The following is a 72,089-nucleotide window of genomic DNA, read 5'->3' on the forward strand; positions in this document are numbered from 1 at the left end:
CTATCCACTGATCCACCCAGCCGTTGGATGGGTGGGGCTAACAACTTAAGCTATTTGTGTGTTACTAAAGTAGGCGCTGTTTAGCTTGTATTTTACAGTGTTCGTTTTATTATTCCTCCTGTTTTTATTTTATGCAGGGGTACACAGTGCAAATTTAACCCTTTGTGCATTGTTCAAATTTAATGCATCCACTAAATCAAACATCTGTAAAAATGTATCAGATTATTTTTTCACTTTTTTTGCATAAATTTGTTAGTCAGTACTGATCAAAACTGCCAAATTTTTACAGAAATTCCATGATTTTAACTCTTTAATTGCCAAGTTCATAAGTGGATTCGGGGAAATCATCATTTTTACTGTTGATCACCATGTGGCACCATTAACCCTTTAGTAGACCTGTGCTGTGCAGAGCTTAATTTCTAGCTTGTACATTGAGTAATATGGGGGCGGTTTCCCGGACAGGGATTATCTTAATCCAGGACTAGGCCTTAGTTTAATTAGGAAATATAACTAGTTTTAACAAACATGCCTTACTAAAAACATTACCTGTATGCATTTTGAGCCAAAACAAAGGGCCCTGATGTATTTTAAGATATGTCAGTGCAAGTTGTTTTCAGTTTGGACAGCTCTTAAAAATGTTTTTGTCTAGGACTAGTCTAATCCCTGTCCGGGAAACCGCCCCATGGAGTATAACTCCATAATAAAAGTATAGTATTGTGTGTGTATTTGTGTGCATACGTGCGTGCGAGTGTGTTTTAAAATCATCCTGATCCAGTAATAGGCTACTTTATGACTTTATGATCTGGTAAATTGACACAATCACATGAATTTTTGCAGTGTTTATCGCATATTAAGACAGAAAAGAGACTGCTTTCATCTCTAATGAATGTAACCATATAATAACCATGTTTTCTGCAGGTTGACTCAGCCTAAATATTATAACTAAAACTATAGTGCACAATAGTAGGCCAATGTAGTATAGTATGGTTAAAAATAAGTTTGAAAAGTTTAGCATACTATAGTATAAAACATATAGTGGGGATTGTCAGTGGAATGTACACACTCAGAAAAAAGTACAAATGCCACTGAGGTGGTTTTTAAAAAAGTAACATACACCCTATTTGGGCATGGTATTAGTATAATTAAATGTACATATTAGTACTATACCACATGAACCAACATGTATTCATATCTGTACCTAGTGACAGCTTTTCTTCTGAGACTGCAGTTTACTAAAATAACTAGTATTTTTTCACATGGTTTATTATATTTTGATTATAGTGAGACAATGATACTTTTGTGGTTAATATGGTTTAACTACAAAACCTGGGTATTCATAATCTGACATTTCACACTGTGCATTCCTAAACCCTACCCTTACGATCACTAACCATGGTTTTACTACAGTTAAAACCAAAAACCATGGTTCCTGTATTAAAACCATGGTTCTCTCTAAACCCCACTTTTAACCCTAGGTTAAGGAGCATTTCACACTTGTAATTTAGAAGCAGGGTTATCCCTGAAATTAACCCTGGGTTATGAAACACTCCTCGGAAGCACGGTTAGCCCTGTTTTTGTGGGATTAACCCCGCATTGCGGTGCCAAATGCATGCAGTTTGAAACTAGGCAGGGTTATAATGTTATGACCCTAATCATTTTTAAACAATACAGACCTATATAGGCTATGTTGTTTTAGAAATCTAGACATAAAACATATTGATATCATATGGTTGGAGCATACAGTATCATGTAAAAATCCATCTTATATGGTTGTAAAATACAAACCCATATAAGAATTCATACATATACATATTTTAAATATATGTATTTAAAAACATTTTAATATGAGTATTCCATATAGGTTTAAAACATATATCTTCATATATCAAGAGTATCTATATATGTGACATTCATATATGTATTTATATACATTTTAATATGAGTATTTCATATATGTTTAAAACATATATCTCATATATCAAGAGTATTTATATATGTGATATTCATATATGTATTTATATACATTTTAATATGAGTATTTCATATAGGTTTAAAACATATATCTCATATATCAAGAGTATTTATATATGTGACATTCATATATGTATTTATATACATTTTAATATGAGTATTTCATATAGGTTTAAAACATATATCTTCATATATCAAGAGTATCTATATATGTGATATTAATATATGTATTTGTCACGGTAGGATAAGTCCACCGTGACTTTCTGTGTTGTGTCTGTCTGTATGATTGAAGTGTGTGTGTGCGTGTCTGATCGCTAATGATCTGAGTGAGTGCAGGTGTGCGTGATTGCTTTGCTCCAGCTGGTGGTAGTTACCCATACGGCATATATACTCACTCATTCTCTCCTCTCACTGCCAGATGATTATACTACGTTGTCTTCCCGTGTTATCGTGTCGTGTGTTCCTGTGGTCTCGTCTTCGCTGTGGAGTTCTGCCTGTCTGTGTATCCGGTTTCATCCGTCAGTCTAACTTCACTCACGAGCACTTGGATCCGTCACCGCAGCCTTTGTCTGTCCAACTTACCACCATATCATCTGTGTCATCTGTCATATCATCTGAGTCATCTGTTTAATAAACCTGTTTTCATTTATCTTGCATTTGCTTCCTGATTTTTCAAACCAGTCATCACAGAATCATCTGGCCACCATGGAAGCAGCAGGTAAAGGTTCCCCGGCTCGGTTTGAAGAGTTTATCTCCGCTGCCATACATCGTTTCACCACCCAGGACAGTCGGATTGAGGAACTGAGCCGGGGAATGAAGGATATGACAGACAAAGTGTCCGAGCTCACCCAGGCGATCCAACAGCTGACACTACCCACTGCGCCACCCGCACCGTCTGTTCCTTCTACACCACCCGCGAGCGCGTCCCGTCAGGAACCAAGACTTTCTACGCCCGAGAAATATGCAGGTGATCCAGAATGTTGTAGACCATTTCTATCTCAATGCTCTCTCCATTTCTTTCTTCAGCCCCAGACTTACATCACGGAGGAGAGTAAAGTGGGATTTGTGTTATCCCTCCTGACGGGAAAGGCGGCGCGTTGGGGAACAGCGGTGTGGGAGAATCACGACCCGTGTACCCTGAGTTTCGAGGCGTTGTCTGCCATGATGAGAAGGGTGTTCGATAGATCTGCAGTTGGAAGAGATGCGGCTAGGAAGTTGGCCGATCTGCGTCAGGGTACACGGTCCGTTTCAGACTACGCCATTGATTTTCGCACTCTAGCGGCGGACACAAATTGGAACGAGGAAGCGCAGTGGGATATTTTCCTGCATGGGTTAACCGGCCGCATCCAGCGCGAACTTCAACATGGGGAGATTCCCATTTCTCTCAACGGTCTCATTGACGCGGCGATCCGAGTGGACATCCGGCTGAGGAGTATTCCTGTTCATGACGATGATGGTTGTTCTCAAGCTGTTTCTGAGGGAAGACCGTCGTCGAGGGAGATTGCGGCCGGTTCTTCCATGTCCGATCCGGAGCCCATGCAGGTGGGTCGAGCTCGGCTTTCCCGGGAGGAGAGGATTCGTCGTCGATCATTGGGGGTTTGCTTGTACTGCGGAGAGGCCGGGCACCTCCTCCATCGGTGTCCGGTAAAAGGCAACGCCCGGGAGTAGTGCTGGGGTTACTTTCGGGCGGAATCTCTACAGCAAAGACCCCTTTAACATCTACCCTCCTCCCGGCGAAGCTGCGGTGGCGCAACACACATCTCACCTGTGACGCACTACTAGACTCGGGAGCCGAGGGGAATTTAATCGATCACCACTTTGCACGTAAGCTCCAGGTTCCGTTGACAGCACTCTCCAAACCCATTTCACCCTTCGCACTCAATGGTAGTGAATTATCTGTCATCACTCACATCACGGACCCGGTTGTCACACCCCGGGGGCGGACCCGAATATGCTACTGGGCCACACCCCTCTTAACTCTTCCACCTCGAGGAGTTTCCCAAGACCACCCCAATGACCAGACAGACGAGTATACTATAATTAAAACAAGCTTTATTAAATATTTAAAAAATGGAAAGGGGGAAGGGAAAAAGGGAACTTTAAAACTAATGTGGCTCTTCTTTGCCTCCAGGGCCACTTGGGGAGAAGACTGGGGGCCGGGGCTCTGGCCCAGCAACCCGTGGCGCGCTCCGCTTCTCCTGGAGGCAGAATCGAACACAGTCAGACCAGTGCAAACACTCCACTGATGATCGCAGCACTTGGCGATCCTCGTTCCCACACAGGGCCTCACTGGTCCAGGTAGGTAGTTGCTACAAGCAAAGAACAGATTATTCCACAGGTTGCGTTACTCACAGTGCCGGGGGATCCTCGTTCCCACACGGAGCTTCACTGGTTCAGGTAGGTAGTTGCTACAAGCACAGAACAGATTATTCCATGGGTTGCGTTACTCACAGTGCCGGGGGATCCTCGTTCCCACACGGAGCTTCACTAGTTCAGGTAGGTAGTTGCTACAAGCACAGAACAGATTATTCCACGGGTTACGTTACTCACAGTGCCGGGGGATCCTCGTTCCCACACGGAGCTTCACTAGTTCAGGTAGGTAGTTGCTATCAGCACAGAACAGGTTATTTCACAGACTGCGCTACTCACAGTGCCGGGGTATCCTCGCTCCCACACAGAGCTCCACTGATTCAGGTAGGCAGTCGCTACAAGCACAGAACAGGTTATTCCACAGGTTGCGTTACTCACAGTGCCGGGGGATCCTCGTTCCCACACGGAGCTCCACTGGTTCAGGTAGGTTGTTGCTATAAGCACAGAACAGGTTATTTCACAGGCTGCGTTACTCACAGTGCCGGGGGATCCTCGTTCCCACACAGAGCTCCACTGATTCAGGTAGGTAGTTGCTACAAGCACAGAACAGGTTATTTCACAGGCTGCGTTACTCACAGTGCCGGGGGATCCTCGTTCCCACACTGTGCTTCACTGGTTCAGGTAGGTAGTTGCTACAAACATAGAACAGATTATTCCACTGGTTACGTTACTCACAGTGCCGGGGGATCCTCGTTCCCACACAGAGCTCCACTGGTTCAGGTAGGTAGTTGTTATAAGCACAGAACAGGTTATTTCACAGGCTGCGTTACTCACAGTGCCGGGGGATCCTCGTTCCCACACAGAGCTCCACTGATTCAGGTAGGTAGTAGACGAAGCTCTCGTTGTCACACCCCGGGCACAAGGCTTGATTTTCTCTCTCTCCCTATAGGATTCAGGCCGCAACAGATGTCACCATCTCGTGTCTCGTCGGAGGCTGGGCAGTTCGAACGCTACAAGCACAGCATACGCACAGCAAGTCAAGCGTAAACACCATCAATCAGTGAAACTCACCCACAGCACTCTTATACCACGTCACGTGAATTTTAGATCGTCCTTGCCACCTGACCACGACGACCTCGAGAGATTGGTTGGGCAACAACTGGATCACAAAGGAGGGAGAGATGTATGGTATTCACAGGCCCGGCGTGTCGGTTATCACTTCCCTGGCTCACCTGCACTTCCTCTTTCCCACAGGGCCACTGGCTTCCTGGCGGGCGGTGCTTCGTCCGTGCTTCTGGTCAACCGCGGCTCACCCACGCTCTCCTCTCCAGTGGGGCCAGGGACCTCACGAAACACAAGAACACACACCAGGATAATTCTTCATACAAGACATTTGCAGAGAAGTATCACAGCGGTTACTCACGCTTGGTTGCCAATAACCTCTGTTCACGGTGCTCTCGATGGCTCTGTGTCCACTCCTTCTCACGTAAACTCCACAATATCCCTTCGTCCGCTGACTGTCGCTTACTCTCTTCCCCAGGAGAGCGATCCGACCAGCGTGGTCCGTCTGCAAAGCAGCAACACAACGTACACAACGTATACCACGAGCCCCGTTTAATGTCTGCAAAGGTGTCTTTATACCCTGACTCTTCTCCTCGTTAGCTTATTAGCAACCGCTGTGTTAATTTGCCCCACCTGAGCGTGATCAGGCTTAATTTTGCCTTTGGGGAAACCCCGGATATGAAGTGTGGAAGCCGGATTCCGCCCGTTGCCCAAATAAACTGTGGAAGCCGGGTTCCGCCCGTCGTTCATTTAAACGTCACCTGTGACATCCTCCCCCGCCGAAATGGTTCTAGTCCCTAGAACCGCTTCCTGTAACCCACTCTCCATACCGGATGGGCGGCCGCCCCCGGGTCTCACGCTGGGGGCGCTGTGGTGGGGGCTCTGGGGCTTCTTCGGCAGGTAAGTCATCCAGCTCTCCTGGAGCCTCTGGGGCTCCTTCAGCAGGTAAGTTATCCGGCTCTCCTGGAGCCTCTGGGGCTACGTCGTTCACTGGACCCACTACGACAGGTAAGTTCTCAGGCTCCCTTGGGGCCACTCGGGCCGGCCCTTCCGCCGGGCCTCTTGGAAAGATGACCCACCCTCCATACCAGGGGGTAGCAGCCTCCGGCTCCTTAGGAGCCACCTCTGTGGCTAGTGGGGGATAATTTGGACAAGGGCGGATCATGTTCCGATGGACCACCCGATCCGGCCCAGGCTTCCCTTCTGGCCGGATCGTGTAGACCGGCTGCCCCGGTCTCTGCTGCCGTTGCACAATGTACGGCCTCGCCTCCCACCGATCACTCAGCTTGCCTCCACCTAGTCGCCGATTGTCCCGGACTAGTACCCTTTCTCCAGGGAGCAGGGGAGCATCCCGCGCCGTCCTATCATACAACCTCTTGTTCTTCTCCCCGGCTGCCTGGATCTTCTTATTGACCTGCTCGTAGGCAAAGTGGAGACGGTGGTGGTGTCGTCCCACCCACTCGGTCACGTTCCCTTCTCTCTCACCTCCCGCTGCTCCCAATAGGAGATCTGTGGGCAAGCGGATGTGTCTTCCAAACATTAAGTACGTGGGGGCATACCCCGTTGTACTGTGCACGCTGTTATTATAGGCTTGTAATAGATTCGGCAAAGCACTCACCCAATCATCCTGGCGTCTCTGGTCCAGAGTTCCCAGCAGATTCAACAGGGTCTGATTGAAGCGCTCACATCCTCCGTTTCCTTGGGGATGGTACGAGGTCGTATGGGTCTTTACACACCCGTACAGTTGGCATAACTCTCGGATGAGGCGGGACTCGAAGTTCGGGCCCTGATCTGAGTGCAGGAACTCAGGGCACCCAAATGGCTGGAACACTGCCCTCCATAATGCTGTGGCTGTGGTACTTGCTGTCTGGTCGAGGGTGGGGATAGCCCAGGCGTATTTGGTGAACAAATCTGTCACCACTAAGATGTTCTGGTACCGGTCCTTGGGACGACTCAGGGTCAGATAGTCCATCGCCACAATATGGAGGGGGGCCTTTGCGAGGATCGGGACCATCGGTGCTCGGGGTTCCTGCCGGGATTTAAACAGAGTACATCGGGGACATGCTTGAATGAACGTACTCACGGAAATCTCCATTCCTGGCCAATAGAAGTGTCGGCGTAGCAACGACATGGTGCGTTCCTGCCCCTGGTGTCCCATCTGGTCATGGTAGGCCTCTAACAGTGCCCGAACTTGGCTGGCCGGTACCACAATCTGGCTAACCTCCTCATCGGTCCCCGGGTCCCGTATGGCCCTACACAATACACCTTCACGCAACTTCAATTTCTCCCATTGTCCCAGTATTTTTCGACCCACCTCTGTCTGGGCTTGTCTCTCGGCGGGGGTCGGTCGCCGGGCCTGCCGAAGCCACTCGCCCAGATTCCGTAGCTCTCGATCCTCCTGCTGTCTAGCCTTCCAACGCTGGGGGTCCCATCCCCAACTTACAGGTGCTGCCTCCCGTTGGCTCCCAGGCGCCTCCACTACGCCGACCATCAGTCCTTCCTCTCCTTGTTCTCCCTCGAATGGGGCCGGGCCCCTCGAATCGGCCCTAGCTGGCAACCGGGAGAGGGCATCTGCGTTGGTGTGCTCCCGCCCCGGGCGGTACTGCAGCTGGTAGTTGTAATTGGCTAGCTGGGCCACCCATCGCTGCTCTACTGCTCCCAACCGGGCTGTCTGCAAATGTACCAGAGGGTTGTTATCGGTGACCACGGTTACCTTGGCTCCCCAGAGGTAATCCTTGAATTTCTCGCTCAAGGCCCACTTCAGCGCCAGCAGTTCGAGCTTGAAAGAACTGTAATTTGCATCGTTTCGTTCAGCGGGATGGAGGCTCCGGCTGGCATAGGCGATCACCCGTTCCACTCCATCTTGTTTCTGCGCAAGCACCGCTCCCAGGCCCAGATTACTGGCATCTGTATAGAGTAGGAAGGGTTGAGAGAAGTCAGCGTACGCCAAAATCGGGGCTTGTAAAAGTTCTTGCTTCAGGACCCTAAAGGCCGTCTCACATTCTGGGGTCCATCCCACCGTGGGGGATCCTCGTCCCCGTGGTCGTCCCGTCCCGACCAGCAGCTGGTTCAAGGGTCTGGCGATCTTAGAGAACCCTTTAATAAATCGTCGGTAGTAGCCAACAAAGCCTAAGAATGATCTCACTTGCCTTACAGTCCTGGGGACCTCCCAGTCCCGAACTGCCGATACCGTCCCGGGATCAACGGCCACACCAGCTGCGCTCACCACGTGTCCCAGGAACTGCACCTTACGGCGCAGCAGGTGGCACTCCTCCGGTTGCAACTTCAACCCATACCTCTCCATCTCTCGGAACACCTTTTCCAGGTGCTGCAAGTGAGTCTCGAAGTCTGGGGAATACACAATCACGTCATCAAGGTATACCAGCACAGATTCTATTAACTGACCTCCCAAACATCGTTGCATCAGTCTCTGGAAGGTGGCGGGGGCGTTGCAAAGACCGAAGGGCATCCGGTCCCACTCAAAAAGACCAAATGGCGTGGTAAAGGCGGTCTTCTCTCGGTCCCGTTCCTCAACCGGTACCTGCCAGTACCCGCTGGCCAAATCCAAGGTGGAATACCAGGCAGACTTGGTCAAACTTGTCAGGGAGTCCTCAATACGAGGTAAGGGAAACGCGTCTTTCTTGGTCAAGCTGTTCAACTTCCTATAGTCCACACAGAACCTCCAGGCCCCGGTCTTCTTCTGGACAAGCACTATCGGTGCCGCCCATGGGCTACTACTCTCTCTCACGATCCCCTGCTCTAGCATACCTTGCAAAAGGGTCCTCACTTCGGTATATAGGGTGGGGGGTATTGGTCGGTACCGCTCCCGACTTGGTGCAGCTTCTCCCGTAGGGATACTATGTCGTATTACCGTCGTGCAACCATAGTCTTCATCATGGGTGGAAAACACATGTTGCCATTTCTTCAGTAGCTTCTGTAGCTCTTCCACTTGTTCCTGCTCCAGGTCCTCTCCTCGTAAGGAGTCCCCTGTCAAGTGGGCCGGTACCTTGTTCTCCCTCGTCCTAGACGCTCCTACGGTTTGCGTTAGTGCTACCTCAACTACTGCAGGGTGCACTCGCCGGAAACTCACATCTTCCTTGTCCCGCACCTGATGTCCCTCGACCGACGTCACCGTCACCAGCCGCTGGTGCTTGTGTAAGTGTATTGGGTAGGGGTTTTCATTACAGACCTTCACTGGCACTCGGCCTCGTCGTACTACCGTCAGTCCTCGGGCCACCCTCACCTGTGTGCAGTCTTCGTGAGGTTCCACCAACACCCAGCTCTCAGAGCCTCGACGCTGTTGTGGCACCCTGGCCCACACTATGGCTTCACTTTCCGCTGGCACCGACAATGCGAATCGACATGCTACTCGACCATCCTCTTCTCGGCCATCTTGGTTCTTAGCCAGCTGCACTCGCCTGCAGTCGGGCACTACTCGGTCCCAGCATGGCCGCTCGGGCCTCGGTATTGTCTGAACGGGCCTAGCCCGAAATAGCTCCTCCCAACACTCCGAGAGGACATTCATACCCAGGAGGGCTCGATGACGGCCGAGGCAATGGTCCTGTACAATGATGACCCCCTTCTGCGGAACTCGTACTCCATACAGTTCAAAGTCGGTAAGTCGATAGCCGATGTAGGGGATCTCTAAGCCATTCGCCCCCTTCAGGGTAAGCCAGGGCGCTTCAACCTTGTGTGCGGGGTGGGCTCCAAATAATTCATGGGACAAGCTTTCTGAAAATAAAGTCACTTGAGAACCAGTGTCGACGAGACAGCGCACCGTGGTGCCACATACCTGGGCCTCTACTATTGGGCTAAGCCCAATCATCCCGTCCTTGGGTTCCATTCTTCTATGGGGGTCACTTTGGGGGGCGCCGACCACATGACCCACTGTGGCCGGTCGTCTTAAAAACCCCCCTCGGAGGCTCTTCGTGGTCCGCACTGCCTACTCACATGCCCGGCGGTCCCACACCGATTACAAATGGGCCTCCCTTGCTCGTCCCACTCGAACCTAGGCCGACTCGCCTGCCAGGGCCGCCTCATCCCATCCCGGCCTCGCTCAGAGTACGTCCGTTCTCGGGGGGCGGGCCCTTCTTCTTTCCTTCCCGGCCCTAGGCGCAGTTCCCCTACCAGGGCCTTGGTTAGCTCGGCCATCTGATCTCGCACGTCTTTTAAGAGCTCCATCTTCAATGTTTGTTTCCAGTCTGATACCTCCGAGGCTGCCGCCGGGCCACTCACTGCTGCACATACGGGGGCCTCCTTGGCTTCCGCTTGGTCGCCTTCCAAGGCCATGGCCTCCTTTTTCAGGTCATCGAACGTGAGCTCAGGGTCTCGTCTAAACTGCACTCGGAGATTTTGTCGTAGGGGGCCCTCCCGTAGCCCTAACAGGAACTGGTCCCTTAACAGGGTCTCCTCATCTCCAATCCCATGATCTCGTCGTCGCTGTAGGCGTGTATACTGCTCGCGCAGCTTCAGGGCGAAGGCTCGAATGGACTGGTGGGGGCCCTGCTTACAATTAAAGAAATGCGCCCTCAGGACGGCCACAGGGGTGGTATCACCATACTGCTCAGTGAGGAAGTGGAAGATGGTCTGGGCGGTGACTCGAACGGCTTCGGGGGCGGCCTGTACTTCTCGCCGGGCTTCTCCTCCTAGTGAGTTTAATACAAACTGCTGTTGTTGACTGGCACTCAGCCCTTGAAGGCCGGCCAGATACTCGATTTGGGCTCTCCACTCCGTCAAATGAACCTCGGACTCGACCCCAGTATACTTCTGCACCCAGGGGTTTCCCAGGAATACGGGCATGACACGGGGTGGTGTTTCCGGCCTTTCCGGCACAACACGGGGTGGGGTTTCTGGCCTTTCCGGCACAACACGGGGCGGGGGTTCGTGCAACTCGTCGTCGGCCATTGGAGGACCTTGGTCGCTCAACTCGAGGTGTAACCCTGCAGACTACGCCAAATCTGTCACACCCCGGGGGCGGACCCGAATATGCTACTGGGCCACACCCCTCTTAACTCTTCCACCTCGAGGAGTTTCCCAAGACCACCCCAATGACCAGACAGACGAGTATACTATAATTAAAACAAGCTTTATTAAATATTTAAAAAGGGAAAAGGGGGAAGGGAAAAAGGGAACTTTAAAACTAATATGGCTCTTCTTTGCCTCCAGGGCCACTTGGGGAAAAGACTGGGGGCCGGGGCTCTGGCCCAGCAACCCGTGGCGCGCTCCGCTTCTCCTGGAGGCAGAATCGAACACAGTCAGACCAGGGCAAACACTCCACTGATGCTCTCAGCACTGGGGGATCCTCGTTCCCACCCAGGGCCTCACTGGTTCAGGTAGGTAGTTGCTACAAGCATAGAACAGATTATTCCACAGGTTGCGTTACTCACAGTGCCGGGGGATCCTCGTTCCCACACGGAGCTTCACTGGTTCAGGTAGGTAGTAGCTACAAGCACAGAGCAGATTATTCCACAGGTTGCGTTACTCACAGTGCCGGGGGATCCTCGTTCCCACACGGAGCTTCACTGGTTCAGGTAGGTAGTAGCTACAAGCACAGAACAGATTATTCCACAGGTTGCGTTACTCACAGTGCCGGGGGATCCTCGTTCCCACACAGAGCTCCACTGGTTCAGGTAGGCAGTTGCTACAGGCACAGAACAGGTTATTTCGCAGGCTGCGTTACTCACAGTGCCGGGGGATCCTCGTTCCCACACAGAGCTCCACTGGTTCAGGTAGGTAGTTGCTATAAGCACAGAACAGATTATTCCTCAGGTTGCGTTACTCACAGTGCCGGGGGATCCTCGTTCCCACACGGAGCTCCACTGGTTCAGGTAGGTAGTTGCTATAAGCACAGAACAGGTTATTTCACAGGCTGCGCTACTCACAGTGCCGGGCTGCGTTACTCACAGTGCCGGGGGATCCTCGTTCCCACACAGAGCTCCACTGATTCAGGTAGGCAGTCGCTACAAGCACAGAACAGGTTATTCCACAGGTTGCGTTACTCACAGTGCCGGGGGATCCTCGTTCCCACACGGAGCTACACTGGTTCAGGTAGGTAGTTGCTATAAGCACAGAACAGGTTATTTCACAGGCTGCGTTACTCACAGTGCCGGGGGATCCTCGTTCCCACACAGAGCTCCACTGGTTCAGGTAGGTAGTTGCTATAAGCACAGAACAGGTTATTTCACAGGCTGCGTTACTCACAGTGCCGGGGGATCCTCGTTCCCACACGGAGCTTCACTGGTTCAGGTAGGTAGTTGCTACAAGCACAGAACAGATTATTCCACAGGTTGCGTTACTCACAGTGCCGGGGGATCCTCGTTCCCACACAGAGCTCCACTGGTTCAGGTAGGTAGTTGCTATAAGCACAGAACAGGTTATTTCACAGGCTGCGTTACTCACAGTGCCGGGGGATCCTCGTTCCCACACAGAGCTCCACTGATTCAGGTAAGTAGTAGACGAAGCTCTCGTTGTCACACCCCGGGCACAAGGCTTGATTTTCTCTCTCTCCCTATAGGATTCAGGCCGCAACAGATGTCACCATCTCGTGTCTCGTCGGAGGCTGGGCAGTTCGAACGCTACAAGCACAGCATACGCACAGCAAGTCAAGCGTAAACACCATCAATCAGTGAAACTCACCCACAGCACTCTTATACCACGTCACGTGAATTTTAGATCGTCCTTGCCACCTGACCACGACGTCCTCGAGAGATTGGTTGGGCAACAACTGGATCACTAAGGAGGGAGAGATGTATGGTATTCACAGGCCCGGCGTGTCGGTTATCACTTCCTTGGCTCACCTGCACTTCCTCTTTCCCACAGGGCCACTGGCTTACTGGCGGGCGGTGCTTCGTCCGTGCTTCTGGTCAACCGCGGCTCACCCACGCTCTCCTCTCCAGTGGGGCCAGGGACCTCACGAAACACAAGAACACACACCAGGATAATTCTTCATACAAGACATTTGCAGAGAAGTATCACAGCGGTTACTCACGCTTGGTTGCCAATAACCTCTGTTCACGGTGCTCTCGATGGCTCTGTGTCCACTCTTTCTCACGTAAACTCCACAATATCCCTTCGTCCGCTGACTGTCTCTTACTCTCTTCCCCAGGAGAGTGATCCGACCAGCGTGGTCCGTCTGCAAAGCAGCAACACAACGTACACAACGTATACCACGAGCCCCGTTTAATGTCTGCAAAGGTGTCTTTATACCCTGACTCTTCTCCTCGTTAGCCTATTAGCAACCGCTGTGTTAATTTGCCCCACCTGAGCGTGATCAGGCTTAATTTTGCCTTTGGGGAAACCCCGGATATGAAGTGTGGAAGCCGGATTCCGCCCGTCGTCCAAATAAGATGTGGAAGCCGGGTTCCGCCCGTCGTTCATTTAAAACGTCACCTGTGACACGGTCACCCTGTGTATTTCTGGCAATCATTCTGAGACTTTGCAGTTTTATGTCACTATTTCCCCTCTGGCTCCCATTGTACTTGGACATCCTTGGCTGCTCAAACACAACCCATCCGTCAACTGGAGATTAGGAACTATCACCGGTTGGAGTGAAGCTTGTCATAAGTCTTGTCTTGTCTCTGCTTGTGTATCTGTCTCTGCGTCTGTGTTTCAGGAGGAGACGGTGGACTTAACTAACGTGCCCGTGGAGTATCAGGACCTGAAGGGAGTGTTCAGTAAGTCTCGGGCCGATTCTCTACCTCCTCATCGTCCCTATGACTGTGCCATAGAGTTATTGCCAGGTACGTCTCCGCCTAAGGGCAAACTTTACTCTCTATCTGTTCCTGAGATGAAGGCCATGGAGAAAAACATTTCTGATTCTTTAGCAACCGGGTTCATCCGCCCTTCCTCATCTCCAGCGGGGGCGGGGTTCTTTTTTGTTAGTAAAAAGGATGGATCTTTGCGACCTTGTATTGATTACCGAGGGTTGAATAATATTACGGTAAAGAATACTTATCCTTTGCCGTTAATGTCTTCAGCTTTCGAGAGGTTGCAAGGAGCATCCGTTTTCACAAAATTGGATTTACGCAATGCTTATAATTTGATTCGCATAAGGGAGGGGGACGAATGGAAAACTGCTTTTAACACCCCTCGTTGCCATTTTGAGTACTTTGTGATGCCTTTCGGTCTATCTAACTCGCCGGCAGTTTTCCAAGCACTCGTTAATGACGTGTTGCGAGACATGGTAGACCAGTTTCTGTATGTTTACCTGGATGACATACTGATTTTTTCTTCGTCTCTCCAGGAACATGTGCAACACGTACGACGAGTGCTTCTTAGGTTGCTAGAGAATGGGCTTTTTGTCAAGGCGGAGAAATGCGAATTTCATGCACAGTCTGTTTCTTTCCTAGGGCACATCATTTCGACTGAGGGCGTCCGTATGGATCCGGAGAAGGTTAAGGCTGTGGTTGATTGGCCATCCCCAGAGTCTCGCAAGGCCCTGCAGAGATTTCTGGGGTTCGCCAATTTTTACCGGCGTTTTATTAGCAATTTCAGCCAACTAGCCGCACCACTGACTGCCTTGACCTCCGCTAGTACTGCGTTCAGGTGGTCGGAGGCAGCCCAGACTGCTTTTACCAAACTGAAAGGCTGCTTTGTTTCAGCCCCAATTCTTGTGGCCCCTGATCGTAAGCGTCAGTTCATAGTGGAGGTCGATGCGTCAGATGTGGGGGTAGAAGCCGTGTTATCTCAACGCCCGTCCTCAGACGGAAAGGTGCATCCCTGCGCGTTTTATTCCCATCGTTTATCGCCTGCCGAACGTAATTATGACATTGGTACTCGGGAATTGTTGGCTGTTAAACTAGCACTGGAAGAATGGCGTCATTGGCTTGAGGGGTCGGGTGTGCCTTTCATAGTTTACACTGATCACAAGAAACTTGAATACATCAAATCTGCCAAACGTTTGAACTCTAGGCAGGCTCGGTGGGCTTTATTTTTCGGTCGTTTCGATTTCACTTTGTCCTACCGTCCAGGTTCCAAAAACACCAAACCTGATGCTTTATCCCGCATTTTTGAGCGTTCCGATCGTGCCTCATCTCCCGAGCCCATTTTACCGGAGACTATATTCATCTCCGCGCTCTCATGGGAGATCGAATCGAAGGTGACCAAAGCCTTAGAAGGGGTAACGCCCCCGGCCCGTTGCCCACCGAACCGGTTATTTGTGCCAGAGGGACTGAGATCAGGGGTACTTAAATGGAGCCATAATTCCAGTATAGCTTGCCATCCAGGGGTCAGTCGAACCAAGTTTTTGGTTAAGCAACGATTTTGGTGGCCAGGGATGGCTCGTGACACACATGATTTTGTATTGGCTTGTTCGGTTTGTGCTGTGGGTAAGGCGTCTAATCGTCCTCCTGACGGGCTCCTTAGACCGCTGCCGGTCCCTTCGAGACCCTGGTCCCATATTTCGCTCGATTTCATTACCGCCCTCCCAGGGTAATACGGTGATTTTAACCGTAGTGGACCGATTCTCGAAGGCGGCTCATTTTATTCCCTTGCCCAAATTAGCGTCAGCCAAGGAGACAGCGGTCGCTATCGTTGACCACGTATTCCGGTTACATGGCCTTCCGACAGACGTGGTTTCCGATAGGGGTCCCCAATTTATATCTAAATTTTGGCGTGAGTTTTGCAAGTTGCTAGGGGCTACGGTTAGTCTGTCTTCGGGGTTTCATCCTCAAACCAATGGTCAAACCGAGCGAGCCAATCAGGATGTGGAAAGAGTGTTGCGATGTTTGGTCTCCAAGAATCCTTCCTCCTGGAGTCAACAACTCTCTATGGTGGAGTACACGCACAATTCATTACCAGTGTCAGCTACGGGCCTATCTCCGTTTAAGTGTAGTTTAGGGTACCAACCACCATTATTTCCCAGTCTGGAGTCCGAGATCGCGGTCCCCTCCGCACACGCTTTCGTCCAGAGGTGTCGTCGCACTTGGAGTAGGGCACGTGAGGTCATACTCCAAGTGAGACAGCGCACCAAGGCCAAGGCCGATCGCCACCGGTCAAAGCCTCCCGTTTACGTCGTGGGTCAAAAAGTGTGGCTTTCTACTCAGAATATTCCGATGCGTTCCGTCTCGAATAAGTTGACTCCCAAATTTATAGGTCCATTTTCTGTTGCTAAAATCATTAATCCTGTAACAGTCCGCCTTAACCTCCCTCCTGTGTACAGACGAATTCATCCGGTGTTCCACATTTCCAAAATCAAACCCGTGTTTAAATCTCGTCTTAATCCGCCTGTCCCGGTCCCCCCCCCCGCCTCGTATCGTAGATGGGGAACCAACCTATTCGATCAATCGTATTCTGGACTCTAGACGGAGGGGACGCGGATTTCAGTACTTGGTGGATTGGGAAGGTTACGGTCCGGAGGAGAGAAGTTGGGTTCCGGCTCGGGACATATTGGATCACTCCCTTATTGATGATTTCCATCGCAGGTCAAGGAGCCCGGGAACGTCAGGTGACGTCCGTGGGGGAGGGGGTACTGTCACGGTAGGATAAGTCCACCGTGACTTTCTGTGTTGTGTCTGTCTGTATGATTGAGGTGTGTGTGTGCGTGTCTGATTGCTAATGATCTGAGTGAGTGCAGGTGTGCGTGATTGCTTTGCTCCAGCTGGTGGTAGTTACCCATACGGCATATATACTCACTCATTCTCTCCTCTCACTGCCAGATGATTATACTACGTTGTCTTCCCGTGTTATCGTGTCGTGTGTTCCTGTGGTCTCGTCTTCGCTGTGGAGTTCTGCCTGTCTGTGTATCCGGTTTCATCCGTCAGTCTAACTTCACTCACGAGCACTTGGATCCGTCACCGCAGCCTTTGTCTGTCCAACTTACCACCATATCATCTGTGTCATCTGTCATATCATCTGAGTCATCTGTTTAATAAACCTGTTTTCATTTATTTTGCATTTGCTTCCTGATTTTTCAAACCAGTCATCACAGTATTTATATACATTTTAATATGAGTATTTCATATATGTTTTAAACCTATATATTCATATATCCAGAGGATCTATATATGTGATATTAATATATTGCATATATATGTAACATATATGCCAAGATCGGTTTTGATATAGGGACATATATGTCATATATTACATTTCCGTATGGGAATAAATGTAAAAGACCTAAACCACAGGTGTGCCAGACACTTCAAGTCATGTTGTTGTACAGTAATACATCATTCATTATAGTAAGTTTAGAATTGTCTAATATTGTCAGCCTTTTGTTGCCCCATCCAACTTTTTTGAGTCGTGTTAAAGTCATAAATTCCAAAAGTATCTTCTGCTGGGTTATTTTCAACCGCAACATTGGGTCAAAAAGGGACAAGTTACTCAGTTGGGTTAAATCAACTGAGAAAATGTTTATATTTGAATGAGTTAAAACACCCCAGCGTTTTTGGATGAAACAACTCAGCACAGGTTAATTTACAACCCTGGCCTCGTCCTTTTTTGACCCAGTGCTGGGTTGAAAATAACCCAGGCATTTTTAGGGTGTATGCCCTATTGTAAATAAAATACAGATTTTATTGTGTTTGTTTTGTTTTATTACATTTTACATCAGAACAGGTCCCAACCTCTTCTTAATTAAACAACCAAATAAACAAACAAAAAAGATAAAAATGTTAAGTCAAAAGAAAGTGTGTATTAGGGGAATAGGTTCATATGATCAGTTCTTTTGCATTGAATAATACATGATAATAGGTGTCCACCTCTTTATTTAAATGTGCAGCTTCACTTGGAGTTGATTTTTGTGTTTATTTTCATGCAGTTAACAAAGATATACAGTATGAAGAATGCCATGTTTCCTTTTCAGTTTAGCTTCTCTGACCAGGATCTATAACAATAATTGTGTGTTACTTGTAGTTTGTTACACCAACACAGTTTATGAGAATGGTCAAAACTCCTGTTTAAAGTTTTAGTGCAACACTGGTTTCATCCACTGCATTTCTTCTTGACTTTGACTTCATTTTTTTGAAATGTTGTTTGATGAAATGGTTCATGCCTTTATATCCTGCACATTGTTTCTTACATTGTTTGTTTTGATGCTTTGAACTAAATGCTTATTGCATCAGTGTCTGTACTGTGTTGCTTTCATTTTCTGAAAATCAGCACCAATTACACTTTCAGTTATTACAATGATATGTTTTAAAATGCAGAAGAGCGAGTATGACCGCATGCTTAATCTTAAGGGCACATTCAGCTCCACTTCTTTAAGTTTCCTGCCTCTCAGATGTTTCTCCTGAAATAAAAAATCAGAAATCTTACAAATGTCTCCATTATAGTTTCAACAGAGATCTCAACAATGTCACAAACAGAACTCAGATTTGTCAAGTCTAAAATGTAAGCTTAAGGGGTTGTGCACACCAAAACTTGGAAAACTGCACTTTGGTAGCTGTGATACTTCAGCTGTGAGCTGGTTGGTTGCTGTGGTAATGTCCCGCCCCTCTTCCACTGTGATTGGATGGACGTGTGAGAACTGACTTTGACAAGCGGAGCTTTTCACCCAAAAATTTATATTTTTCACTTCTCGGCGTTCAGCGTTGAGCGCGGAAAAAACACTGAGCACCGGTTTTCAACACGGAAGAAACAGCTAGCTGCTGGCTTATTTGAAAAACACAGAGCTTCCATTGGAAACAATTGAAAACATGTGCCGGCAGCGGGCGAATAAGCTTTGGTGTGCATGCCTCCTTAGCGCAAGTTCTATCAGGAAAACTCTAATGCCACGTCATTCATTTCACAAGACCTAGCCAATCACCTCTGATACTTTCCTTTAAGTCTTTTGCTCACCAGTCTCTGCATTCGCAGATACTGACCCAGCAATCACTCGCTCGATGGTCAGTGCATATGTGTCACTAAAGCGTTTGTCACTCGTACCACGCCGATTCAGATGTTGAGTGATTCTATCGGGCATTTGAACTGCTTTCCTGGGATATTTCCATCCAGCGACATCTAGCTGCTCTTTCTCATCTACTACTTGTCCTTTCAGAAGTCAAGGTACACGTTTTGTTTCACCAGCACCATCGCGAGGAGCTCTCACAGAACACCAAAAACCTAAAAGGGGAAGTCTGCAAGCTTCCTTAAAAGCGTGAAAACGCTGCAGTACGCAGGGAAGAATGCCAAAGGTTGATATCTCCCTAATCAAAGGATCTTTGTCTTTCCATACGAGATGCTCCACGTATAATTGATTCTAAACAGTACGCAGAGGGAGAGAGCAGAAAGAGGCCCTCTGGGCCAGGTTATTTGTGGCAGAGAGTTCAAGGAGCTCGGGGCTGGCCATCTTGGGCCAGGCAGAGAGTTCATGAAGCTCTGGAGCAGGCATTTTAGACCAGGCAGAAAGTTCAGGGAGCTCTGGGGCTGCCATCTTATGCTGAGTTTACACCAACCGCGCTTCAGGCGTCAAAATCGCGTCTACCGCGCCTAGTTTGCCGCTTGAACACTTTGAATGCATTCGCGCGTGTAGAGCGGAGTAGACGCGCGTCAGAGGCAAAATCCACTTCTTGTGTGTGAGGGGCAAGTGCTATGCGGTTGTCTGTTTGCAAGATGATTTATGTTGATTGTGCATTTATCGAGAGAGTTACCGGTTTGTATTTGGTAGCCTCACTATAGGGGGAAAATAAACGGCGCGGGTTGGTAAACTTCACGTGCCTCAAAAGTGAAGTGTGTATTACAACTTACTAGGTTGCCCAATGTCCTCACTGACACTCTTCCAAGCGAGGTCCTTTTTATTCCTGTTTCCTCTATAGAAACAAGAACTTGTGTCATATAGCTCCGGGTAACACGGACAATATCAAGCGTTGGTTGAATGAGGGGGGGCTGCCACCACAGCAGCAAACAGGCTCCTGATTGGTTAACGCGGTGCGAAATTCCGCCAAAGTTCAAATTTTTCAACTCAATTTTTCAACTTTTTCAACTGCAAATTCGTGGGAACCGCAAAATGCACAAAGAGCACCATTCGCGCATACTGCGCACAAGGCTCAATTCGCGCCTTTCACGTGAGCTAGACGCGCGAATGAGGCAGAAACATGTCTTCCACGCCGCGGGTCCTCCAGACGCGCGTCAACGCGTCTTCACATTGACTTAACATTGAAATCACTCGCGCTTCACGCCTCTACCGCGGTTTGTGTAAATGTAGCATTAGCCAGGACAGAGAGACTGGGGAACTCAGGAATGAACATTTTGGACAGGACAGAGAGACTTTGGGAGTCATGCACAGCCATTTTGGCAAGGGCAGAGAGTCTATGGAGCTTAGGAGCTACCTTATTGGCTGACCTATAGGACACAGGAAACTCAGGAGTAACAATCTCGGAACTCGGAAACAGGCCTTATGGTCAGGACAGAAAATTCAGAAAACTTAGGCTCAGCTAACTTAGCTGAGACAGGAAGCTCAGAGGACTAGAATTCAGACCATTCAGCCAAAACAAAGAGTGTAGAGGACTCAGGTTCAAACCTTTCAGCCGTGACAGGAAGTTCAGAAGACTCAGGTTCTGACCTCTCAGGCATGACAGGAAGTTCAAGAGACTCAGGTTTGGACCTCTCAGCCGTGACAGGAAGTTCAGGAGACTCAGGTTCGGACCTATCAGGCATGACAGGAAGTTCAGAAGACTCAGGTTTATGGGTTTGAGAGACCTCTTGTGGAACAGAAGAGCAGAAAGCAGACCACACACACCACAGAGCCAAAGCAAATACAGGGAACACAGAATTCAAAGGACATACCTCTGATGCCAGAGAGACCACAGACTAGGGATCCCTGCCCCCTGTACAGACATCATCTGGGTATCCGCAAAACTAGACATCAACTGCTGGGACCTGGCATGGATTGGAGAGGTAGGTGAGGCGGCCATCTTGTTAAGTGGTTCGGGTATTACGGAAGCCATTTTGTGAAGTGGCTCGGACATGGCGGCAGCCATCTTGTGAACGGGTGCAGGTATGGCGGCCATCTTGATAACTGGTGCAGGTATGGCAACGCCCCTCTGGGGAACGAGTGTATTTACGACAATGGCCCTCTAAATAATTGGTGCAGGTATGCTAGTAGCCATCTAATAAACGGGTGCAGGCATGGCGGTAACCATCTTAGGGACAGATACAGACACGGCTGTCTTTTAAGCGAAGGGTTCCCTTCTGATTGCCTTCCTGGACATAGATACAGGCATGGTGGCGGCCATTTTAAGAATGGAGACAGGCATGGTGGTGGCCATTTTATGAAGTGGCTTGGGCATGGCAGCCATCTTGTGAAGTGGCTTGGGTGTGTCAGCTATCTGTGTGGCAATCATCTTGTGAGCAGGCTCAGGTGTAAATCTTAGGGTAGCCACCCTTAGTGTAGCACACGCAGGCGTCCTTGACCGACCTGGCTCTCCAGCCTGGGGAGCCTGGTGACTACTGCCCCCATAAACACTGTTTAGGCGAGGCCTCCTCATCAACCTCGCCCACAGTGAAAGGGTACCCATTCAACGCCAGGGCTAGCTCCACAAAGTTCTCAAAACTCCCCTAAGGATCATATTAAAAGAGTTGTGTTTTGAGTGGATCATTTAAACTTTGTTGATAAAAAACTATTAGTGAATTATTTGGGTAGTGGGTGTGTGGAACTAGTTCCAAGAAATCCTAGGTATGATCCTTAAGGAAGCGGGAGCCCTGGCGGAGCATAAGAAGTTTCATAGCCGGTGACCAAATGTTTTGGATCCATGGTTGGCTGAGTCTTTTCTGGTATGGGCTGGTGAAAGTCACTGCTGGATCCTTAGTTGGTCGGTGATTCTGTAATGTTGTTGCTAAAGCAAGTAGTCAAAGGCAGAGGATCCAAGTTCAGTATTTAATATAAAAGTAGGTACAAACAATCCAGACAGGCACGGTGAATACAGACAGAGCATTACGTTAACAATCACCGACATCAGACAAGGCAAACCCTGGGGTTAAATACACTAGGAAATGAGAAACACCTGGGGGAACAATCAGCACACAGACCAATAAAACAAAATAACTACAACTACAAAACATGGCAGACATGAACAGAACTTCAAAATAAGAGACATACACAGGGGAACACAGAACAGACTCATGACAACAGGTTTCTTGAAAACGTCACATACCTGCTACCGTACAACAATGTATGTTGCATAATGCCTAGGTCATGCCAAACTGTTCAGATATTAGATATTTACCTACCTGACTCTAATTGCAGACTTTAATAAGGATATGGAAATACACTATTTTATGAATGTTAAATCTTACGGTAGACCATACCATTAATATAATTGAAGAATAAATCCTGGTCATACAGTGTAAAGTTTTCAAGCTCACAGTATTTTTGTTGCTGAGCAAATTATGTGTCTGGTCAAATGTGGCAAAAGTAATGCATTTTTTCAATTTTATTCAGCACGGGGTACACACCATAAATGTTTTTATCTAAAGCTTTGTGCTTTAAGATCTTCAGTTATTAAAGTAAATGCATAAAGTACATGCACGCTTCAACTTAGAATTGTACTTCTCAAATGAGACTTTATTCGCCACTTTGGCGAACAGCCTTCTGAATTTAGTCGGCAAACGGAAAATCTACCCGCATTTGGCGGTTGGCGGGTGTTAATTTCGGACCCTGGGGCTACATAATCAGGACACAGTTTTTTCTATATTTTCTCTATATTATTCTGCTATTATTATTATTATTAGGCCTATTTTTTAAATGGTCGACCATACACACCAAACCTAAAACCTGTAAGCGTGATATTTTAGAAGTGAAAGTCTTTTGTTGTGGATTTGCTTTTGATGAGACTTCAGTATAGATCCACTAACCGGCTGATTCGCGCGGATCAGCCGGAGTCGGTTAGTGGATCTGTAGAGCGAGTGAAGTCTCATGAGTCCCATGGTCTGCGAGTCTGCAATGTTTCCGGCTCTGAGAATCTCGAGTCGCTTGTATCAGCCGGTTACAAGTGGGTCTGTACTGAGTTTCCTTGGCGATTTAGCAATACTGACTCAAGTGACTCACACAACCCGGATCACTTTAGTGAGTGACTCACAATAACCCGGATCCTTAAAAGGAATTGAGTTTGCCAGGCCTAATAAGAGGTAGCTAAGATTTCTTGGTATTTTAGACTATTGATGTTGCCTTCCACCCTGCAGATCTCTTGCACACCCCCATACTGGATGTAACCAGACCATGATTTTTCTGCCACCAACCTTCACTGTTTTCTAGGTCAATCTTGGTTCCATGCGGGCTCTAGTAGGTCTCCTGCAATATTTGCAGCAATTGTGGTATAATTCAACAGAAGATTCATATGAAAAATCCACCTTCTGCTTTTCCGGTGTCCATCCTTTTAGCAGGCTGTGGGCTTTTGTTTAGTGCTGGCTTCTGGGCACTGATTCAACCATGGAGGTCATTTCGAGACAAAATCCGACAAACTGTTCTGGTTGACACAAGGATTTCAGGTGACCAGGTCTCGTGGAGCTCTGCTGCAGTGGAAAATGGGCTGACCTTGGATTTTCGAGCCGACAACCGGTCCTCTCAAGCAGTTGTCTTGTGGGGTCTGCCTGACCTGGGCTTGTCAAAAACTTCTCCAATCTCTTCAAATCTTTTTTCTATCCTCTGTAGTTGACGCTGAGACACATTGAAGGTGTCTGCCACATCAGCATTGGATCTGGTCTTCAGCCTCTTGAAATCAATACTTTAGTCTCATGGTGAATCTTAGGCATGTTTGCAGAGGTCTAGTTGCAGTTGATGTGAAGGTCTAGTGTACTGGGTAGGGTTGTAACGGTATACCGGTATGACGGTATACCATGATATGATGAACATGTACGATTATCATACCGTAAACATTTGCTTATTACCGGTTTTGTAAAAAAATATATAATAAAGGAGATCTCACCTGCGCTACTGCACATATGCAACTTCAATTCACGTGATTGCTAGACGCCACTCGTTTATGTACAGCAGAGACAATTTCAGAGCCAGAGACCACAAATTCTAACCTCTAACCTTTCCCGCTGGGAAAAAGTTAAAATCTGCAGTATGGGAATACTGTGGGTATCCCAAAAACGAGCGCGGGTTGTCCTTAAAGATGGATATTCAGTTTGCAAGAAATGTGGACGAAGAGTGGCTGCAAAAGAAGGAAATAAGTCGAACATGTGCTACCATATTCGCAAACACATCCCTCTGTGCAGATAAAGGTGGGTTTTGTTTATAATTTAAAGCAGTATTATTTCCGTGTTGCAGAGGAAATCACAAAATCCAGTAATGAATATCGTCCATAAATCGGATGTGTGTTAAATTTTCGGTCGATCTGTTTTCGGACACAAAGCTGTTATATAAATGCACCTCTGAAGTGAACTGTCTTGAGAAAAGTCTTGATGGCATTTTCTTGTCGTTTAATATCAGTACAATGCCTGATAAAGCGCTGTTTATAAGCGCACATGTCTGCTTTGTTAACATGTGAACGCTGGTAACCTAACGTTATGTCTCTCTCTTGCGCGCACGCTCTCCATCTCGTTCTCTCAAAACACTAAAGCACATTTAAGTGATTTATTTTACAAGTAAATTTTAAGTTGAATATACATAGGCCATATCTAAAGAGAAATAACTTATTCCTTATTTTGTTCAAATGAGTGATGCAGCTTTATTTTGTCTTTATTTTTTTCAAACGTCTTTTTTTCTAAAAAAAAAAAGTTTGATATTATAAACCAAATGTTCAACCAAAAACCATATCTGTTTTCATTCATTTAAGTGTCATTATAGCTGATGATCATAATAATAATTTAATACCATATACCGTGAAACTATGAACACCGTGATAGTTTCTGAGACGATTATCATACCGTGAAAATCTCATACCGTTACAACCATAGTACTGGGGTTCTTTTTATACACACCTGAGACCTAATTGATCCATTATTAGTCACAGATGAACCTTATATGACAAGGCGACAACACTTATGTCTTTGCAAAAATGGACTCAACGAGCTTTACCAAGCTGTGAATATTAGAATACTTTTTGACAGTTTCGTTTTGCACTGAAACATTACTACAAAAGCTGTTGGGATTAAAATGAGCCATTTCTTGAAAACAAATTTTGATTAGAAATATATTTTAGCGGCACTTCATGTCAATTTGTACACAAGCGACAAGACTTTTGTCAGGTAGTCTATGTTTCACATTTATAGAATAACATTTACAATGCTAAATACTTTGATTTTCTATAATGACTTAGTTTGACTGCTGTTTATTTTTATGCTTCTGATCAGGAACGATTTAGATTTTATGTAAAACTGGATATTGCATTGTAAGTGACGTGTAGATCATTATTAGATATCACACACTGGACCACAACAGGGCATTAATCTTTTCAATACAATTAAATATTATGCCCATTTTTACCAGATGTTATAAAAGTGTCAGGTGTGTCTAGAATGTGTCTGTGAATTTTCAGCTCAAAATACCCCACAGATCATTTATTATAGCATGTCCAAAATGCCCCTATTTGGGTGGGAGCAAAAATGTGCTATTTTCATGCGTGAACCTTTTAATGCTAATAAGCTACTGCTTTTGGTAAAACATAGATCTGATTCCTGTGAATACAATCTGGGACAAAAGTATCTTTATCCGCATTAGCGCTAAAACGTGCTAACAAACACATTTAGAAAAGCTTTTGGGTAAAATTAACCAGTCAGTCAGTGGCCCTGGGCAGGGCTTTATCAATGAGATGTCACAATAACAAGAGAATCAAAACAGCATGTCTAATGAGACAGTTCTGGTTTCATAGGGATTAAAAAAGGAGGACTGGTGGACTTTTTTATTGTAAGGTAGTGCCAACACACACTTATGTCCAAACACCTTGTAAAAGTGGATTTTGCTAAATATGCCCTTTAAGTAAAAAAACTAAACAATAACTATGAAAATTGTGTTTATTAGAATCAGGCATGTATTAACAGATACACAACTGTTTGTCATTAGACGTACTCTTAGAAGTAACCACATACTAAAAGTAACTTCCCAAATCTAACTCTGTATCCTTGCTCATCAAACATGATAAAGTGCTTTAACAGTTTAACAAATAAAAGAAAAAAATATATTTTCTGTGAAATAATTCATCTTTAATGAGCATGATTAAACTGATCATTTCAAATATAACAAAACTAATATTTCTCTCTATAATCTGATCTCAATTTAGACTTCATCTTCATTTTTCTCAGAAACATTCATAAACAGAAATCTTTTTGCAAACAATAAACCAACTCGTACACTTCAGATCAATAGATTAACTCACTGTGTAATATATCTCACCCTGATTGTCCATCTGCAACATACAGTTATATACTTTATCTTAGTAGTTAACATTCATATATTTAGCATCCTAATGTTGCTGTTATTTAAGGTCTATTTAGATGAAGTCTACACGTTGATAATGTTTTTGTTAGGCGGGTTTATGTATCAGCATTGTGTCTGCATCCTTAGTACCGTAAAATAAAGCTTTTTTTATAGATTCACAGATATACGGTTACTAGGCAACAGATTCAGATGATGCAATCCATAATGTGAATCTGCAGGGTATCCAGGTCGGGCAGTACTTCTCCACACTTTGGACAAACATGTTCAGGAATATTCTGCTGCTGCCAATCACCTGAGAAACAAAGAGGTCAATCAGAAGTCATTTTTATATTCAGTACTATTAGTCGTGTTAGCTATAACATCACCATCAGTAGCGCATTTGATGTATACATGACAATGCATATTTAGTATTTAGCAGGGTTTTTTTTAGGACACAGAGGTTACCCAATAACAACAATAATAGAGGTCATATAGATCAGATGAAAAAATAGTGCCTTTAAAGAGAAGGACAAACCTCTGGCTCCTTGCAGATGTGGTGGAGACATAGGCCCTTGTGGATTGGCTCCACGTGATACATGTCTTCTTTGCATCTCGCTCATAGACTGCCTAAACAGGAAACAATAGCCTCATTTCAGTATGTACTCGCATCACAAAAATGGTCCCAAGCTGCCACTGGACCAGTACCCTTTTTTGAGGCACCCTCGAGTCATTTTGTGCCCTAGCATTTGCCACGGGCCGGCCCTCCATACTTTGTATGCGTATGCGTGTGGGTGATTCTCACGAAACCATTGAAACACCACGGCACTAATGATTTTAGCTTTAAAATGTGTAATATAGTAACATTAAAAGGCATCAGAATTAACACAATACTGTGTTCTACCTTGCACAATGTGTGATTTCAACATAAGAATTTATCATTGGAAATTTTATCTCATTTTCTGCTGAAATTTTTCATTACCGCAATGTGTCCGGCTGTGTTTGAACATGCGTTATGTTGTAATGTAATCAAATTAACACAAAAATATTAAGAAAAAAATAAATGGATGTTTTGCTAGACTACTTTAGATGACAGAAAAAATATTTACTGAATATTCACGTATAATAATAATGAAGAAAAATTAGGAAAATGATGTGTCCATGCCTGATGTTCTCATCCTCCGCAACACTTTTTGAGAACAGTTTAAGCACACATACAGAATTTTAATAAAGTTTGATTTTGAGTGACCAAGCACATGGACCAGTTACTTCAAGATGGCTACCAGGTAAGATCATTTTTTTACAGTTAATTTGAAATATTGTCTTGTCAGAATGCTTACACGACATTTTGATTATCATTACCGCAACAGATGCTTATTAAATGTTAATTTAATTAATAGAAGCATAATACTTTGATTTTAAATGCATGTGCAGAATCTCCAAATTATGTTCTTTCAGGTTTGTCATGTCATTTTGAAAATATGTCAGTGTTGATGATTTTATAGGACTAATTTTTTAAATTATGTTACAAAAAGTGTTAAATGATAAGTAAAAGTTTTTAAATTAATGTTCCCATTTACTCCAGACTTTGTTTTTCAATGTCTGGTGGGAAAAAAAGTAAATTTAAGCAATTTTTACATTTTCATGCTTGACATTTTTAAAACCAAGTTTTCGTGAGAATCACCCGTGTACAGAAGAATGTACTATGTAGCCGAGGGGAAATGCATTTTGTCGCAATGTGTCAAACGTTACACGTACAAGTCAAATAAACCATGCTTTGCAAGGCTGCGCATACGTTTGTGTAGACGCAAAAAAAAACTATACTCCAGTGATCTACCAAAATGCATCTTAATACCAGTTGTAAAGAGGGCCTTTGAAATGGTACTGCTCCAGGGACCACTCTCTCTGACAGTGTACATAGATAGGAAAGTGTATAAGCATGCATACGCACCTGCCGAGTGAGTCCATCTCTTCTTGAAGTTGGCTGTGCTGTTTCTTCACATACTCCAGTTGAGCGGACAGACGCTCTTTCTCCTCATGAATCTTCTCACGAGCTTCTCGTTCTGCATGGAAATCCTGGGAATATATCTCTGCCTGCGTGCACACAAAGGGTGAATATAAATGAGAGGTTTTATTTATACATTGAGTTTATTACAGTATAGTAAAGGAAGTCTTCTTAAAATAATAATAATAAAAAAAAACATTTTATACTGTATATGTGTCACTACTACTTGTATTCCCCAACAGTCCGTACCTGAGCTTTAAAAACAGATATGGTCTCCAGCTCCTTCTCCTTCTGGAAGATTTCCATCTTCATTTCATCTATCTTCTGTTGTTTGTCTGCCAGGGCCTTTTCAGCTGCGGTAAACCTTACCTGAAGGTCTTCATATTCTTCCTTTGATACACTCCCCTGATCACACACACAAACGTGCAATAAGAAAAATTAACCACCGACATGCCAAAAATCATGTTACATTAATCCCAAAAACAAGTAACAGTTGCCTTGAAGTAACAGAGACTAACCAAATATAAAAGTAAATGAAAGTCTTGTACTGTACATTTTTAATAAGAATATAAGTGATGCCATTCTTTGCAAAATATTTTTTTATATATATGCTTGTCCTAAAATGCAGCTTGGATCCTTTTTCTATGAGATTTGTATGTTTTTCATAAAAGTATAATTGCTTAGTAAAGGCATGATGTGAAATAACATTTATGTCCATAGCACAAACCGTACAGACATTTAAAGTTATACGTTTGTTAGGACCTGGGTTAAGAAAAAGCTATGAATTTATAGTGATTGTAAAATTATTGACTCACCCTCAAGCCATCCAAGATACATATATCCATCCTTTTTATACGAACACATATTCAGATATTTTTGAAAATGTCCTACTTTTTCCAATATTTATAATGGATGAATATGGTGTCTGCCCTCCTTCAAGCCCAAAGAAAGTGCATCCATCCTTCGCAAAAATACTCAACACCGCACCAAAGGGATAAATAAATGCCTACTGCTGGTAATTGATGCGATGATGTAAGAAAAGTATTCATATTTAAAACGTTACAAACGAAAATAACTATCTTCCAGTAACAACACCATCTTAAGACTCCTCTGCATTCAAAAGAGAGTATCAGTGTAGTGTACGCACTTTTCTTAGTAATGTATGACGAATGCGAAGGGTTGTTTTGCTCCCCTGCTTTGTGTCTCCGCCCTCCGCATTCGTTATACATCACTAAAAGTGTAAAAAAGTATAAAAGTGCGTACACTACATTGATACTCTCTCCTGAATGCAGGAGTCCCACACTGCCTTTTTTTTGATAAAGGGTGAGAGGTGCGCAAACACAAAAGAGAAAAATTGAAAAATCATTCCAAAAAGTCGCCTGCCACTGCCATAAATGCATTCTGTGTGATTCGTCCCTTAGATGGTGACGTTACCGAGAGATAGTCATTTTAGTTTGTAAAGTTTTAAATGTGGATATTTATCTTACAAAACTTTGTATTGATTACGCTTAGTAGGGATTTATTTATCCCCCTGGAGCTGTTTGGATTACTTTCAAAAATATCTGAATAGGTGTTCATATGAAAAAGGATGGTTAAATCCATCTCAGATGGCTAAAGGGTAAGTAAATCATAGGGTAATAAAAATTTTAGACAATCTATCGCTGTAAACTCTTTTAACTAAAATAGCACACTTTTTTAACTCTTTCCCCCAGGATTTTTTAAAAAAGATGCCAGCCAGCACCAGTATTTTTTATTATTTTCACAAAAGTTTAATGCCTTCAAGAAAAAAAAATTCTTTAAATAGATAAACATACAATATATCAAATGAAAATGCATTTTATCCTACCTTTATTTGTTTCCTTTTTATCACCTCTCAAATATAGGTATGTTTCTTCCAAAATACCCAATTTTGAGCAAAAAGCTGAGATAATTGCATTTTTGTAAATGTTTTTTGTTAAAGATCAGATTCATAGCGATGATCAAAATATACATGAACTGTTTGCCCTAAGGAGATACTTCTGGGTTTTATAAGAGTTTCTGCCACCTGGTGGAAAATAGCAGAAATACGGATTGCTGGAAAAACTCATCATTGGCAAGAGCGTTTTCACTTAATTGATGAGTTACCTCATCAATAGCGGGGAAAGAGTTAAAAAAAATTTTGGTTTAACTTAAAAAAGTAAGATACCTGGTTGCCTTCAAAAAATTATTTAACTTAAAAATATTAATTGACACAAACCTCTCTCTTCTTGTTCTCCTCTTGAAGTTCCTTATAATCCTCAAACAGCTTGGTATAGGCGTCTTTTAGTTGGTTCAGATTACTCCTGGCACCGAAAAATACAGAAATATATTATTATTATTATTATTATTATTATGCAATGATGTGATTGTATTCTATAATGAGAAACATTTTTATCAGACTGAAGTTGTTTATTTCAGCACTTTTCATCTTGAGTCTTCTTCTGTTCTAGTTTGACAGCAGCTTGTAGACTTTCCATCTGAACCTTCAGACCCTCGTTCTCAGTCTGGACCTTCTGTCTGTCTCCGAGCTGAGTCTTCAGACTGCTCAGATTCTGCTCCAGGTCTTTACATCTACAGATAAAGAGCGTAAGGAGATTTTTAATGTCTTGCTTATTCATTGGTTCAATGTTATTCTGAATAACAAAAAACATATCATCACAAGTTAAATGTTCATGATGGGAAGGTAACGTTCATGATGACTTTATTAATTGTGGCTCAATGGCTATGCTATGGGTCATTGTCTTGTTGCATCTAACAGGCTGATAACATTTACAATACACAGAATTTGAAATGAAAAAACTATTGCATTAAAACAATCTTATATAATAGGAAGACTAAAAATTAGATATTAGGCATTTTCCAAACTATCGGTATCGGCATTCATAATGGCCGATAAATGAATATTTTAAAAAAATGGACAAAACAGCCTTCAACCATGTCATGAGTGTTGCCGTTGTATAGTTTGTCCACCAGAGGGCACTCTACAACCTCCCTGTTGGCAACACTCGTGTATAACTAGTCACACGGCCAGAGTCGGGCAAAGAGAACAACAGTTAAGTGAGTTCATGGTGAGTTGGTCACGAAACATATATTGGACAGTCAGGTGAATTCGTGAGATGCAGATAATACAATTTACATACATTTATTTTCTAATGAAAACCCCAAAATAAGTTTGGAAAATGGGGGTGTCGTCTTATATTCGGGTATATACGCTAATTATAAGGTAGCTTATAAGGCAATATAGGGATTAATTATTACACACGCACACAAACATTTAGGAGTGACCTTTATCTTGTTTAATGATAACAAATAACTAATGTTAGGGAAATCTGTTAATGTTTTGTTGCGCGTTTCTGAAATAATAATAATAAAAAAATATTGGCCGATATATCGGAATATCAGATTTTAAAACAAACAAACATTTGTATCGGTATCGGCCTTTAAAATCCTTTATCGGTCGGGCTCTACTAAAAATGCTCTTTTGAAGTGTAAAAGTAATCAAGAATACATAAATTGGTGATCCGGTGATCTATAGTGATCAGATCTATAGACAAATATAGAAAACACATTTTAGAAAATGTCCTAGCTCTTTCAAGCTTCATAACAGATAGAAAAAAGTCAAATTTCTTCAAGCCTAAAGAATCAAAAGTAAAAAAAAAGTAATCCATATGAATCCATACGATCAAAAAGGCCTTCTTCTTAGGGTAATCCATGCAATTTTGTAAGATACATTTTTTTATTTAAAACTTTACAAACGAAGCTAACTAGCCTCCAGTAACAACGGCATCTTGTACTCCTCTGCTTTCACTAGAGAGTTTTAGCGTAGCAAGCAAATATTGCCATACCTGTAAGCGGCTGCGTAGTGATGTAATAGCGTAGGGGTGCAGAAGCACAGATCAAAACAAAAACGCCAGTCATAAGCTAAAATTTTCATTGCCATTAAAGTGAAATTACACAAGCGCCTGATAAAAATGCTCATTTACAATAAAACATGTCAGCCGCATTTAGAGGGTTTTGCACCTTAAATATAAATAACAGACCTGTCCTGTAGGTTTTGTTTCATTTTCTCTGCTTCATCCAGTTTGCTCTGAGCTTGTGTTAACTCATTACTGAGCTTCATCAGCTGAGCGTTCAGACCCTCGTTCTCGGTCTGGACCTTCTGTTTGTCTCCGTGCTGAGTCTTCAGAGCGCTCAGATCTTGCTCCAGGTCTTTACACCTGCATTTACACCAAGACATTTTCTTTAATGCATATTGCTTACTCATTGATCTTCAGAAAAATTGTTTGTTGGTGTTCCTGACCTGTCCTGCAGGTTTTTTTTCATGTTTTCGGCCTCGTCCAGTTTGCTCTGAGTCTGTTTTAACTCATCAACAAGCTTCATCAGCTGAGCCTTTAGGTTCTGAACCTCATCACTTGACTGATAAAGACAAACAAACACATGACTTCATTACATCAAATCAAATCCAAGCAAAACATTCAGCCATGACCTCTTATTTCCCTAATCATTCTTATATGTGCCATACATTTCCAAGATCATGAAATGTTTAAATAAATACAGGGTACGGATTACATCTTCAGTTGCGCAGGGCAGAGACGTTTGTGTGGTTCCCTCACTGTGTTCCTCTTTCTGCTGCAACTCCGCAATCCTGGAAACACACATTTACATTATTTATTGAGCATTTTATCCAAAAGTGCTCAATGTTTAAGTCACACACAAAGGTCAAACAACTTGAGCTTAAGGGACTCCAGTCTACCTTGCCTGGGCGTCCTGAAGCTTTACATGAAGTGCTTCCTTCTGATCCGTCTCGATCCTGAGAGATTGAAGCAGCTGTCTCACTGTCTGCTCCTCTGATTCAGCTTTTAGTCTGTTCACACACAGTTATGTCACATTAAGACATTTATGCATTCAACTATAAACAATAGTTTATACAGTAATGGACAAAAATATTGGCACCCTTTGTGAATATGAGCAAAGAAAGCTGTGAAAATAAATCAGCATTCTTTTTCCTTTTTTTCTTTTATTAAAAAATTCAGTAAAATCCCATGTTTCATTGATGAAAAATATTTGAAAGTGGGGGGGATCACTTAATTTTTTTTCTCAAATATTGTTTGCCACAATTTGCAGGACGGCCCGCCTAAGCTGGGAAACCCTACCGCCTTAACTAGGTCGTTCAAAAAAAAATGCATGCGCGCCACACGGCCTAAATACATGTTGTGATGAGCACAACCACAACTTGTGGTTATGCATGTGTGGTTATGGAGGTGCCGTTTCCCTTTATTTATTTATTTTGCTTTCTGACCCCAAGATTGATCTAATTTAAGTTCTCCATCTGTGATGCATGGAGAGTCTTTGTCTACTCAAATTATTCTCCTTATTGTGCATTAAGACAAAATAAACACACGTCCTCTTCAGGCAGATTTGCAATCTTCAGTCGATTAAAACATCTTCATTATTTCCCTGATTTTGGAATTAGATGTTTTTATGGTTTAACGGTTTTTCTTCAAGCCACTTTCTAGTTTGTGTAGCAACAATCTTTAGCAGAATATCAGTAGTATTTGGTTTTACCTATTGTTATAAATGATTAAGGGGATTTGGGCGTTGTGTTACTTCATATTTATTCCCCATATACAATTATATGACTTCAATGAAACAATTTTAATTTAACTACAATTTTCACTGCTTTCTTTGCTCAAGGGTGCCAATATTTTTGTCCATGACTGTATGAGACAAAGGGAATCTGCACACTTTTTGTCACACTGTCATCAACTATTACGTTCTCTGTAAAAATGCAATTATATTAAGGGAGACAAATACTTTTTTGGGGTTTGAGAAAAGTCAAATTTTGTTAATTATTGGACAAATCTGAATGCTTAATTTTGATAGTTATACGTTACATTAGATATTTAGGCATTTGGCAGATGCCTTTTAATCCAAAGCAACTTTGCATTTATCAGTATATGTGTTCTCTGATAATCAAACCCATGACTTTTGCCTAGCTAAGAAGACAGTGCTCTACCTATTGAACTACAAAAACACATTTTCAATCTTTTGGACATACTGTATTTCACATTTTCACTGGGTTTTATTCCCTGTTGGCTTTAGGAAGTGCCATACTTACATGCAGGACATTGACTGGTCCTTCTGTGCGCCGGCCAAATTTTTAGTCTCGTTTATTTCATCTTTCTGTGAGACGAAGCACATAATAAACATAACAAATAATAATGTTTCGTTAAAATCGAAAAAATAAATAATTATTGCGAGATAAAATTGGCGGTTGAAAGATTGCAATAGAAATGAAAAGTCCCCATTGAGATACAAAAGTGTGTGTGTGTGTGTGTGTGTGCTTACAGCAAATCTGATCTCGATAAAGGAGTCGTTTGGTGAACTTTCCCCCATTTTCAGCTGAAGTTCAGAGTTTAAAGCCACCAGATCATTCTTCTCAGCCTGAAGTCGAGCGATCTGACCTCTCAACACCTCCAGCTCAGACTGTAAACAACAGAAATGTAAATTTAGTTCACACAAAATGGAGGTCACTTGAACAACAAAAGCGAGTAAACTGATTTCCCCTTGAACCACAAAAGGGGATTTTTTTTTATCTGCACACAGCTTGTTAAGAGAACTTATGACTGTGTGTGTGAATTTTTTATTTTTTAGGGCAACAGGCAACAATAAACAATAAAGAAATGTCATAAATCTTTTTATTTCATTGATTTTAAGAATTGACTATATTAAAGTCTAGGGTGTTTCACCTCCAGTCCGCTCTTCTCCAGCTCTTTAACTCTTTTCTTCAAAGTCTCATTTTCTGCATCCGCGGCGGTCAGTCTGGCTTTGGCTTCACCTAGTCGTTTTTCCAGGAAATCTTTTTCTTCCTTTTGTTTCTCCTTCCATGTGGATAAGCCTTCAAATCTCTCCTTCATGGACACATTGGTCTGTTTCAGAGCCTCTAAAGGGTTCAAAGAGGAAAGTTTGTGTTGAGTAAAGTAGAATTGACAGACATAAATAGAGAAATGAAGATTGATTGTCTCTTACCCTTCAGTTCTCTGTTCTCCTTGATAAGGGTGTTCATTTGTTGAATCGTCTCCTCTAAACTAGCCAGATTCCCGGTGCCTGGTCCTGGGCCCCCAAGTGGGTGACTGATGTCACCGTTCATCATCGATGAACCAGATGCCATAGCTCTGAAATACCAAGATGTAAATCTTAAAGGGGACAGAGAATGAAAAACCATTTTTACCTTGTCTTTGTTGAATAATGGTAGTCTACCCACATTCACAAATGTCAGCCAGAAAACAGCCCAATCTGAAAAACTGATGCTTATGACATCACAGGCATCTAACTGCCCATCCACTTTAAAATAATTGGCTACATTTTTTGAGTGGCAGCAAAGTCAGCCAATCAGTACTGAGATTGCAAGTTAAGCCAGTAGGGGGAGCCAAATAGGTGCAAAACCACTTGTTTGAAATCCCCCACCCTAATAGAGCTATCTGAGAGAGGTTTTTAGGAAGCTTCTAAGGCATTACAGACCCAAACAAAAAATGTTTTGTCTACATGTCACATCACAGAACAAGGATAAATACCCGTTCAATCATTCTATGTCACCTTTAATATAGCTTGACTAGTAAATATGGCACTTTTTGGAGTTTTCATTTTGGTGTGTGTGCCACTTATCCTTTCTTTTAATTCCATTCAGAATTTTAAGCAAAAACAGGTCGAAAGAAGTACAGCTCAACATTTATGACCATACCAGTCAACACTTCTGTTTTTCCTGGGAGTCTCCCGTATTTCGCACTCATCTCCCGCCCCCTTCCCGTTTTGTCATTTACTCCCAGTCGTATGCAAAGGTTTGGCACCCCTGACAATTTTCATTTATAAATATTTGGGTGTTTGGATCCGCAATTTCATTTTGCTCTATTAAATAACTGAAAGACACGCTAATATTTCACTAGTGAAATGAGGTTTATTGGATTAACAGAAAATGTGCAATATACATCAATATGAAATTAGACAGGTGCATAAATTTGGGCACCCCAACAGAAAAATACCATCAATATTTAGTAAAGCCTCCTTTAGCAGAAATAACAGCCTCTAGACAAGGGGTCTCCGACCTTTTTCTGAGCAAAGGCTACCACAATGGATAAAACAATCTGGATGGCAACTTTTTTGTTTTACCTATCGATTAAATGTTTTGTTACTTGTTGATATGTTTTATCATTTTTAAATTTTTATTAAAATTTAAAAATTCATAAAAGAATAAAAATATGTAATAAATAAATATTACAATTGAGGCTTTTAATAGAATGTGCTTTGGCGGGCAACTCACAGACTCTGTGCGGGCAACCATGGGCACTATTTTGGAGACCAGCTTCCTATAGCCTGTAATGAGTGTCTGGATTCTGGATGAATATTTTTAACCATTCCTCCTTGCAAAACATCTCCTGTTCAGTTAGGTTTGATGGTTGCTGAGCATGGACAACCCACTTCAAATCGCCCCACAGATATTCAATGATATTCAGGTCTGGGGACTGGGATGGTTATTCCAGAACATATCAAATAGATACTTGTTCCTCTGCGTTAATGCCCGAGTAGATTTTGAGCAGTGTTTTGGGTCGTTGTCTTGTTGAAATATCCAGCCCTGGTGGTGAAACTTCAACTTTATGACTGATTCCTCAACATTATTCTCAAGAATTTGCTGATATTGCGTGGAATCCATGTGACCCTCAACTTTAACCAGATTCCCAGTACCACCAGCACTGGCCACACAGCATGATGAAACCTCCACCAAATTTTACTGTGGGTAGCAAGTGTTTTTCTTGGATGCTGTGTTCTTTTGCCGCCATGCATAACGCCCCTTGTTATGACCAAATAACTCAATCTTTGTTTCATCAGTCCACAGCACCTTATTACAAAATTAAGCTAGCTTGTCCAAAATGCGTTTGCATACCTCAAGCGACTCAGTTTGTGGCGTGTTTGCAGAAAAGGCTTCTTTCGCATTAAATTTGTGACACCATCTGCAGCAAGTTGATGTTGTAGGTCTTTGGTCAAAAACAGCCCACAGACCACCTCCATTTTCACCATCCTTCGCCTTTGCCTCTCCAATATTTTATGTGGTCTGCCACTTCTGGTCTTAACAAGAACTGTGCTTGAGGTCTTCCATTTCCACACTATTGTTCCTCACAGTGGACACTGACAGCTTATATCTCTGCGTTATAAGAGTTTTTGTAGCCCCTAAACCCTACTGTTGTACAATCTTTTTTTTTTAGGTCATTTGAGAGTTGTTTTGAGGCCTCCATGATGCCACACTTCAGAGGAGAGTCAAAGAGAACAACAACTTGCAATTGGCCACCTTAAATACCTTTTCTCATGATTGGAATTGGGTGCACATGTCTATGAAGTCCAAGGCTTAATGAGCTCACCAAACCAATTGTGTGTGTTCCAATTAATACGTGCTAAGTAGTTACAGGTTTTCTAATCAAAAAAAGGGTCCCCATTTATGCACCTGTCTAATTTCGTTTTGATGCATATTGCACATTTTCTGTTAATCCAATAAACCTTATTTCATTAGTACTGAAATATTACTGTGTCCTTCAGTTATTTAAAGGTGCAATTTGTAAGATATTTGCAGTAAAATGTCCAAAAACCACTAGGCCAGTGTTATATATTTTGTCCAGCTGATTACTATCAATATCTGTAACGTTTTCAACTACTTGTAAATCGTGAGAAAATTTCCATTCAAAACATTGTTACGGGGCAGTGCAGTCTCATTTTAATGACGTTAATATCCATGTGACCCTTTGTCACCGCCTTTACTGACGTAAACCACATGACAACAGTGGTCGAGCTTGAAAAAATAAAGGCTGGAGCACAAATTTAGTGTAAATAAACGTATATTTTCACTTTTTACACATTTTAATTGCATTTCTAGCGAGAAATTAGTATTGTAGTTTTCAAATATGTGATTAGTTATCACAAAGGCGCTCTCTGTTTATATTTCAAACACGCTGCCTTTGAAGTGCGTCGGAAAGCCTTTCTCTGAGCGGCCTTCAGGCCTCCGAGTCCGAAGTCATGTCCTCATGAGGCAGCAAGTCCTCACAGCCTTGAGTTTTCGGACGCAGCCATTGTCGTGGACAAATGCGGAACTATGCGATAGCGCCTGTCAGGCTACGTGCTTGCTTATGAACTTATGGATAACTCTTTACCGTCTGCCGCTGGTTGTGTCAGCTCCTGTAACGCGTACGGGCCAACCAAACGACCCAAGAAGAGTTTGGAACAAAACGAGGGAGGATCAATTTGGTGTTGCATTATCTGGACATTAACATTTAACTAGACCGAGATTCTGATCCTGCTTGTGTTTTACGCGATGGGTGAGTTGTTTTGATTCGTAACCATTCAAAAAACGTATGCTATTATATTGATCACAACATTAGTGTGTAGATTGTAATCAGCGCGTCTTCCCGCGGACGATATGCACATCAAAAGGTATTGTACAGCAATATAAATGGTCATTTACAATAAGATTTGTACTGTCAATACATTATGTGAAAAATCATTGTAGATTGTAAGTTGAAAACTTAATTCTGTGCTGTGTTAACCATCGAATTTGGACTAATACTGTAATATCTATGACTAAGAATTTCGTTTTGAACATCAAATATAAACTTACATAATGAAATAAACGATGTCATCAAAAGCAACATTTATAAGACTTGATTACCTTATCCATCAACGTGATTTCTCGTTCTCGTCTGATTGATGGCCATCAGCGGTTGAGTTAAAGACTACAAATCCCATAATTCCACGCTGCTTCAGAGCGTCAGTAAACAACATCATTGTTATTGTTTGATCTGGCGCCATCTAGCGGCCGGATAAATACAAATTGCATCTTGATGGATCAAAATGAAATCGCTGATCCATTCCAAACACCCAGATATTTATACATGGAAATCATGGAAATTGTCAGGGGTGCCCAAACTTTTGCATACGACTGTATTATTCCAATGTTGTCATGTTGCCAGAGCATAAGTCTTCAAATAAGAGCATACTACTAGTGGCAATGAAGTCATCTAAGTAACCCTATATTCTAACTTAAAGTATACATGCCACACATTTAAAGCCATACGAAGGAGGCAGACTGTCTGACTGATTACAATAAACATAAAAAAAAGGTTACAGTCAGGCAAGAAAGGGCAGCTATAAACGCATCCCAGATCCCCTCCAATTGAACAGGTAAACATGATAGCCTCACTGAGACCCCTTCTTCATCATAAAGATAAAGAACAGTTCACACATTTGCCCTTAGATTTACTCTTGACTTAAGCTTTGATTGAATCTTGAACAAAAGGTCATCAACTCAATGGAACAAACAAAGGCACGATAACCAACTATTAGCTTCAATTACCTTCTTATTTTCTTTCATATTTAGGTAAGCAGATATATATGATAATAATTAATCAAACAATAACCTAAAACTATACTTCCACACTGGTTGTGTTAGATCAATATAACATTATTTTGATAGAGAGTTGACAACTGGAGGCAGACTATTAATAGCTAGATGTCGCTATTTATCTATGAATGTTGATACTTAATGGGGTGGTTTCCCGGACAGGGATTATCTTAAACCAAGACTAGGCCTTAGTTTAATTAGGAAATACTAGTTTTAACAAACATGCCTTACTAATAACATTACTTCTGTGCATTTTGAGGCAAAACAAATGGTACTAATGTATTTTAAAATATGTCAGTGCAAGTTGTTTTCAGTTTGGACAGCTCTTACATTTATTTTAGTCTAGGACTAGTCTAATCCCTATCCGGGAAACCGCCCAATGAGAATTAACAATGTTTACATGTTTGTTTGTTTTTTATAAAATTGTAACAAGTATTAACGTTAAGGTATACTAAATTACTGTAGTGTGCTGGATAGGGTTTCCAAAGGTGAAACATATGTGGAGGCATTGGGAGGTTGCTGAAAGTAGAGTTTTTCCTCAAATAAATCCTCAAATGATTCTTACATTGTTAATCATTCTTTTAAATACATGCTATAGTGTATTTATGCTGTCATTTTAGTGCTAGCCTGTCACTCTTCGTGCACCAAAAGATTTGAAAAGACATTACAGACATTTTCAAAAGACATTACTGTATAAAGTGCACTGTCATAGTTTTAGTACTGAATGTTTAAGGTGCAGTGTGTAATATTTTAGAAGGATCTCTTGACAGAAATGCAAAATAATATACAAAACTATATGATCAGGGGTGAATAAAGACCTTTTATAATGAACCGTTATGTTTTTATTACCTTAGAATGAGCTGTTTTTATCTACATACACCAAGGGTCCCCTTTCATGGAAGTCGCCATTTTGTGCAGCCATGTTTTTACAGAAGCCCTTAACGGACAAACTTTTTTACTAAGTTGTCTCCAGCGATGACATGTTTGTCCCGTAACGCGGCTAACGTAGCTTCTCTATGTGTTTCAAAAGTGAGGGGTGAGCATAGACCGTAAAAAATATGGACGTAGTGTCCGTGACGTCACCATTGGTTTGTGAAGATCGCTTTTGAAGCTTAAAGTAGGCGTTGCCTGCCGTCGCCATCTTGGCCGCGCGTTCCCGCAAATTACTCGCGGAAAACCGAAAATGGGTAAAGAGGCGGGGCATGGGTGAAGCTGAGGTGAAACCACGCCCGCCTAGCGCGAGTCTAGTGACAACAGTGGCTGTTCAACTGACACTTAAGCGGCCACGCCCTTAATTATGCAGAAGTTTAAGGCTTAATAAAATCTAAACGGACGAGTTACAAAAAAATTCACCCGCCTCACAGTTGTCATGAAGGGCAAAATTAGCTATATAGGCCAAAAACACGTTTTGTACCAGGCTGTAAACATATTATTTTCTACTGTAAAGTTGGCCATTTTTAACATGGGAGTCTATGGGAATTGACTCCCTTTTGGAGCCAGCCTCAAGCGGCCAGTCGATGAATTGCAGTTTAAGTCACTTCCGTGTTGGCTTCATTAGAGAGATCGGAAGGTTGCCCCTCGGGGGTGAGCACAGTGGACTAAGCCGTTGGTTGCAATGTGCAACCTCACCACTAGATGCCACTAACATTTACACACTGCACCTTTAAGGTTTGGGAATGTGGTTGATCTGGTAAAAATTGTAGCATAGCACTGCTAAGAAAAACAAAACAAATTCCAATGTTGTTACAAATGCCATTATGAACCATCAGCTGTGTATCATCAAATTAATTTGCGTAATGTTTATGTAGTGTGTCGTCGGGCCTTATTCCATTAGGATTTAATAGTGTCTACCCAATACAATTCCCATTATAACCATTAAATCCATTAGAATTTCTATGACGGTTTCAGTTTTGTTTCTCGGCAGGATGACCTTCAACTAAATAAATAACATGACATCAATGCACACCAATGACCACATAACATTAGCACGTGTGAAATCTATACTATATATTGAATATAAAAGCACTGTATAGTCGTATATTAGTACTCTGTACTGTTACATGCATTCAGTTGTATACTCTATATGCTACTATAAACAATATGTACTCTAAATTCTTATAACGCTAATCTAACTTATTCGTTATGAGTTACTCTATTATAGTGGCAATTGTGATTATTTGCGTATCGTCAAGAAAAGATGTTTACATTTATGAGCAGTAAAAAACTCTTTTACTTTCGTTTCATTATTCTCAAACCATTACATCTGCTGTAACGCTGACAGTTAAAATCTCACCATTTCACATCATCGACAGATTTCGCAACACATCTTAACGGTGATTACACAAGAAAACGAAAGTTAATAATACTTATTTTGAAAGTTAAATAAAATCCACCCTCGGGTGTTTTGTATCTACGCGACAATTCAAATCTAATCGCAGGCGCTTTCATGTGAAGACATTCATAGACATTTATTAAAGAGCAATACAAAACTCACCGAGGTTTCACTTCTCGTGTCTTATTCAGCTTGTTTTGGGAAAAACGCGTTTCCTGATTCAGACGTCAGATCTAAATGTAACATTCAGATCTGTTATCCGGTAGGATGGGTCTAATCTACGCCCAAGACTTTCGATAATACCAAGTCACCGCAGTTCTACTACAGTGAATGGGAAAACAGCATATAATACATCCGCTTTGGGGAGGGAAGTCCCGCCTTTCAGTTAAAAAGAGTCAATCATCAGTCGTGAAAGACCCTTTGGGGCGGGGCTATATACAGCGTTGCAATGCGCTAGCGCATGCGTAGTACCTGGAGCAACCTGATTAAAGTGATTATTTGGAGTAATTCTTGATTAAAAGACAAATGTTATGACCCAGTTAATGTCAGGTTTTATTTTATGTAAGGTATGTTTTGTTTTATTGTGATTTTAGCAAAGAATGTTAAAGATATGAGTCTCTGCCTATACAAGTAGATAAGACTTTGTCTCTTATTACTGAAATAGCCGCCGCCTTGACTTGACGGCAAATATGGCCGCCGTGTGCGGCGATTTTACATAAAGGACTTTGTCTACAGCCATTCTTATGAAGGCAGTCGTAATGAAACTCTGCGCTAAACCAGCGTTTAGTCACGCGTTTTCACCAGCTGATGCTGACGTCACATCGTGACCCGGGATTTCCCTGCGCCGTCCTTGCGTTTTCCGTGCGGTCATTTCGCGTGACGCACTCTAAACGGGTCAAAAATGGGATCACTTGAGCGCCACAATGTGCTTTGTATCGCAAGTTATGCACGAACATTTTTATTATTATTTTGTTGTTGTTATTGTTAAATAAATAACAATGCTTCATAATGTAATGTCGTTTTTTCGCCGCTAGGTGCCGCTAACTGTAAATAGAAGCAAATGATTTTAGCTGTTCATGACAGGTTTAAAAAAAAAACCTAAACAATTTTAAAACAACATATATTTATTTTTAAAAACAATAAATAAATAAAATTCGGGTATATATCTGACCGTGAAACAATAACTAATTTATAGCTAATGTAAACTATAAAAAATATACAATTATTAAAATATTTATATTAAATAACTATAAAACTGTTTAAGTGTGAAAATACAACGTTTAAAAACTTTAAATATAAAAAGCTTTTATTAAGAAAGACTGAAATATGATAAGTATTGCTCAGTATTACGTCTATACATGCACCGCAAACTGATGGTTCGCCGCGGGAGACCGCGCGCCTATTGGCTGACCAAACTTTAGTGCCGTCCGATTGGCCTGAGACGAACTTTAGGGGTGATGGATGGGAACGTGGGAACTCGTACTGGCTAGTCACTACAGATCTGGACTCCGTGAACTGACCCCAGGGTGCACTGCAGCGGGTGTGCGCGCGTAGCCCATTTACTGAAGATGCTCTCAGAATGACAAATACAATTCGGTTTATTAAATAACCTGGATGATTATGTGTCCAAAGTATTAAAACTACATGCGTATTACCCAATCCCAGGTTTGAACAGCTTTGCGCACGGTGCGAACACTTTTACGCGCGGGTTTAAGTTCTTGCACGGGAAGGATGCGCATTGCGCTTTTGGTCACGCTGGGTTGCGGGTTCGCGTTTGGCTGCCAGCTGCCCACCGAGTGGCGACCCCTCAGCGAGGGGTGTCGGGCTGAGCTCGCCGAGATTATTGTGTACGCTAAAGTGCTCGCCATTCACGAGGAGCCGTATGCGTCCAGCTACAACTACCTGCCGTACTCGCGGGCCGAGAACGCGCTGCTGTACGCGGCGGAGGTGGAGATGCTGTGCGACCAGGCGTGGGGCAGTATGCTGGAGGTTCCCGCGGGCTCACGCCTTAATCTCACGGGACTGGGGTACTTCAGCTGTCAATCACACACGGTGATGGTGAACAACTCCTACATCTTCTTTCTCAGGTGGGTGCGTTTCTGTCCTCTGCAGGTGGGCACAGGTGACTGCTGAAAGATTTCAAATAAAACCATCAGTTGTGTAACCTCAAAACCATTAAATTTTTTTAGCTACCAGGCTTTGGGTGTTATTGCAGTAGGAGTTGTTGTTATTAAGTCCTATCCTCCAGATATTGTCACACCAACAGAACTCAACACATTATCAAAAGATGCCCACACAAAGACCATTATAGTTTATTATGACCCACAGAGGCCATTATGTTTGTGATGGTTTATATTGTTTTTCAGCAGGGTTCAAAGAAGCACAATGTGTTTGTTTACAATGTGTATATTTTAGATGCCCCTTACATACTAAATCATTTGGCAGGTAACCTGAAATATGCTAAATGTGGTAAACAACGTTAAAAAATCTCAACCTTCAAAAATTTTTTAGGGTAAGGGTAGGGATTAATGGCTCCCTACGAGGAAAACTGCAGTTTTTATGTTGTAAAATTAATTATCATGTACTAACCATAGTGTAAGCTCTCATTTCAAGTCAGGAAGGCATTAAGACATGTCCGAATCCAATGTTTGGTTTACTTTCTGAGATAACTTCATGTCTTGTCCCACAATTCTATGCTTGGGCATGCACGGGGAATGTGATTGGTCTTGCCTGGTCAAGTTTGAAAAAATAGTAAGCAAGGAAGCAGCTGGAGCAAACATTTAGTGGAAATAAAGTTTTATTTTCATTTTATACACTTTCTGATGCATTTCTAGCAAGAATTTAGTATTGTAGTTTCAAATATGGTATAATAAGTTATCACAAGGCGCTCTCGGTTTATTTTTCAAACTGAATTCCATTACGCTGTCTATGAGTGTGTCCGAATGCCTTTCCCAGAGCTGCCTTTATGCCCCCGAAGTAATTTCCTCATGAGGCAGCGAGGCAACAAGTCAGCTGCCTGAGCTTTCGGACGCAGCCGTAGTATTTGTTGTAAAACCATATTTCTGACAGAAGTTTTGGTGCCTCCTCATTATCAATATGAATACAGTGTTTGTTAAACAATTTGGTCTTTAAATGTCCCATTAATTATAAAAGCATAAAAAAAGAATAAAAAGGTAATAACTTAAACACATTATTGTTATTGTTTCTAAAAAATAATAATAACTAAATCATTTTATTTACCTTTCTAATTCTTTGTATGGATAGTAGTATGCAGTTAATAGCTACCATGAGAATGTAGTGTATTGATTTGTTCTGTCTCATTTGTGCCTTTCCTGAGCCCAAATTGGAGACTTTAAATTGGATACTTGTTTATTGATGTCTGTTTGTCTTTGTCTTATACAGAATGGATGAAAATTACAACATCCTCCCTCACGGAGTGAACTTCCAGGACGCCATATTCCCAGATACACTGGAGAACAAACAACTGTTTTCCAGTCTCTTCCAGTTCTCAAACTGCTCTGCCGGACAGACAGTACACAACTTTAATAGTGAATGGGAGAGCCAGGAAGACAACAGGGTACAACACCCACACACACATAACTGTTTTAATATATAAGTAATGGCATTTCATCTCATTAGTAGCTTTAAAGCAACATATGATTTGTTGGTAAGAATATTTAGGTAGATAGATTCCCAAATATAACCAAACCTGCATGGGTACACACATGCTCTTAATATCCACTTGAGCGACAGGTATTGATCCTGTCTTAAAATTTGTAGGTCTGTACTTGGTATGCAGAAAACTATATATCCTCTGTCAAGACAACATAAAGGGAAAAGACAGAGACATAAATCTGGTGAAAGTGAGCTAGCAACAGCATGCACGTGTGTGTGTGTGTGTGCTTATTTGTGTTGTTGCAAGCAGACATGCAGTGTTTGTTCAGTGTTTTCAAGCAGTTCGGTTGTAAATTCACTTGGATCGTAAATGTGTGTTTATGGTCTGACAGGAGCGTCTATGTGCCGTAGTTTTACCTGCTCCTGCGTGCACTGCTGTTAGATGGAGACTGTAGGGCTTTAACAGTAAAAACAGACCCAATTTCCATTCCAGCTGTGCTGGAGACAACACGACTGCCACTGAAGTAAAGAAAGAGGGAATCTGATTGGCTGTTGCTAACACAGGTAATAAAAAAAGGTGTAGCAATATGATTTAAAGTCTAGCATGATCCTCCTACATCACACAGATACTTAGACACTTGGTCCCATTCTTTGGTGGTCTTTGTATGGCTCTGACTATTTTATCATGGGAAGAGGTTGAGGTGATTCAAGATTTCATTTAACTTGATGAAGGTCGAATTAAAGGCCCCCCGACTAGAGCTTGTCCACTTCACCCACGTACACACATTCACTCGAACACACTCATGAGCAGTCTATCCCATTATAGTCAGATGCATTTGTCACTAAAAATAAAGAAAGTATTGAAAGTATAAGAGGATACACCAAAAAATGTGGGGTTGTTTCAGCCAATGGTTGGATAAATGGGCAAACCCGAGAGCTGGCCTGAATTAAAGGTGCAATGTGGGACATTTAGAAGGATCTCTTAACAAAAATACTATATAATAAAGTTAACTATTTTATCAGTGGTGTATAAAGATCTTACAAATTAACTGTATTGTTTTTATTACCTTACAATAAGACGTTTTTATTTACATACACTACATACATTTATCTACAGTGGCCAGTAGGACAAACTGATCTATAGAGCGCGTTTCATCTCTACGTTGTCTCAGACAATTACATGTTTGTCAGTGCCGGCCGTTGATTTCTCTTCCGAGAAGCGCAAATTCAAAATATGTGTTTGTTGTGTCATGTGAACCATGTGCCTCTTTTCAAAATACGTGCCTGCTGCACAGGCGTCGAAAGGATTTATGATAAAAGACACACCCACATTCACAAAATACTTGCAAGACCCTAACTTAACACTAAACTCTGATTACACAGAGATTAAGCGAGCATCTGACAAGCGCGAGCGTCTCTTTTATCATGAACCCTTTAGACACGTGTGCAGCAGACACTTTTTTATTTTGACAGCACACGTGATGCACTTAAGTTAACATGACGCACCGAACATATATTTTGACATGGCGAGCCACACACATGATGGGTAAAATACATTTTGTGACGAGCTTCGCATCGTGCTCCCTCGAAAAAGAAGTCACCGGCCACCACTGGTGTCTGTCCTGTGGCAGCAACTGTAGCTTTTCTTTGCCTTTACGAAACTGAAGTTGGTTCACAATCTCACCGCTAGATGCTGCTAAAAACCCTATTACACATTTAACCTTGAAATATCCATATTTGAACTAACCACATGTTGAAACAAAGGATATTATCATTAACTAAAACTAAAACCATGAAAACGTGTCAAATAAGACATAGGCTTAAATATCTGCTGATACATTAAAAATGAATTTTAGAAATGTTGCTTTAGCAATTAACTGAAATACATTTATGTTGAGGCACTAAAGTTATTACCTGATAAAATAATCAATTATTAGTACACTCTAAAAAATTGGTGCTAAATAGCACTAAAGCTTGTACAATTTCTAGTGCTATAAAGCATCTATGAAGAACCATACGGGGGTGATATAGTTATAGATATGTATAAAGGCTAGACGTCTCGCCCGCACTGTTGGTCAATTGAGTGGAACGTCTGCATTTGGGGGCCATCTTACCACACAGGCAGCTCGCTCACTCGTGGCATTGAGTTTTAATGGTGCAGGTCATTTTTTACCGATTTTCAAATGGTTTGGTTTGTTATAAACATCAAATATGTACCTATGACACTGCATACTTATACAAAAAAAATCATGAAACATGTTAAAGCATCCAGAATTATAGCTACGTTAATAACGTTTGTAAGAAAATATGAAAATTGGTAGAAAATTAAGCAAGTTATGGTCATTTAAAAGTGCCTGCACCATTAAACTCAATGCTACGAGTGAGCGAGCTGCCTGTGGTAAGATGGCCGCCAGGTTATGACATTAGAGACTCTGCCGTAACACATCTAGCCTATATACATATCTATAGATATAGCACCACTATAGCACCAGATATGATTCTATATAACACAATATGGTTCTACACAGGTGCTACATAGGTGCTATATGGCACTTCAAATGGTTCCCCTATTACGAGCCAGTGAACAACTTTCAGTGCTATTTAGTAGTGTTGTAGTCAAGACCACCTAAACCGAGACCAAGTCATGACCAAGACCAAGACAGGCCAAGACCAAGACTTTAAAGGGTCAAGACCAAGTCAAGACAAAGACCAGTGCTAGTCACTGCATTAAAATACTTATGATAAAATCAAATGTGGAATATTAGGCACTTCTTGTCTCTCTCTCTCTCTCTCTCTCTGTGTGTGTGTGTGTGTGTGTGTGTGTGTGTGTGTGTGTGTGTGTGTGTGTGTGTGTGTGTGTGTGTGTGTGTGTGTGTGTGTGTGTGTGTGTGTGTGTGTGTGTGTGTGTGTGTCATCAGAGAAGTTGATAAAATAATCAAAGGCATTGCAGATATGTGAGAATTTATCTTTGTCTATAAGCAAATAAAAGTGAACAAAACTGGAGCTGAAATCAACTTAACCATTTATTCTGAACTGTCTTTTCATGGCTTGCCATCCACTTAACACAATGCAGGTGTTTTTAGTAATAAAATTAGAAAAATTATCATTGGGAGAAACTTAAACAATGCTTAAACAATGCCAACATCATATGCCAAACCTAAATAAACTGCATATAATTAATGTTAAAAAATAAATTTGTGATGTGCCATTAGTTGTGGTCTTGACCGGCCTTGAAATAAAATTCTGAGTCCTCTTTGTCTGAGACCGAGACGAGACAATGCGGTCGATTCCAAGACGAGACCAAGACCTTTAAAAAGTGGTCTTGAGACCGATGCCAGTCTTGAGAACTACAACACTACTATTTAGCACCATTTGTTTTTAGAGTGTAGAAAACTAAGAATATCAAAATAAAAGCTAATTCAAAATATGAATAAAACTAGAATTAAAGTAAAATAGTTGGTTGAAACAACCTGTCATATGTTAGTTTAAAGGGTTTGTTTAAACTACGGGTTGAAAAAAGGTGGAGGATAGAAGAAATATAAGATAAAGTAAAAGAAAGAAAATAAAATAATAAACAGAAAGAGCAAAACAGAGAGTGAGACATCAGCTGGACATGTGAACATCTTCTCAGGAAAACAGTGGTGGGTTTTGAAAGAGAAATAAATCAGGCGTTTGATCTGGACAGCTCCAAACAGAACTAATGCAATGTCAGGGGTCCTCACACTCTCTCTGAACAGGTCATGAGAACACAGAGAAAGGAGAGAGAGAAACACACACACACACACACACAAATATGTTTGTTTTGTTGAGATTAGTCTTGCTGTATATTCAAGCACAACAAAGGGAAAGCTGTTCATTAGCCAGACTGGGGTTTTCATGGGGTTTATTTTAAGCCAAACACAATGAGAAGATGGAGTGGACAGACAAATAGCCACTTCAACAAACCAAAACAGTCATCAGCTCATGAGAGGCACAGTTTGAGATTTAAAGACAGTAATGTAGCCATAGAAAAATGTTTTGAGAGGAAACCAGTGGGAATCTCCACTCCCACCAACACTGACCGACCCTGTACTGTCAAACTGAGCTGGATGAATACTTTTGCGGCCGAAATGAATGTTACTGCAGCAAAATATTATACAACATGACTTTAGTACATGTTTCATGCTAAATTTGATACAATTTAGTTGTGCAATAGCAAGGTATCACAGAGAGTCAGAACTGTGATATGTGTTTAAGCATGTCCAGGTGTGAAGCAGTGACCTGAGGAGGTGTAAGGTAACCAACAGGAGTCCTCTATACCAAACAGATGTGAGGAGCCATTTGTACAGATTCACTTAAAGGTACAGTGTGTAATTTTTAGAAGGATCTCTTTGCAGAAATGCAAAATAATTTACAAAACTATATTATTAGGGGTGTATAAAGACCTTTCATAATGAACCGTTATGTTTTTATTACTTTAGAATAAGACCTTTTTATCTACATACACCGGGGGTCCCCTTACATGGAAGTCGCCATTTTGTGCCGCCATTTTTCTACAGAAGCACTTAACGGACATTTTTTTTACTAAGATGTCTCTGATGATGACATGCTTGTCTAGTGGCGGCAACCTAAGTAAAGCTGTAATCATGGGCCTTAAAAGTTAGGCCCGAAATGTCCGGAGCCCGACAGAATGCAGCCCGAACCCGAACGTACATTAAGATTGACAGCTTTTTAAAAGCCCGAACCCGTTTACAGCCCGACATTATTTAAATGTGCGCACACACACAGCTTTTGTCAAGAATGAGAAATTTACACAGGTTTTAACATTATTTATTAATGACTAATAATCTACACGCCACTTGGAAGTTGAAACAAAGAAATAAAATAAGTCATCTGTAACATTGTAACATCTCATTCTAAATAGGCTTATGCAATACACTATAAATATGCCAATAAAATTATTATTTCTTAACTAATTAAATTAAGATAATACATTCTGAATTAAGATGGGTATTTGGCAATAACGAAATTAAGAGAAAGGCTCCGCGGGATTTGCGTCGGCACTTCTCTCCATTACTGCCAACATTAGTCTATATCCTTTGTCTAAATTATGTATTTAAGACTCGATTCATATTTAGTTATACATTGAACAACCTTTACTCACCAAGATTAGGCTACATGTTGTTGATGAGGAAAATCATTAAATCCACTGTAAATTAATTCAGCGCGGTCCTGCGCTACTGATAGTGCATCCAGCAGCATTGAACTTGACCGCTCATTTACCTCACAAAGCCGGAGCGCAAGCCCGAGCCCGCCCCGAGCCCGTGTAAAATGTTAGAAATGAAGCCCGAACCCGCCCGAGCCCGTCGGGTCCCGACGGATCCCATCGGGTTCGGGCAAAGATCTTCAGCTCTAAACCGTAGCTTCTCTATGTGTTTAAAAGTGAGGGGTGAGCAGTGGATTAAACCATTGGTTGCAATTCCCAACCTCACCACTAGAAGCCACTAAAATATACACACTGCATCTTTAAAAACAACCTAAACTTGATCAACTCTATTGGTCACATGGCATTTATTATCACATCACTGTAAAAATTCCTTGTTGCACTTACAATTTTAGGTTTAATCAATTAATGAATTATAATTTCAACTTTCTTTAAGGAGTTGCTATAAATTATAAAAATAAAGTTGAAATAACTTAAAGGTGCAGTGTGTACATTTTAGCGGCATTCAGTGGTGAGGTTGCGAATTGCAACCAATGGCTCAGTCCACCGCTCACCCCTCACTTTTGAAACGCATAGAGAAGCTACGGTAGCCGCCACCGGAAAAACATGTAATTGACGGAGACAACTAAAAAAAGTTTGTCCGTTAAGGGCTTCTGTAGAAACATGGTGGAACAAAATGGCGACTTCCACGTAAGGGGACCCTCTGTGGATGTAGATAAAAACGTCTCATTCTCAGGTAATAAAAACATAACAGTTCATTATAAAAAGGTCTTTATACACCCCTGATAATATAGTTTTGTATAATATTTTGCATTTCTGTCAAGAGATCCTTCTAAAAATGACACACTGCACCTTTAAGCTAATTCAACTTTAATTTTATAATTTATAGCAACTCCTCACTAGTTAAGAAACTTGAAATAAACTGTAAATGTAAGTTGATTAAACTTAAAAATTTAAGTGCAACAAGGAATTTTTTTTAGAGCAGAAAACTGTTTATCGCAAATGCTGTACTGTAGATGTGATTTTTGATTGTTTTTGGAAATCGAGGAGGGAGTTCAAATGATTTTCATCCTTTAACTGTTATAACACAAGATCACACGTCCGCAGGGATACTTCACTAATCACATCTGTACATAAGGAGACAGGAGAAGATAATGACAATGCATGTGAAGCAGAAACAGGTGGGGATTATTAACAGCCCCGGGAACCTCAGAGATAATAAAGACTCTTAACACATGAGCTTTCCTGTGGGAAAAAGGATTATTTGAGTAGCCTGAGGGACTTAGTGCTCTTGTGACCAGCACTTTATCAGCCTGGAAAACACATTACACCTCACTTTCTGTTTAAACATCATATCTGTCTGTCTATCCATCTATTTGTCCATCCTTCTGTCTGTCGGTTGATGTGATTTTAGTTTGGTGTACTAGGTAGGAGTTTGGTGAGTTGTGTTGTTTTTACAGCAGTGTGTGTTGTGTTTAGACAGCAGGATACAACCCATCCATCCATCTCATCCCATTGTGTTCTATGCTTTGTAATTTTTTTCATTTTATCATTATTGCAGCTGTACAGCATTTCAAATTTATTAATCCGTATCATTCATGTTGTTCAGACTTCAGAGTGAATATTTTGTGGCGTTAGTTTTCATCATATGAGGGATTTGAAGCCTTCCGTTATTCAGATAAGAATGCGGGGCCTCGCATTGCTCACATACACATGGATGCAGTCATGCAGTTACAGGCTCCACATGTGCACAGACACACACAGCGTGGATCTTCTTGTCAGTACTGTGGATGTAACAGCAGGACACTTTTGAACATTGTGCACCATACACACACATTGGCATGCGTAGGGGCTCAGAAAGAAAAGACAGGGAGTAGATCATAATGAGCATAATGTACGTTGACCTCTATTCCTGTTGTATGATAAGACTGAGAGAGGGTTTGTTAAAGTAATACTCCAGCCAAATATTAAATTACCTCAGGATTTACTTAAGCAATTTGAGATACATGTCAATCATCTTTCAGACAAACACATTTGAAGTTGTTTTGGTGGATGTCCTTGCTTTTCCAAGCTTATAATCAGGGACGTCCCAGAAAATTTTAATAGGGGTGGCCAGAGGAGGCCATAGCAATTCATGGGGTGGCACCAAAAAATAATTAAGTTTAATGCATGTTAATTTATTCATTTACTTTTGTTTCTGGTTAATGTAACTTAATGCTTTTAATTAGCAACAAATTGCTATTTAAATAGTGTAGTCCTTTGCAAATGGACATGTGGATATGTTGGCTGCCTTCCTCTTTATTTCGATTTTTATAATAAACTATATTATAGACTAAACTTAATATTAAAAAACTTCACTCTTTCTGGTTTCTATGGGTTGAAAACAACCCAGCATGTAAGAGGATAGAAAATGTAAGATAAAGTAAAAATAAAATAATGAACAGAGAGATGGGGCGCCATTGCTTTTGATGTGAGTAAACGGGGATCAGGGAACAACTTTTGACTTTAAAGCCCAAAAAAGTGTATCCATCCTTCACAGAAGTAATCCACACGGCTCCAAGGGGTTAATAAGGGTCTTTTGCGGGCCGCGTAATTGATTTTGTAAGAAAAATATAAATATTTTGAATTTTATAAACTATAATAACTAGCTTGAAATAGCCAGCCATCTTGAAATCACGCTATTCACGAGAGTCACTGCGTAACATACCTAGCAACAAACGTTCACTACGTTAAAACTTTTTTGTGCGTCCAAGATGGCTTTATTACCAGAAGCTGGTCATTATGGTTTCTAAAATTTAGAATATGGATATTTGTCTTACAAAATTGCATTGATTACCCACAAAAGACATTTATTAACCCCTTGGAGCCATATGGATTACTTCTGTAAAGGATGGATGCACTTTTTGGGGTTTAAGGTCAGAAGTTAATCTCTGTTTTCTCCCATTGTAGAGCTTGGAGGAGCGGGAACATTTGCTGGAGTGGCTCCAAGTGTGTTTGTCTGAAAGATTATGGACATGTGTAGCCTATCTCAGATTGTTGAGGGTGAGTAAATCATTGAGTAATTTTGATGTTTCGCTGGAATATCGCTTTTATATACGCAAAGATGTTTTTCAACCCCTGGGGAGTCTGCTGACATTGGCTTAAAGGACAAGTTGGGTATTTTACACTTAAAGCCCTGTTTTCAGATTGTTTATGATGAAATAGAACGGTTTTGACTGAAATTTGGACATATGATGCTGCCCCGAGAATTTTTGGGTGTTTGTGTTTCGGCTCCTGCCTTTACGGTGGGTTTGGTGGTGCGCTGGAACAATCCTTTCTGGAGTGCGTTGAACTTTCGTTTGCGGGGACGTGGGGCTTATCGAGTGGTCGGGGGTGTTCAGTGGTATGCTCACACAAAAATCGCGTTAAAGGATGCTTTCCAACAGGTGTTTTAGCATTCGTTGTAAACTTGTGGACCTATTTTTCCAAACGCCTCACACCCGTACATTCTTCCGCTTAGAGCTTGAATAATAGACACTCCAGCCCAGTTGGTGGCGCTAATCCACCATTGCCAATTGCAAGAATACAAACAAAGTTCCCGGCGGCGGAGTAATACCTCACAGCACATCTAATACAAGTCAATGGAGTTGGCAAAAACTACGATAAAACCCGTTGGAAAGCATCTTTTGCAGCGATTTTTGTGTGAGCATATCAGTGAACACCCCTGACCACTCGGTGAGTTTCACGTCTTTGTAAACGAAAGTTTAATGCATTTTAGAAAGGATTGTTCCAGTGCACCATTAAACCCATTCTAAAGGTAGGAGCTGAAACACAAACACCCAAAAATTCCCTGGGCAGCCGCATATGTCGAAATTTCAGTCAAAACCGTTCTATTTCATCATAAACAATCTGAAAACAGGGCTTTAAGTGTAAAATACCGAACTTGTCCTTTAACTTAGCACCCTCTTATATACGTTACATTATTACTACACTCGCTAGTACGGTTTAATCTTAGCTGCTATATTCCGCTGTTTATGTTAACAATTTGTCTGGGTGTTCTCCTGCATCTATTCATGTAAAGCTGCTTTGAAACAATTAAACAAGTGTGAAAAGCGCTATATAAATAAAATAAAATTGAATTGAATATACACTAACCTAAAGGATTATTAGGAACACCATACTAATACTGTGTTTGACCCTCTTTCGCCTTCAGAACTGCCTTAATTCTACATGGCATTGATTCAACAAGGTGCTGAAAACATTCTTTAGAAATGTTGGCTCATATTGATAGGATAGCATCTTGCAGTTGATGGAGATTTGTGGGATGCACATCCAGGGCACGAAGCTCCCGTTCCACCACATCCCAAAGATGCTCTATTGGGTTGAGATCTGGTGACTGTGGGGGCCATTTTAGTACAGTGAACTCTTGTCATGTTCAAGAAACCAATTTGAAATGATTAGAGCTTTGTAACATGGTCCATTATCCCGCTGGAAGTAGCCATCAGAGGATGAGTACATGTTGGTCATAAAGAGATGGACATGGTCAGAAACAATGCTCAGGTAGGCCGTGGCATTTAAACGACGCCCAGTTGGCACTAAGGGGCCTAAAAACATCCCCCGCACCATAACATCACCACCACCAGCCTGCACAGTGATAACAAGGCATGATGGATCCATGTTCTCATTCTGTTTACACCAAATTCTGACTCTACCATCTGAATGTCTCAACAGAAATTGAGATTCATCAGACCAGACAACATTTTTCCAGTCTGTCCAATTTTGGTGAGCTCGTGCAAATTGTAGCCCTTTTTTCGTATTTGTGGTGGAGATGAGTGGTACCCAGTGGGGTCTTCTGCTGTTGTAGCCCATCCGCCTCAAGGTTGTGCGTGTTGTGGCTTCACAAATGCTTTGCTGCATACCTTGGTTGTAACGAGTGGTTATTTCAGTCAAAGTTGCTCTTCTATCAGCTTGAATCAGTCCTCTGACCTCTAGCATCAACAAGGCATTTTCACCCACAGGACTGCTGCATACTGGATGTTTTTCCCTTTTCACACCATTCTTTGTAAACCCTAGAAATGGTTGTGCGTGAAAATCCCAGTAACTGAGCAGATTATGAAATACTCAGACCGGCCCGACTGGCACCAACAATCATGCCACGCTCAAAATTGCTTAAATCACTGTTCTTTTTCATTTTGACATTCAGTTTGGAGTTCAGGAGATTGTCTTGACCAGGACCACACCCCTAAATGCATTGAAGCAACTGCCATGTGATTGGTTGATTAGATAATTGCATTAATGAGAAATTGAACAGGTGTTCCTAATAATCCTTTAGATGAGTGTATAAGCAAACATTACAGTACACATGAGTCACTGTCTTCTTCTTTTTCTCTTTCACATTCTCTCGTTCTGTCTCTCAGTTGCTGTGCTCCTCCATGCAGAAGGTGCTGATGGAGGAGGAGGAGCGGGTCGGGCAGCTCCAGGAGCTCGTGGCCGAGCTGGAGAGAAAGAATAAGCAGTTGAGACAACGCGTCGGGAAACTGCGAAGTTCCCTGCGGAAGACCCGGAAAGCATCACGCCGTGCCGAGCGAGAACGGCATGAGCTGCGAGAACGTCTGAACGCAGCAGAGAGGCATGCTGGACATCATCTCAATGCCATTCCACCTCAACACTGATATACACATGGAGCTCATACACACACAGGGCACGGGATGATAAGAAACATTACACACAGACTCTAACAGACTGCAGGGTGGTTTGTTTATACATAATTCCTTACCATGACTGTCTGAATTACCATTTCGTTTCATTTAAAAGTTACTAAAATAATTTTCGCCCCTTTAAAATGGATTTTACACACAGGGTCACATATTTCAAGGAGAAAGAAATGTTTGTGTTATTTAGTTTAAATGCTGTTTAAAAATAATAAGGTTTTGACAATAAAAGAACTGTAGATTTTAATCTACCCCAACAAATTATTCTCCAAAAATGCTTGATGTAAACTGCACACTTTGTATATAACTTCATCCTTAGGTGTGTTATTTTTGTTTTATAATTTTTTTATACTCTTTCTAAAGAAATGTAAGTATAGTTTTCTATCTATTCACTATTCAAAATAAAATGCGAAAGAAAGGTGTGCTTGGATTTATGACTGCTTTCCTGTTTGTGGTTGTGAGTAAATAGTTTGATCTGCTGGTTTGGGATTAAAATGCTTTCAAAGCTGATTCATTAAAAGCCAAACATTAGCTGACATTTCAGATAAAACAGACTCTGTAGTGCATTGTTACATTACATCACTCTTCAGATACACACACACACACACACACACTCAGTTACAACAAAGGCAAGCCTGAGAGGTGTGATTACACTGAATAACATTATATGAGACTCTTCCTTTCTGGTGTTACTGATATAGTAAAACATCACAAGTATCAAATCCTCAGTTACTTTCATCTGTTAAGCAGATTGAGGTAGAGTATGGTCCTGTCCCAAATGGCACACTCCGGACTTGTGGTCCTCCTCAGAGTCCACACTTTGATGACATCACGTAGTCCAGACTTTAGGGACCCTTAATACGAGTCCACGTGGGTGCAACGGAGTCGTATTTTGGGACAGACTCGAGCGCCACACCGGAAATAGGTAGAGAAGTTGCCCGTCAGTGTGAACGCCTCCCTTCCGTCGTCTGATTGGTCTGATTGCTCTTTCGCAAGGACTTCTGGGTTGGTAAAGTGCACGAAGCCTGCTGCAGTGCGGGCTTCGCTGAAGACCGCATCAAGGGGGCAAAGGAGGCGCTGATGAGCACACTTCAAAGCGTAAAAATGACAGATGGGACACCCTACGGACTCGTGGACTAAGCGAGCACGCGCAATTTAATGCCACGAGACCGAAAGTCCACATGAAGTGCGCCATTTGGGACAGGGCCTAGGTGTTGTCTCGGGCCACTTCTCTGAATTTGTGGCCTTTCTTATATTCACTTTAAGAGTTAAGGTTATATGAGCTTGCAGCATCTGGTAATTCAGGCTGCCAAACAATATGTTCAAATGACATCACAAGTATTAATGCAAACAATATTTACTGTCCTAATTTTTCTGATGTGGGGTATAAATACACTATAAAATTATATTTTTATGTTACTTTAAAGCAACACTATGTAGTTTTTTTACCTTTAAATAATGTCTCTAAAATTATTTCAGTTATAGAACAACTTTTAACTGGACAAATTGTACTGCTGCTGCAACCAGAGCAGCCTCCTAGCTGCTACAAGCACACTCTGAAAGTGGCGGTGGAGGGTAGAGCACACAGCCCCGCCCCTCCCCCTGCCTGCAGAAGAATGTCTGATACCAGGCACTGTTGTGCTTTTCAACCACATGGGGGAGCTGTAAGTCATTTTTACATGGAAACTACATAGTGTTGCTTTAACAAATTAACTTAAACAATTTGTTTTTAGAAGTTATGTTAGTTTGAATCGGGTTTGTAGGAATCCAACAGTCATGGGTTCAAACCCCCAAAAACACATATGGGCAAAAAATGTGCACCTTTAAAAGCATCTGGTAAATGCATAAACATTTATACTTTCTTTGCTGCCTTAAATTTATTTTTTATCAACTCAGATTTACAAGTAATTTCAACTTACTACTATTTATCTTGACAAGAGATGAGTTGCTTTTAATTTCAACTATATTTTATAAGTTATAACAATTCATCTCTAGTCATGATAAATCATTTTTACAGTGTAAATTATCATTTTAATATGATTTATACATTTCTTCATATTGTTTTCTAAAACTTGATCAAACATGCGTTCCGTCATTTCAGGTGAATTTTATCAAGTTGTCTCGACCATGTTTTACAACAATTAAAATGAAAATGAAAGATATTAGGCCATAGTCAGTCATGCATTAGTGCATTATGATGATAATTTAGCACATTGTCCCCCCCAAACTGTCATTACCATAATGTGTCTGGATATTTTATGAGTTTGTCTGTAATTTTCATTATTCACAACAGTTATTCTGATTAGATTCTCATTACTGTGATTCACTGAGAACCATGCAGTGTGTTTTTTTAAATAAAATTAGCATAAATGAAGGCATTACAGCAAATACTGATGAGATGCATAAATAAAATCTATTATATTACACATTATGCTAATTAGAATTGAGAAAATATCATAAAGCTTAATTATCAAGAAAATAATGTCACAATGCAATTTTAATAAGTAAAAAAAACTCTTCTCTTTGCTCCAAATGTGTGATTAACATCTCATTAAAATTTATATCAGAATATTACACAGAATACTTTTATACATAATACTACTGATCAAGTTTTATGATCAACAGACTTTTTTGGTCACCTAAAATGGTCATCTACAATCTTATCTTCCAAACTGAAGACATCTCCATAATGTGTATAATCCAACCTACGAACATAATTCTTGAGAAATGTCCAAATACGAATCCTTCCTCTGTTTTCTTTTACGTGTACCACTATTTGGGGAATGTTCCTAACCCAAGCATTCACTGGTAAAGCCCCAATGTCCCTTCAGCAAAACACAAATTTTATCCCTTATAAACTTTTATATTTACATGACTCACAAATTCCCACTTATGTGTTTAATAAAACTCAGGTCACATGATTCAGTGCAAAGCGTCGTCAGTTTTAAAGGCAATGCAGTTAGATTGCATTTATTTAAAGAGGATAACGATGGGGAAATTCTGCAGGTCCCTCAGCAGCGTGAGGAGGAAAACATTATGTGCTTTCCTCCGGGGAAATCTCACAGTCTAATTTAAGATGCTCGGGATGTTGTTGTTTTAAATGAAAGTGTGCACTGCCAGGCCTGCAGAAATACATTTGGCACAAGTTTAGATTGGATCTGACTGAACCAAAAGACTTTATTGTAATGAAAATTTGCAGAGCATGAACTACATACATAATGAGAATCTTATAGTTTTGTTAAATTGACTTGTTAAATTTGTATTGTTTAAATAAGAATATAACTACAAACATTTATCTTAAAAAGTCCATAAGGTAAACCATATAGCATTTCAACCTTAAATAGCTGTTACTTTAGTTATTAAATAGCAGGGAAGTCGTGCCAGTGTAGGAAAACACCTCCAGGCAGTTTTTCAGTAAGTCTACACTGTAAAAAGTCAAAGCTGGATCATCTTTAAAAAAAAACTTCAATTAGTAGGGGCGAGCGGGGCACAAATTAATGCTTTTTGGCTCTATTATTAATTTTTTTTTTGATGAATCATTATTTTACACACACATCTCTGCTACAAATGAAAACTTAAAGTTTGTTTGTGGGACCTTTTCTCTTTCTCTTTTTCTCTGCACTAAATAGCAGTGCTGTGATTGGATAGTGCAGATTAAGGGGTGGTATTATTATAATAAGAGCTCTTTATGACATCATAAGGAGAGCCAAATTTCAACAACCTATTTTCTCATGTGCTTGTAGAGAATGGTTTACCAAAACTAAGTTACTGGGTTGACTGGGTTTTCATATTTTCTAGGTTGATAGAAGCACTGGAGACCCAATCATAGCACTTAAACATCTTTGTTTGGTCTGATTAGCCCCTAAAATGGTGCTAAATAGCACTAATATAACTATTTTTAGCGCTAAATATTGCACATTCGCCCCTCTAGAACCATGAGTGTTGCTAAAGCATGAATATAGCATCATTTATGGTTCAACTTAGCACAATATGGTTTTAGACAGGTTCTAGGTGATGTTTAGCACTAAAATGGTTACTATGATTACGAGGCAGTCAACCACTTTTAATGGTCTTATTTTGAGTAGTTTTTCGAGCATTTTAAACGTATCCTCCCTGACACAGCTAATGTGTAACATGTTGGCCAGACACAAGTGCAGATGTCTGGGGTTGTACACGGTCATGCAGAGTGGGATGAAATTCACATGGTCTCTTTCCTCGGCCAATCTCACTGGAAAGGGATACAGCCTGAAGCAGCAAGCTGGTGGGAAATTGACAACATCCAGCCCGACTGATCACTAATGAGGGAACACGAGACCAGAATCACTGATCACCTGTGGAGATCAACACACTAAACTATTCTGAACCCCCCCCCCAAAACCAATTACATTCACAGTAAACAAAGACCGCTTTAACTAAAGCTGCAGAATGAATCAAGTGAATCATTAAAATTTTGCGTCAAAGAAAGTAATTGACCATTCTTTCTGCAAAACATGTAGATAAAAAAAACTTTTGTCATTTAATTTTACTGATCCAGAAAGACAAATTATGATCATTCAGGATTTATTCAAGGAGAAAGAAAAGAAAAAGAAAGCAAAAAAACAATCATTCATTCCCCCATTGAAATATAAACTCTGATATGTGCAGGTGATTGTCAAAGGCATTGAATATACAAGCCCCGTATCAACAGAAGATTCACATCACAGTAACGTTAGTATCCGTATGCCGCTCCCAAAATATGGATCATCGTTGTCACATGCATATGAGTATATAATTCACATTTCACTGGGCAACTTTTTTATTTCGGACAGGGATGTGAAAGAGATGCAGAGATAACAGCCTGCATGTCATAGTTGCATTTTTTAAACGTACGTTATATATATATAGACTGTATATATATAGATAGATATAGACATGTTTCTTCATACATATAGTTACATAGTGAGAACAAACTGTTGAATCAATAAGCGCATTGAACATGCTCGCAAATCATTAGAAAACCATTGCATGATATTTCTTTTCTTTCGTAATAAGTCAACATTCAAGAGACAGGTTTTAAAAACAGCACAGTTACTGGGTAGCACAGACACCTGTCAGTCACAGCTTTATCATCGTAAGAGGCAAAAGTGAGCGCCTGAGTTGGTAAAAAAAAGGAGACGGTTGGGAAAAGATTGGGAAAGGTGCATCACAACTGATCATTGTTAAATAGATGCTGAATACAGATGTCGCTTTGTACAATAGAAATGCGATTTTCTCTGAAAGTACAACACGGAGTGAGAGACGAGGGCCAAATGTACAGATTGTACAGAAGTCAGTTGATAAACAGCAGCTGTGTACTGTGTGTGCCTGGAGTTCCAGAGAAAGGCAGTGCTTATGAGAACACACACAGACGTACACAAGCCTCATCTCCTCACAAACAACATGATACACACATCACAATCACAATCTATTTACAAAGCCTTTGGACAAACGGTGTGACTGCTCTGGACACAGACCAACAATCATGATACTTTAAACACAGATAATACCACTTTATAAACCTTCTGTTTGTCCTTCATTGCACTCGCAGATTATTTAAGATTTATTTGTGTGTGTGTGTGAGAGAGCCATGCTACACACTACTGTATATGTGCATGTATTTACTGTATGGTTTGGTGTAATGCAATTATTGTAGTAAAGTCAAATAGTCAACTTGTTGCAATTATTCATAATTTAAAGATGTGTTTGCGTTTGGCTTGGTATCAGACGTATATTCGAAATACGTCCAGTGTTTTGGTTTTATACTTCTCTACACAGCGCACAGACAAATGTGACAATCACAAACACAAAGTACACGAACACTGAGCCCGAGGTGACAATGTAATATTCCAGGTTGAATACAACTTAAGCCCTATTGAAATCTGTGACATGCTATTGATTCCTGTGAATAATTCATTTCTTTTAATTCATCCCTCAGCTTGTTTACGCTATGCACTTACACTGGAAGTCTATGGGCAGAGCATAAAATGAAAAACACGGAAAAGTACAGCTTCAAAAGAATAGTAAAATATACAAGGCGTAAGATATAAAGAGGTGCATTGTGTAACTTTTAAAATGATCTCTTGACAGAAATGCAATATAATATACATAACTATATTATCAGTGGTGTATAAAGACCTTACATAATGAACTGTATACACTGCAAAAAAATGACTTTTCTTTTCTTTCTTCTTTTCTTAAATTAAAGCAACACTATGTAGTTTTTTTACCTTTAAATAATGTCTCTAAAATTATTTCAGTGATAGAACAACTTTTAACTGGACAAATTGTACTGTTGCTGCAACCTGAGCAGCCTCCTAGCTGCTACAAGCACACTCTGAAAGTGGCGGTGGAGGGTAGGAAACACAGCCCCTCCCCTCCCCCTGCCTGCAGAAGAGTGTCTGATACCAGGCACTGTTGCGCTTTTCAACCACATGGGGGAGCTGTAAGTCATTTTTACATGGAAACTACATAGTGTTGCTTTAAGATGTATTTTCTTGATGAGCAAAATGACCCAAGAAAATAAGTCTAATTTTTAGACAAAAATATCAAATTTAGGCGAATTTGTGATTCAAACACTCAAAAAAATCTGCCAATGGAATATGAAAAAATATCTTGAATTAAGTGTTTATCAAAAAAGTAAACTTATTTTTAAGATTTTTTTTGTTTTAAGCACTAATTTACTTAAAAGTTAATATTAGGCTTATTTAGGTCATTTTGCTCATCAAGAAAATACATCTTGATTTAAGAATGTTTAGATATCTTGTGAAAACAAGACAAAAATACTAAGTAAGAAAGTCATTTTTTGCAGTGATTGTTTTTATTATCTTAGAATGAGCCGTTTTTATCTCCATACACCACGGGTCTCCTTAAAGCCCGATTTATAGTCATGCGTAAACCCTGATTTATAGTCGCGCGTAAGCTGTACGCCGTAGCTACGGCGTAGGTTGTCCGTAGCCCGTGCGTAGCTCTGCGTAGCCTGACACAAAAATTTTAACAGCGCGTCAGTTCTAAACTATAATATACTATAATAATCCCTTAAGATCTACACCGTAGCTACGTCGTAGACTATCCGTAGCCTGTGCTCTGCGTAGCCTGACGTGCACCTCGCAAAAATTTTAACAGCGCGTCAGTTCTACGCGGACCGCAAGCGCTGTGATTGCTCCACTAGAACCCCTCCCGTCAGGTAAAAAACTGCGTCATAGGTATTTCCGTTTGCGACGGTGAAAACAAGGATGAGCCAAGTTGAGGAGTGATTTAACTCAAACTGCAACAAAAGTCGCTGTTTATTTACTTCCATCATTTCTGTTCTTCTCAAAACATACACAACAGGCTGTTTGTTCTTCGTTTGTGGGTTAACTTGCTAAGCTTCTTCTTCTTTGATGGTCGCGCTGCTACTGTAGTTACACGCGTGGATACTGCTTACCAGCGGTCTGCGCATGTGTTTGCACGTCGACACGGACGATGACGCAAAAGTATAAATGAAAACCTACGCGGTACCAATGCCTACGCACAACTATAATAATCCCTTAAGCTCTACGCCGTAGGCTATTCGTAGCCTGTGCTCTAGGTTGCCTGACATGCACCTCGCAAAACTTTTAATAGCGCGTTAGTTCTATGCGGTACGCAAGCGCTGTGATTGGTCCACCAGAACCCCTCCCATCAGGTAAAAAACTGCGTCATAGGTATTTCCATTTGCGAAGGTGAAAATAAAGATGACGCTGCTACTGTGGTTACTGCGCGTGGATACTGCTTACCAGCTGTCTGCATGTGTGTTTGCACGTCGAGGCGGACGACAACGCAAAAGTATAAATGAAAACGGACGCGGAACCAATGCCGTCGCGGCTACGGCGTAGGACTTACGCACAACTATAACAAGCCCTTTACATGGAAGTTGCCACCATGTTTCTACAGTAGCCCTAAATGGACAAACTGCTTTATAGAGCGTGTTTTGTCACTACAGATGATGACATGTTTAGCTGCTACTGTAGCTTCTCTATGCGTTTCGAAAGAGAGGGGAGAGCTGTGGACTGAGCAGTGTTGGATGTAACTAGTTACTAACTAATTAGTTACTGTAATTAAATTACTTTTCCTTTGAAAAAGTAAAGTAAGGGATTACTCTTATTTTTCTTGTAATCTAATTACAGTTACTTCTGATGTAACTAAATACTGTGTATGGACTCTAAACAATTATATATACTATAATACAATAGTGGATTTAACATGGTTTAAGTTTACAATTCTTACTATTAACTCGTTGATTATTGGGATTAATATTAATTAGATGCTGGCTGTTTATTAATACTTAATAGCACATATTAATGCCTGATTCTGCAAAACCTTATTCTACATCCTTAACCCTCCCCATTTCTACCAATACTTAAAATTAACAACTTCTTTAGTATTAGTTGTTGGAGTATATTGAGGCAAAAGTAGTTAATAGTTAGTTAATACAGAGAATTGGACCCTAAAGTGGGACCAGAATAATTGATGTACTTTTATATATTATTTATTCGAGCCATTTCAAGCCTATCCTTGTGTCATGTACTCAATAGGATTTAGAAAGTAATTAGTAATGAGTAATTAAATACTTTTTGGAGAGAGTAATTTGTAAAGTAATCTAATTACATGATTGAAGATGTAATTAGTAACTAGTAATTAATTACTTTTTTTTGAGTAACTTACCCAACACTGGGACTGAGCAGTTGGTTGCAATCTCACCATGTAAAATCTACACAGTGGACCTTTAAATATTAAATGTTAGTGTGATTGTTGGTTATCATCTGTGAAAAAATTGAACTCTATGACAATAAAGCAACATTATGGTAAAACACTATACACAATACTAGAAGGAACACAATGCACTCCCATGAATAAACCAGCCCTGCTGTACTGCTTGAATAACACTTGTTTTAATGGCGGCACACCATAGACTTCTACTGTAAGTGTTCCTATAGCTCAATTGAGTTTCTAGTTTCTTTACTGAGATTGCGTTTGCAGCGCAAAGGGTGTGGGTTCCATTTCTAGAGAACGCACATACTGTACTGATAAAAAATGAAGTCGCTTCGGATAAAAGCATCTCCCAAATGCATAAATCTAAATGAATATCACCATAAAAACTTTTGATATACTGCTGATAGAGCTTAACATATTAAACCTGAAACTTCCTGTTTAAACTGGTACATTTCATGCTTACACTGTAATTGACTCAAACGTAGGAAAATAAATGTGCAGTATAATCCATTGTTACCACAACACATATTTTTAGCATACGATCATTAATGGTAACACTTTACTTGAAGGGGTGTTCACAAGACCGACACGACACCCCCACAACCACGACATGACACGTGTCATGAACATGAAGGAGATTTTATGCACGTTTATGACAGCTGTCGTTAAGTGTAATTTGTTCAATTATGTCATTTTTAATGCAAAGATGACATTGTTTGAGATGTCTTTGTTATGACAACTTGACATAAACCAATACATCATAACTTGTCATGACAACTTGACATTACCAAAACAACACACAGAGGGTTCTGAAGTTTTCTGACATAACAAAAACTAACAAAAAATTTAATTAATTTAATTGACATTAAATTAATGTTTTTGCAGCGATATGGACCCAACGCTGCATGGATTACCCCCCATTGTACTGTTTTTATTTAATTTTAGGTGAATCGTTCTACAAATGCAATAAAATATAATTTTATACATTTTAATTGGTATTATTATTATTATTGGATGACTGATTTTATTTCATTTGATTTTATTTTAACATCTGGAGGAAATAAAAAAAGACTATATGACAGAGTATTAACACTTAATGACATTTTAATAAAAAAAAAATTGTACCGCTGTAGTTGAGGTCAAGAAAAATATTCATGACGCTGTTATAAAACTATTTGACAAAATATTAACACTTAATGTTAACCCTTATGGGTTGTTGAGACAACTTTTGGCCATTTTTTAATGTCTTAATTTAGCCACAACTTTCTCTGTGTATCAGCAAATGGAATGATTTTTGGTGACAAATCTTATATTTACACATATTTTGAGAAAATGCTTTGAATTTTTTTTAAATACTCCACAATATACCGTGGGCAAATTTACTACCCTTTTGGGTTGTTCGTGTACAAAAAAGGCCACTAAATTAAACGACTGTAAAAATTTATCAGATAAATATTTTTTCCACATTTTTTTTCATAAATCTGTTAATCTGGTAATTTTACCTATTAGCAAAAGGAAAAACCGCCAACCACCAAGAATCCATGATTATATGGTGTCATGGCTTTGCAATCAAAAAATCATGTTCATGACACGTGTCATGTCACGACCATGAAGATGTCATGCCAGTCCCACGAACACCCCCCCAAGTCAAATCAAGTGTTACCCATAAATCTTTTTGTTATTTTCTGAAACGCTTAGCAGATTACAAACTCCTCACAAATGTGCGAATGAAGACAAAACGCACGTCCGATCCGACATGAAAGTAAGTTCATAGTAGTTTGGACCTCCCCATATTGAGGAGTCACATTTTAATCAACACTGAAACCAACATTCAAGAAAGTGAAGAAAAATGCATGATGGCACTTTGGAAAATGTCACATACTCTTAAATCCCTGCGTCCGTAGACAAGTTTTCCTCTTGTGATATTAATAAACCGTAAAGGGCAAAGAAGACATCAGTCACTTACTTTCAAAACATTGTGTGACACGACAGTAAGCCATCACTGAGGAAGGGAATAAATCTGAACTTAGCCCTTAAACCAATGCTTAAAAATCAGCCACTTCTGGAAAAATGTTTACAGTCAATAAAAATCCTTTTGCTGCGTCCACGTCGTTTTGGAATTACTGTAATTATGACGATGCTCTGAATGCCGAATTTCAGAGCAACAAAGCCGATGATGCCAAAAACACTTGATAACTTTCAACATTTTGACAGCGCATAAAACTGAAATATGGGTACTTACAATTACTAGCTTTAAAAACAAAGTAGTTCCTCTACCACTAGCATTAGCAATAGTAAAAAAATAGCTAACTAAAAAGTAACAAAAAAATATTTTTATGCTGTTTTCCAAACAATCCCCAGTTCCAGTTCTGGACTAATGCTACGTACACACCAAACGCGGTGCATCACCTTATTCGTTCTTTATAACTCGCGGGATTTAACTTTGTGTCATGGAAATTTTTCGCTCAAGTTGAATATTTTGAACTTGGGCGAAGACAAGTTTGAGGCGAATAATGCATGTTTTCGTGTAAACGCGCCACCCATACTGCATCATTCGCATCGCCCCAGACAAGGACGCATCTGATCGCGTCTTTGCATTGACTTTGTATGTAATCTACCCGCGCAAATCGTTGAACTCGCATCTGGTGTAAACCCATGGTAACAGATACACTCGCCCCAATCTCTACTGATGTTCTTGAACAAACCGCAATGTTTCGATAACTCGTTACGGTAATCCCAAAATGACGTGAAAGCAACAACGTTTTACCACCTGGTCATACAATCATTATGAGAACGCAGTGGCAAACTTTATCAAACTAAACTACTGCTTCACCTTAATCTGGCTGTTTAGGACAATCTTGTAGGTATTACTATACCACCATATAGGCCAGTGAAACTGTGGAATTCCCTGAGAACTCGTACACTGGGCGATAAAAGACGCTGCCATGGCTTTTCGTGAGATGTGTGTGTGTGTTTAGTATTAACAGCTATACTATATTCAATAATCTTACATCAACTATGTCTGTACGTGGAGCTCAAAGTCACGTTTGAAGCGGAAAGCGACAGAAACAAGCTTCATCGGACTGCTTCGGCTCCATTCTGTCCCTGCGTTTAAAAAAGTCCAGTAAAGTAAGATAACAATAAAACATAGCATGATTTAACTGATATCTTGAAATTCGTGAAGCTGAAGGTCTCAAAGCATTAACTTCCTGTTCGTTCGTAATACAGTAATTCATTCACTGTACAGCCTATGTGCAAACAGATAAAGTCTCGACTCGAAAATGTCGCGAAACAGTCTAACGTAATTTTAAAAGCACTTTTGCAGGTCAGCATGACGAATCCTTGAAAAGCCCCCAATAGATCAGAAATGCTAGCTAACAATACAATACACTTGTGAGCAAATAGAGATGAGGGCAGCAGGAAAGAGGGAAGAGCTAGAAGAACTGTTTGACATTGGCTCCGCCTACTTATACGGGCGGACACAGCCATGCACGCTTTCACACCTAAACCTCTGCAGTTTTTCCACTCAAAAGGTAACATGGCTGACGAAGTACTTAGCAAATTCACAGCAAAAACATCACAGCTCTGTCCTCTTCTCCAAATGGAAGCTTTCTGTTGGAAATCCCCTTCACCTGCCGCTGCATGCATTGCGCCCTCTAGTTGCCTGGAGGTTGAAAGGCAGGTCAAACTGCGAAGTGCGTTAGGCGCACATTTTTTTGCCTCTCGGTGGTTGCTATGGCGATGGATCAGTCCTCTGCCTTTCTTTGACGGCAGGGCGGGGAGCGGGCTGAGGGGTGGGGCTTACAGGGCGGTGGCCTCCCAGCTCTCTCCCCGCAGAACCTGGCGTCACTTGGTCCCAGTTACCACTGTGCTAACCGACGCAACTGAGGGAGGGAGTGGCCTGCAGGGCTCCGCCCCTGAGCCAGTGGAAGTGGCTGCTGATGCCAGAGAACAGGAAGTGTGGGGTGGAGCTGTACCTGTGAATACAAATGCATAAATATGAACACGCCAGGTACCATACATGTTTTTTAAATATTTTGCCTATTTTGATTAAGTTTTCAACCAATAAGAATGTAGTACTCTCAACTAAATTTAACAACTCATTAGCATATTTAAAGTAAACAGCACAGAAAATATATAGACAGTAAGACTTGCAACAATGCTATAAAATACAAAATAATGTGACTTAAGGCTGGGACGATTAATCGCGATTCATACTAAAAATGCCTGTCTGATATTGATTCTGAATCGCAAAGGCGATATTATGCACAGCTTTTTATATATAATGCTGTGTTCAGACCAGCCACGGTAGAGGCGTCAAGCGCGAATTATTTCAACGTTAAGTCAATGTAAAGACGCGTTTATGCACGTCTGGAGGTCTCGTGGCATGAATGAGGTGTTTAGCGCAACGGAAGATTCCGTCTAGACGCGCGAATATCGCGAATTCAGCTTTGCCACGGGAAGCTCGCAAGATAAAAAATTTGAACTTTGGCGGAAAAACGCGCCGTGTTAACCAATCAGGAGCTTGCTCTAGTAGTGACGTGATTACAGGAAGCAAGCGGAGTTGTAGAAGTCTATGGAAGGTCGAATTTCTGCGTGAATGCCTCGATGACTAGAATTTCACGCGTGGCTTTCACGTGCGAATGAAGCGAGTAAACTCAAAATGTTCAAGCGGCAAACTAGACGCGGTAGATGCAAATTTGACGCCTCAATCGCGGCTGGTGTGAACCCACAGTTATGGCTCTTTGATCAATAGGAAGTCCTTATCAATCTAAAATCAATGTGAGCTTGAGTCGTTTATAACATGCATTTGAAAAAGCAAACATAATTATTATAAATATTCTTTATTATCATGAAAATATCTGAAAAGGTTTCATGATCAATATGTTTATAGGCATTTCGTAGAGGTGCCTGTTTAATCCTACTTCTTCTGCAGTGCGTATTGGGTTTCTGCAAAAGAGCGCCCTCTGGCTTTTGGATGTAGCGGCATTTTACCGTAATTCATTGAGAAGCATAGCAAGCAGAATCGCACGATTTATCACCCCAGCCTTACTAAGACTTACAGTCTTTGCGTGGTATAGACGTAGCGCCTGTCGCCATGTCATTAATAATCACTGTATTTGGATTCTGAGCCGGTTTGTGATTTTGGTTGAGAGCCGCAGTCGTATTCGATGTAGTTGGTGTTTGGTTCGGCGGTGCGTTCACAGTCTGGTTTGCGTTCAGTATTCGGTTCTGATTGGCGTTGCTTGCATCCATGCTGCTACCCATGCTGCTGCCCAGCTGCAGTCTTCTCATGTGTCGAACCACGGCCGTGGCATTGAAGGCTTGCTGGTACGCAGACAGACCAAGAGTCATTAAAGAGAAAGAAGTTAAATACAAAGACAATTGGTACGTGCCGACTTTTGCAACTCACCCTCCATTTGCTTTTAGCGAAGTTTTTGCGCATTTGTCGACTGACGGACTCGTGGATGTTCTTGCAGAGCGCGGTGTCCTCTGCGATCCTGAGGAGTCAAAACTTGTTAGTCAGAATGCAAAACTAGTAACTCTCTCTTCACCTACGGTGACATCTCTTCTCCTCTTTAAATTGCTGTGAAATGCGTAAACTCTCTACGGCTTTCTGTCCTTCTGTTTTGTTCTTCAATTTTCTTCGCTCTTGTTCAAGGTGTCTGTAGAGGATGTGCTAATTGCTGATTAGCGCTTTGGAATCTGTAATGCGAGATTAGGCGCAGCATTTTAATTGGCTGGCGTTTATTCAGTAGCTTTCCTGTTACTCATGAGACAGATCTCGAAGCGTAGTAATGGAGAGAACGAATTCAACCTGATACTCATAACGTGCACGCAATCCCCTCTGACATAGATGGCGTCTCGTACGAATATGAATCAAGTGTCACACTAATAACATGAAATCAACTCAGCCTCTTGTTTATGGGTTGTGGTTTAATTGTTTTGGTTCACCTTAAGAGCCTTTGAGAAATAAATGACACTTTAAGAATATAAAAGTAAATCAGAAATGACTTTTGAGTACTTTTAACTGACTTTTATCTCAATAAAATAATTCAATCTCAGACTAAATTAAAGTTATTATAAAATAGCAGATATACTCACACCTGTGACAACACAAACATTGAACGCACATTCTGTTTTATCTATATAAAATCATATAATATACAGAAGCTACAGTTAGGCTAGTTAAATATTTTACGTATGTATTTCATGTTTAATTTCTATTTTTATTCTATTTATAAAATTTTATAGTATAGTATTTCCAATATATAGTATTTAATATATAGTATTTTTTATTTTTTGCTACTGGATCGCCTAAGTCTGCCCAGCGGCAACCAACCACTCGCCCATAAAATTCTAAAGTACTGTTTCTAATATATAATATATCCTCTATAAGATCAGCTATGTCTGGCTCTCTCTC

The 72,089-nt window shown here is 41.4% G+C and overlaps 3 protein-coding genes across 3 annotated transcripts in view; 1 reads left to right on the forward strand and 2 right to left on the reverse strand.

The window, feature by feature from the left end:
- Nucleotides 1–26,196: 26,196 nt before the first annotated feature.
- optn (optineurin) lies at nt 26,197–42,731 on the reverse strand. The gene is made up of 15 exons (XM_055190536.2): nt 42,572–42,731; nt 35,667–35,812; nt 35,387–35,580; nt 34,986–35,123; nt 34,756–34,820; nt 33,391–33,501; nt 33,207–33,282; nt 32,938–33,053; nt 32,678–32,854; nt 31,059–31,208; nt 30,856–30,940; nt 28,869–29,024; nt 28,566–28,708; nt 27,153–27,244; nt 26,197–26,930 (listed from the first exon to the last, which is right to left on the reverse strand). Exons 2-15 carry the CDS (start codon nt 35,806–35,808, stop codon nt 26,824–26,826), a joined length of 1,752 nt encoding a protein of 583 aa, XP_055046511.2. The 5' UTR covers nt 35,809–35,812; nt 42,572–42,731; the 3' UTR covers nt 26,197–26,823.
- A 226-nt stretch (nt 42,732–42,957) lies between these two features.
- ccdc3a (coiled-coil domain containing 3a) lies at nt 42,958–57,336 on the forward strand. Its single transcript, XM_055190537.2, has 3 exons — nt 42,958–44,496; nt 45,812–45,986; nt 56,624–57,336. The coding sequence occupies exons 1-3, from the start codon at nt 44,141–44,143 to the stop codon at nt 56,876–56,878; spliced, it is 786 nt and encodes a 261-aa protein (XP_055046512.1). The 5' UTR covers nt 42,958–44,140; the 3' UTR covers nt 56,879–57,336.
- Nucleotides 57,337–62,502: 5,166 nt separating this feature from the next.
- The window catches only part of camk1da (calcium/calmodulin-dependent protein kinase 1Da), a 75,662-nt gene continuing 66,075 nt past the window's right edge, over nt 62,503–72,089 (reverse strand). Inside the window, exons 9-11 of the mRNA XM_055189964.2 lie at nt 71,079–71,166; nt 70,729–70,993; nt 62,503–69,642 (exon numbers count right to left, since the gene is read on the reverse strand). Of these exons, the coding sequence (XP_055045939.2) occupies nt 69,512–69,642; nt 70,729–70,993; nt 71,079–71,166 (484 nt within the window). The 3' untranslated portion in view covers nt 62,503–69,511. The remainder of the gene's footprint in view (nt 69,643–70,728; nt 70,994–71,078; nt 71,167–72,089) is intronic.

The sequence above is a fragment of the Misgurnus anguillicaudatus genome, chromosome 1, assembly GCF_027580225.2.
Source record: "Misgurnus anguillicaudatus chromosome 1, ASM2758022v2, whole genome shotgun sequence".
Taxonomy (NCBI): domain Eukaryota; kingdom Metazoa; phylum Chordata; class Actinopteri; order Cypriniformes; family Cobitidae; genus Misgurnus; species Misgurnus anguillicaudatus.

What these genes read in the sequence shown, in the direction of transcription:
- optn (XM_055190536.2), bottom strand. Translation starts at nt 35,808, where the DNA reads ATGGCATCTGGTTCATCGATGATGAACGGTGACATCAGTCACCCACTT. An exon ending in TGGAGAAGAGCGGACTGGAG is followed by an intron (nt 35,124 to 35,386) that starts GTGAAACACCCT and finishes TGTTGTTTACAG; the next exon opens with TCTGAGCTGGAGGTGTTGAG. An exon ending in TGCCCTGCGCAACTGAAGAT is followed by an intron (nt 33,054 to 33,206) that starts GTAATCCGTACC and finishes TGTCTTTATCAG; the next exon opens with TCAAGTGATGAGGTTCAGAA.
- ccdc3a (XM_055190537.2), top strand. Translation starts at nt 44,141, where the DNA reads ATGCGCATTGCGCTTTTGGTCACGCTGGGTTGCGGGTTCGCGTTTGGC. An exon ending in TCCTACATCTTCTTTCTCAG is followed by an intron (nt 44,497 to 45,811) that starts GTGGGTGCGTTT and finishes TGTCTTATACAG; the next exon opens with AATGGATGAAAATTACAACA. An exon ending in AGAGCCAGGAAGACAACAGG is followed by an intron (nt 45,987 to 56,623) that starts GTACAACACCCA and finishes TCTGTCTCTCAG; the next exon opens with TTGCTGTGCTCCTCCATGCA.